This window comes from Salarias fasciatus (genome assembly GCF_902148845.1).
Source record: "Salarias fasciatus chromosome 7 unlocalized genomic scaffold, fSalaFa1.1 super_scaffold_4, whole genome shotgun sequence".
NCBI classification, from domain to species: domain Eukaryota; kingdom Metazoa; phylum Chordata; class Actinopteri; order Blenniiformes; family Blenniidae; genus Salarias; species Salarias fasciatus.
In genome coordinates this window covers 1071919-1132897 of record NW_021941229.1, presented here as the reverse complement: position 1 = coordinate 1132897, position 60979 = coordinate 1071919, and the positions used below count along the sequence as shown (strand labels likewise).

The 60979-nt window shown below is 50.0% G+C and overlaps 2 protein-coding genes across 4 annotated transcripts in view; one reads left to right on the top strand and one right to left on the bottom strand.

Moving 5' to 3' along the window:
• Nucleotides 1-2484: 2484 nt before the first annotated feature.
• Nucleotides 2485-29985, bottom strand: ntrk2b (neurotrophic tyrosine kinase, receptor, type 2b). The gene is made up of 16 exons (XM_030084887.1): nt 29732-29985; nt 24413-24487; nt 24262-24333; nt 22377-22445; nt 22134-22285; nt 21901-22037; nt 20157-20289; nt 19405-19734; nt 17305-17339; nt 16455-16554; nt 9030-9218; nt 7626-7756; nt 7380-7552; nt 5888-6128; nt 4338-4496; nt 2485-2851 (listed from the first exon to the last, which is right to left on the bottom strand). The coding sequence occupies exons 1-16, from the start codon at nt 29926-29928 to the stop codon at nt 2666-2668; spliced, it is 2379 nt and encodes a 792-aa protein (XP_029940747.1). The 5' UTR covers nt 29929-29985; the 3' UTR covers nt 2485-2665.
• A 9518-nt stretch (nt 29986-39503) lies between these two features.
• Nucleotides 39504-60979, top strand: part of hnrpkl (heterogeneous nuclear ribonucleoprotein K, like) — a 23626-nt gene continuing 2150 nt past the window's right edge. Inside the window, exons 1-14 of one of the 3 annotated variants that reach the window (XR_003930634.1) lie at nt 39504-39632; nt 40744-40850; nt 45644-45741; nt 45822-45878; nt 49035-49078; nt 53908-53980; nt 54145-54258; nt 54599-54727; nt 54977-55284; nt 58231-58284; nt 58372-58408; nt 58511-59371; nt 60519-60586; nt 60675-60738. Coding sequence is in view for 2 of the 3 variants with exons in the window: in XM_030085181.1 (XP_029941041.1) it covers nt 40790-40850; nt 45644-45741; nt 45822-45878; nt 49035-49078; nt 53908-53980; nt 54145-54258; nt 54599-54727; nt 54977-55284; nt 58231-58284; nt 58372-58408; nt 59356-59371; nt 60519-60586; nt 60675-60844 (1229 nt within the window). In the remaining variant the exon portion in view is untranslated. Of the gene's footprint in view, nt 39637-40743; nt 40851-45643; nt 45742-45821; nt 45879-49034; nt 49079-53907; nt 53981-54144; nt 54259-54598; nt 54728-54976; nt 55285-58230; nt 58285-58371; nt 58409-58510; nt 59372-60518; nt 60587-60674; nt 60845-60979 lie in introns of those variants that run through there. The other 2 variants (XM_030085181.1, XM_030085182.1) reach the window with 2 other exon arrangements.

The following is a 60979-nucleotide window of genomic DNA, read 5'->3' as shown; positions in this document are numbered from 1 at the left end:
GAGGAGCTTCCTCTCCTCCCTCCACCTTGTTTCATCCCTGTGGTTCTCCAGAGAACCAGCAGAACGTCTGCAGACCAGAGAACCGTCTGGACCGCTTTCTGAAGGAGCCCGGCGGAACCGGAGCCGTGCTGCCAGTGGCCCATGGGCCTGCAGGGCGTGGAACCGCCCTGCTCTGAGAACGCAGCGCCACACGGTTCTCCACCAGCAGAGGGTGGAGGACGGACCGGCGGGTTCTCCGGTTCTGCATCCAGAACCGTCACCGTCCCAGAGGGACTCCAGACCTGTTCACCCCTCCCTCCGGTCCAGGGCTGACAAACACCGGCCGGGCTGGGACCGCTCTATTACTGCCCAGTGACCCCCGGGTTAGGCCTCGGGCCTTATGTTGGACACCCCTACAGCTGATGGCACCTGTTCCTGTCAGTGCTCCTGCAGTTCACTGCTGTTTTAAACTGCGGCCCTGAGAGAGTAATTGAGTACTTCACACGGCACTGGAAGCTGTGGAGTGGAGATTCTCAGGAAATAAACGAATAAAATAAAGTTTTTAAATCATTCTTTCCTCTCCACATATCGGAGATCTATAGATACTGAGATAGATAGATATAGATAGATCATTAAAATATAAGCTCAGCAGTCATCCAGAGCCTCCCTGCGTCTGCCAGTACAGACTTCAGGAAACCAGTATCGGTATCTGGAAGGACCAGAAAGCTCAGGCTCCCCGGTCCCCGCTCCTCCCGGGTTGTGCTTCTCGGGTCTGAATGGGTTCAGATTTCATCCTGGTTTCAGTGAGAGAAGCTGAGATCCGAGACCCCCAGGACCTCCTCCAGTCCTCATCCGAGACCCCCAGGACCTCCTCCAGTCCTCATCCGAGACCACCAGGACCTCCTCCAGTCCTCATCCGAGACCCCCAGGACCTCCTCCAGTCCTCATCCGAGACCCCCAGGACCTCCTCCAGTCCTCATCCGAGACCCCCAGGACCTCCTCCAGTCCTCATCCGAGACCCCCAGGACCTCCTCCAGTCCTCATGCGAGACCCCCAGGACCTCCTCCAGTCCTCATCCGAGACCCCCAGGACCTCCTCCAGTCCTCATCCGAGACCCCCAGGACCTCCTCCAGTCCTCATCCGAGACCCCCAGGACGTCCTCCAGTCCTCATCCGAGACCCCCAGAACCTCCTCCAGTCCTCATCCGAGACCACCAGGACGTCCTCCAGTCCTCATCCGAGACCACCAGGACGTCCTCCAGTCCTCATCCGAGACCCCCAGGACCTCCTCCAGTCCTCATCCGAGACCCCCAGGACCTCCTCCAGTCCTCATCCGAGACCCCCAGGACCTCCTCCAGTCCTCATCCGAGACCCCCAGGACGTCCTCTGGTCCCCGGCCGAGGCCAGGGGGACCGGTGAGGCCCCAGGACCTCCTCCACTGCCCCCTAGTGGAGGTGGGGTTGGCTCTCAGCAGCTTCTCCACTCAGAACCCAGCTGGACCCTCAGAGTGGACTGCTCTGGGACAGTCACCTGAATGCACCGCGGTGCGTTCAAGGACACGCTGCTTACAGACGCGGGCCACTGAACAGCAGGGGTTTTGCGAAACGAGCTAAACTTTGCTGGTGAGTTGAAAGAAACATAAAGTGGGCCGAGCGGCCGAGTCCTCATTGTGTGCTTCAGATCAGACTGGGACGCGAGCGGGGAACACTCCACAGCTAACATCCCATAATGTCTGCTTGGAGGCTGTTTCCTCGTTTCCGTTTAAACATCAAGGATCAATTCCTGTCAGGAAGTTTTTTTTACAACAAAGAAATCCCGCAGACAGGGGCGATCCTGATCATTTCCCTTGTAATTGCTTTGATTTGGGATGTCTGGAGTTCAGCTGCTTGACAGTCAGAACGCTGCTGCTCATCCCACAAATGCACGTTCCTTCACAGGAGGGAAACGATCCAACCAGAGGAAATCCTCCAAACACACATTCTCTCCCTTCTTGTGCCTGATTCAAATAACCTCATGTAATCATTGTTAAATTAAGTATGAGCAGATATTTACAGGACAGACGTGATCGTGACGATGGCAGTATCTGAAAAACACGTTGTAAAACACTGGTATGCCCTTAAACACTGGTTTTGATTTTGAAATGGGAAATTCCCCCCAAAAGAAAGAAAAAGAAAAATATATGTATATATATATATATATATATATATATATATATATATATATAATACTCTATAGGGTCTTTTTTTAAAGATTATGTTAAGTATCTCTGTGGGTCAGTCATGTTTTACTGATTTAAAAGTGTTCTGTATTTTTTTTAAAGCAGAGGCAACATTTATAAACTCTACAAATATCAAAATATTGTGTGGACTTAGAAAAAAAGAAGCTGCAAAGAAATGTAGTATGTACATTTGGAGATACTTTCAGCCCAGCAGGATGTGGAGGAAGGGAGGGAGTGAGCGGCGTGGGGTCCGGCCTGAAACAGCCTCGGTAACCAAACCACAGAAAACAGAGAAACCGTGAATTTAAGGCTTTTTCTGGACGTGATGAGGATGTGGACGGTAGCATTTACAGAGACATTTACAGCCAGGTTCTGTACACGGTCACACAGCCCTCTCCTCTGTTCCCCCCATCACGTCTCTCCCACACACACTCACACACACACACTCGCTGGCTCACACACACGGCGGTCAGCCCAGGATGTCCAGGTAGACGGGCGAGGCCTTGGCCAGGCTCTGCAGCATGCCGTGGATCTCCTTGATGTTCAGCCTCATGTAGGGCTCCCGCTGCCAGCAGCCCAGCATCAGGTCGTACACCTCTTTGGGACACGTCCGGGGCCGCTGCAGCACCCGGCCCTGCGTGATGCATTCAATGACCTGCAGGGGGCGCAAAGGACAATCACACAGATCAGATGGCTGCTTCAGCAGTGTCACCTGAGAGAGCAGGACAGGTTTCACATGAACACCCTGATCAGCACTACTTCACACGGCACGTCACGGAGGACGGAGTCCATCCGCCGCTGAAATGACCGGGTAGCGTGTTTCAGCCCGAATGGCATGCACAGCTACTCCAACAACCTGAAGGGGGCGGTGAGTTCCAGGTTGGGGATAGCTGTGGGGTGCTCTGGCACCCGCTGATACCTGGACACCAGGTCCAGCTTTGAAAAGACCCGCTTGTCAGGCAGGTGTGCTGAGAAGCCCTGGCTCTGAGGGGCTGGGTGGCGGTTGGGTCTGGTTTTGTCATTGAGGTGCCGGTAGTCCCTGCAACTGCCATTGGGTTTGGGCGCGAAGTGCAGAGGGGCAGTCCAGAGCGGCGGACGATGCCCAGTTTACCCACGTGGCCAAACTCAGCTTTCGCTGCACCGTGGATTTGACTGGGTTGAGGCGTCAGGTCCGGGCAGGTGGGGCTCCTCAGTGACAAGAGAACGTAGGGACGCCGATTCCAGGAACTCGTGAGAAGCTGGAGATGTTTGTTCCCATCTGACAATGAGGCTGAAAGTCCGCCACAGCAGGGGGTGGTGATACGATGGGGTGGTTGATGTGGTTGGAGGGTATTTTTGCGTTGGGGGGTGTTGACACAGCGGAGGGGTATTGATGTTGTGGGGGGTGTTTATGCGGTGGGGGTGTTGATACGATGGGTATGATGATGCAGTGGAGGGTATTTGTCAGCAGCTGCTGAATGTAACTTACAAAGTAACTTGTAATCTAACATAGTTATTTTGAAATTTAAGTAATCAGTGAAGTAATTATGCTACAAAGCGCATCATGAAAACAACATTTCCCACTCTATCACAGACGATATACATCACACCTCTGTTATGCAGACCGGAAAAGATCCTTGTAGACTTTAAATATTAATATCAATTATTCTCACTGAACTTAATAGTAAATGGTAAATGTTCTACACTTATATAGCCCTTTTACACCCACTGTGAATTTCACCCTCTTTAAACATTTTTATTGATTATTTGTTCATTTTCCAACACGAGTGTATACGCCAACTGCATTTTTGAGCCTTGACTTTTCTTTCCAGTGCTGTGGTGCCAAATCTGTGGTCTGTGGACCAAAGGACCATCAGAGACTTCAGTCCAGCCTGTTGAAGATCGTGCATCATGGAAAACTTAGAAAGAAAACATTGGTATGATGCATTGAAAGGCAGGTGGACGTCCTGTCTGAACCCGCCACCTCAAGGCCAAACTATTCCAGTTTTATTGCTTTCTCCTTTTTCACTTCCTTGGTTCTATGTCACTTTATATTTTTAAATTTAAATCAACACGAGGAAAGGAAAGGAAAATGGTGGATTAGAGAAAACTACTGAAAACATGAATAACAGCCCAGAGTCTGTTTGTGGGTGGAGTCTGACCTCGTTGTTGGAGAGCTGGTACCACGGCTGCTTCCCGTAGGTAAAGATCTCCCACAGCACCACGCCCAGGCTCCACACGTCACTCTCCGTGGTGAACCGCCGGTACATGATGCTCTCCGGGGGCATCCAGCGGATCGGCAGCATCGTGTGGCCGCCCACCTGCAGAGGCAGAGGACACACTGGAGGACGGGGTCGGCAAAGTGCAAACAGAGCAACTGCAGCCAGGAAGTCTGCAACCAGGGCATCTGCAACCACAGCGCCTGTAACCAGGGTGTCTGCAGCCAGAGTGTCTACAACCAGGAAGTCTGCAACCAGAGCATCTGCAACCAGAGCATCTGCAGCCAGAGTGTCTGCAACTAAGGCGTCTGCAACCAGAGCGTCTGCGACCAAAGTGTCTGCAGCCAGGAAGTCTGCGAGCAGTGCGTATGCTGCAAAAACAGAATCTGCAACCAGGAAGCCTGCAACCACAGTGTCTGCAACCAGAGTGTCTGCAACCACAGAATCTGCAACCAGGAAGTCTGCAGCCAGAGCATCTGCAACCAGGAAGTCTACAACCAGTGCGTATGAAACCAGGAAGTCTGTGACCAGGAAGTCTGCAAACAGAGCATCTGCAGCCAGAGCGTCTGCAACCATGGCATCTGCAACCAGGAAGTCTACCACTAGAGCGTCTGCAACCAGGAAGTCTACCACTAGAGCGTCTGCAACCAGGAAGTCTACCACTAGAGCGTCTGCAACCAGGAAGTCTACCACTAGAGCGTCTGCAACCAGGGCATCTGCAACCAGAGTGTCTGTGACCAGGAAGTCTTCAACCAGGAAGTCTGCAACCAGAGTGTCTGCAACCAGGAAGTCAGCAACCAAAGGGTCTGCAGCCAGGATGTCTGAAAACTAGGAGGTCTGCAAACCAGGAAGTCTGCAAATTTCATTACTAAAACAGCCAGCAGCATCAAGTAGGAGAGCAACATGAAAACTCCAAGGTTTTCATTGTTTCTGCTGTTTCTTTGTAGACATATATTGCTTTCAAAATGGTGCTGTGTAAATGCAGAACATTTCTGACAACAAAATGCAAGAACCGTGAGTTTTCATCCTGAAATACTCTCTTGTAAATTGTACCGGAGTATCTGTGGTTGTAGTGAGTAACGTGTTAGTGAAAATCCTGCAAAACAGATCAGGTGGTGTCAGATGGACTAAATCATGACACACTGCCTGATACACTACTAAATCAGATTACAAAAAAACCCTCTATAGCAGATCTGAGTGATAGGCGTATAACTGCAAAACAACAACGCTTCATTACTGCAACGTGAGCGATGCATGCAGTCTGAAGTTTTCTGGAGTTCTTCTGTTTGGACAGCAGGGGGCGCTGTGGGATCCAGGGTGAAAAGAAAATCTATTCTTTGACTTCTTATAAATGTTGTTTGTGTGTTTCCCATTCCTCTGCTTTAATGTCTGTGAGTGAAGGGAAATTTGATCGCCTATCCCTGCACTTCTGTTTAAGGGTCCTGTGTCCAATGTTTGACAGAGGAAGCTCCCGATGGCTCGGCGGTACTCACTCTGTAGTAGTCTGTGCTGTAAACGTCTCTGGACATGCCAAAGTCTCCGATCTTCACCAGCAGGTTTTCTCCCACCAGGCAGTTCCTGGTTGCCAAGTCTCTGTGGACGAAGTGCTGCGAGGCCAGGTACACCATGCCAGCGGCAATCTGCTGGGCAATGTGCAGCATCTGGGACTGAGTGAGCTCCACCAGGATGCTGTGCTGCCCGTCTGCCATGAGCACGGCGTCAGGGCCGTGAGACCTGTGGACCGGGACCGGGATGAGGACGGGGATGGGACAGGGGTGGGGACAGACAGAGACAGTGGGGAGGACAGGTTCAGTCTCATTTCAGGCTCACCAGACAAGAGCATTTTTTTTTCTTGTGTTTTTTTATTATGACCAACATGAATTTTGCTTCTAACTAAAGGACTGGAGCAGTAGTTTACACACACACACACACACACACACACACACACACACACACACACAAGTGGGGATGAGGCCGGATCACTCCTGAATATCTAGAAATCAGACATTTGATGTAAAATGTAGAGACTGAAGGTAAAACGTCATCAGAAGGTAAAAAGTCAAGTAAACTCACAAATCGACAGACGTACAGGGACAAAGTAGAAATCCTGAGGCTCAGGAATAATCAATGAGCTTGAGAAATGGCTGGAGTTCCATCGAGATGAGCTGACTCTTCTCTAGCGTTTCTAAATGAAAGTGTGTGACCTGATGGTGTGTGAGCAGTGTGTTGGCTGACAGGAGGGACTTCCTGGAGTCTCTGCCGGCCGTCTGGCAGCTTCACCAGGATTTCACCGCCACCAGCCAACAAACAGTCCTGCTGACTGAAGATCAGAGTAAAGCCACAAGCCGTGAAACCCTGAAAACCCAAACCCAGCAGAGCGCCGACGGCTGAGGCCTTCACCTCCAGCTGCAGTCAGGACCAGTCAAGACGGCTCGTCCTGTTTCAATATGAGCAACAGGTCCACACTTTCCTTTCAGAAACATTTTGAAAACGATGCCTGTCTCCATGGCAACAGAAGAAACACTGAAAACACTGTTGTTTTCCTGTTGGTCCACTAGTTGGTGCTGTTCATTGTTTCAGTAATGAAACCACACACACATGCTGCAGGGAACAACACACTGGGACCAGGACCAGGAGAGTATGGACCAGGACCAGGACCAAGTCACGTGGACTGGGAGTCATGGCACTCTGTCTGTTTACTGAGCATGTGTACAACTCCTGTTTACTGCACATGCTCAGTAGCAGCGTTTCAGGAAAGTTTGATTTTTGCGGTTTCCAAAGAAACAGAGTCGAGCCGTTTTTCAAAAGTTGCATTTTCAGTGACTCAGAGCTCTGCTCCCAACATGCAACAGAGTTTAGGGTTTTCTTGTGAGCGCTGTGGTGAAAGCGGGGCGTGGCACACCGCCAGGCGGCCTGTGCTGCGGCGCTGAACCGCTCTGAGTGGCGTGGACCTGTGGATTCGTGCACGCCGTGTGATCCTCCCACCTGAGGAACTTGTTGAGGTCTCCGTGCTTCATGTACTCGAACACCATGATGAGGGGGTCGCTCTCCACGCACACGCCGTAGAAGGTGACGATGTGCTCGTGCTGCAGGTTGGTGAGGAGCTCCGCCTCCCGGTAGAAGTCGGCCCGGCCGCTCTCGCTGGCCTCTTTCAGCGTCTGGCCAGAGAAGAGACGTCAGCGTGGGGACGGACGGCGTCCCCGGCGGGCGGTCCAGCCTCGCCATGCGTACCTTGACGGCCACGTGGAGCTTCTCCTGGTCGGGGGTCAGGTTGTAGCACTCGGCCAGGAAGACCTTCCCGAACGCCCCCTCGCCCAGCTCCCGCTTCAGGACGATGTTGTGTCTCTTGATGTGCTGGACGACTTGAACACAGAGAAATCCCGTTAAGGTGACATGAAGCTTTTCTTCTCAGACGTCTTCCACTGAGGAACACCAACATTTAGGAACTTCCTCCTAAATGTTGGAAGGAACCTCCTTCCTTACTTAGCTTTTCCCATTTCTAATCACCAACAGCAACATTTTGCTTAAAGGACCTATATCATGCAAAATCCATTTTTTTAAGGTTTTTAGCATGCCCCAAAGTTGAATTCCCTTAAAAACCACCCCAAAAGGTTATTTGCCTTCTTCCACGCATGTCTGAGTAATCTCTTTAAGTCTGCTGCTCTTTACAGCTGTCCCTCCCTTCGGGTAGAAAACAGCTGGTTTGAACCCCCCCCCCCACCAGGCCCTCGGCAATCAGCGTTGCCGCTTTTTGTATCTCCGATTACAGAGATAAACTTTAACCATCGTCTGAAAGCAGCAATCAAGCAAGAGCAAGAGTCTGGAGGGTCTGCGCTTGGTGAGTTTCTAACAGGAAAGACGTTTTCGCGTGTCTTTGCGTGTAGAGAAGCTAAAGAGCTAAAGAGAAGCTAACGTAGCTCCGATTGGTTGAAGTATGCTGTCAGTCAAAGTCCACAGGGGGAGAGGCGGGATTTTCAGTGAAACTGAGCGTTTTCTCTTCTGGGTTTCAGAATTAACCTCCGAAATCTTTTATTGAACACAAAATGACTTTTTCTTAGCACCAAAAATAAACCAGTACCATGTTAATGCCAATAATAGGGTTTGGACGAGCTAAAAAAGCAGGATACAGGTCCTTTAAATGATTTGCTAAAAGCACGTTTTGGTCACTTTTACCCTCATCCTTTAACAAACTTCATCTGAAACAAACCCATAAATATATGACAGCATCTTTTATGTGGCTGAGCGAAGAGCTAAACTGGCTTTAAGAGATAAAATGTCTAAAGTGAAACAGCATTTTTTTTTTATTTATTTTTTTTTTGGTGAAGAAGCTGAATAAAAATTCCTTATTTATGGAACAAGCTGCATGGTCTTGATGCGGACCAGACTGGACCCTGTTGCGAGTAAGTTTTGGTCCACAGGCTGCATGTTTGACACAACCCTAACCCTCCTAAATTTGCTGAATGAGCCTTGTTGAAGGTGATTTTCTGCATGTCCTCCAGTCCAGAGCAGAGGTCGCCGACACGGTGCAGCCGGACGCCGTCTATAAATCTGGCGGCGCCCCGCTCCGGTCCCTGTATGGATTTATCAGAAAAGGTCCGGGTTACCCGGCGGCGCTGCCCCGTGGCGGTAACTCACACGTGTCAGATTTCAGCATGCTGCCGGAGTTCCGGAAGTACTGCGGGTTCTCGATGACAGGGATCTTCGTCATCCCGATGATCACGGCGTCTGGACCCATCTCGGAGGACGACGGGGTGTTGTTGCCATTGGACACGTGATGAAGAGGACTGGCGGAGTCATCGTCGTTACTGATGACCGAGGAGGAGCCTGAAGAGGACCGGGACAAGTGTTGAGGATGACGGGTAAGAGAGGTGCTGTGGAAAACTGGCAAATAAGAACAATTTCTTGCAAATGTTTTCAAAAGAGGAGGGAAAAAAAAGCTGAATTTCAAAATAACAGACAGCTGTTTATCTCATCAAAGACAGATTCAAGACATCACAGTAGTTTCACATTAGGGACGCACCGATACCAGCACCAGTATCTGCATGGAGTACTGATTTACCGGAGATGATTTGATACATGAAGGAAAATGACAAAAGAAAGACAGACTGGAAATTATGTTCTGTCGCGAAAGATAGTTGGTCCAACACCAGCAACGTAGCCAGCAGCAGACTTTACCTCTGTCACTCAATGGTGCACATGACTCCGAGCCATGCTACATGCTACACGCTAAAGACTTCCGGGCTCACACACCAGTGATGCTACATGCTAAACATGATGAAAGTCTGACTGATCCACTCATTAACAGTCTACAGCTCACATAGTGCAGTGCGTACACACTGCGCTAAATGAGCTGCAGACTGTAAGGCTGTTGGAGGGGACGTAGCGTTACGTCACCTCCAGCACCCTCTGGGTCAACTCTACGTCACCTCCAGCACCCTCTGGGTCAACTCTACGTCACTTCCAGCAGCCTCTGGGTCAACTCTACGTCAACTCTACGTCACCTCCAGCAGCCTCTGGGTCAACTCTACGTCACCTCCAGCAGCCTCTGGGTCAACTCTACGTCAACTCTACGTCACTTCCAGCAGCCTCTGGGTCAACTCTACGTCAACTCTACGTCACCTCCAGCAGCCTCTGGGTCAACTCTACGTCACCTCCAGCAGCCTCTGGGTCAACTCTACGTCAACTCTACGTCACCTCCAGCAGCCTCTGGGTAAACTCTACGTCACCTCCAGCAGCCTCTGGGTCAACTCTACGTCAACTCTACGTCACCTCCAGCAGCCTCTGGGTAAACTCTACGTCACTTCCAGCAGCCTCTGGGTCAACTCTACGTCAACTCTACGTCACCTCCAGCAGCCTCTGGGTAAACTCTACGTCACCTCCAGCAGCCTCTGGGTCAACTCTACGTCAACTCTACGTCACTTCCAGCAGCCTCTGGGTAAACTCTACGTCACCTCCAGCAGCCTCTGGGTCAACTCTACGTCAACTCTACGTCACCTCCAGCAGCCTCTGGGTAAACTCTACGTCACCTCCAGCAGCCTCTGGGTCAACTCTACGTCACCTCCAGCAGCCTCTGGGTCAACTCTACGTCAACTCTACGTCACCTCCAGCAGCCTCTGGGTCAACTCTACGTCAACTCTACGTCACCTCCAGCAGCCTCTGGGTAAACTCTACGTCACCTCCAGCAGCCTCTGGGTCAACTCTACGTCAACTCTATGTCACTTCCAGCAGCCTCTGGGTCAACTCTACGTCAACTCTACGTCACCTCCAGCACCCTCTGGGTCAACTCTACGTCACCTCCAGCAGCCTCTGGGTCAACTCTACGTCACCTCCAGCAGCCTCTGGGTCAACTCTACGTCACCTCCAGCAGCCTCTGGGTCAACTCTACGTCAACTCTACGTCACTTCCAGCAGCCTCTGGGTCAACTCTACGTCAACTCTACGTCACCTCCAGCAGCCTCTGGGTCAACTCTACGTCACCTCCAGCAGCCTCTGGGTAAACTCTACGTCACCTCCAGCAGCCTCTGGGTCAACTCTACGTCAACTCTACGTCACCTCCAGCAGCCTCTGGGTCAACTCTACGTCACCTCCAGCAGCCTCTGGGTAAACTCTACGTCACCTCCAGCAGCCTCTGGGTCAACTCTACGTCAACTCTACGTCACCTCCAGCAGCCTCTGGGTAAACTCTACGTCACCTCCAGCAGCCTCTGGGTCAACTCTACGTCAACTCTACGTCACTTCCAGCAGCCTCTGGGTAAACTCTACGTCACCTCCAGCAGCCTCTGGGTCAACTCTACGTCAACTCTACGTCACCTCCAGCAGCCTCTGGGTAAACTCTACGTCACCTCCAGCAGCCTCTGGGTCAACTCTACGTCACCTCCAGCAGCCTCTGGGTCAACTCTACGTCAACTCTACGTCACCTCCAGCAGCCTCTGGGTCAACTCTACGTCAACTCTACGTCACCTCCAGCAGCCTCTGGGTAAACTCTACGTCACCTCCAGCAGCCTCTGGGTCAACTCTACGTCAACTCTATGTCACTTCCAGCAGCCTCTGGGTCAACTCTACGTCAACTCTACGTCACCTCCAGCACCCTCTGGGTCAACTCTACGTCACCTCCAGCAGCCTCTGGGTCAACTCTACGTCACCTCCAGCAGCCTCTGGGTCAACTCTACGTCACCTCCAGCAGCCTCTGGGTCAACTCTACGTCAACTCTACGTCACTTCCAGCAGCCTCTGGGTCAACTCTACGTCAACTCTACGTCACCTCCAGCAGCCTCTGGGTCAACTCTACGTCACCTCCAGCAGCCTCTGGGTAAACTCTACGTCACCTCCAGCAGCCTCTGGGTCAACTCTACGTCAACTCTACGTCACCTCCAGCAGCCTCTGGGTCAACTCTACGTCACCTCCAGCAGCCTCTGGGTAAACTCTACGTCACCTCCAGCAGCCTCTGGGTCAACTCTACGTCAACTCTACGTCACCTCCAGCAGCCTCTGGGTAAACTCTACGTCACCTCCAGCAGCCTCTGGGTCAACTCTACGTCAACTCTACGTCACTTCCAGCAGCCTCTGGGTCAACTCTACGTCAACTCTACGTCACCTCCAGCAGCCTCTGGGTAAACTCTACGTCACCTCCAGCAGCCTCTGGGTCAACTCTACGTCACCTCCAGCAGCCTCTGGGTCAACTCTACGTCAACTCTACGTCACCTCCAGCAGCCTCTGGGTAAACTCTACGTCACCTCCAGCAGCCTCTGGGTCAACTCTACGTCAACTCTACGTCACCTCCAGCAGCCTCTGGGTAAACTCTACGTCACTTCCAGCAGCCTCTGGGTCAACTCTACATCACCTCCAGCACCCTCTGGGTCAACTCTACGTCACCTCCAGCACCCTCTGGGTCAACTCTACGTCACCTCCAGCAGCCTCTGGGTAAACTCTACGTCACCTCCAGCAGCCTCTGGGTCAACTCTACGTCAACTCTACGTCACTTCCAGCAGCCTCTGGGTCAACTCTACATCACCTCCAGCACCCTCTGGGTCAACTCTACGTCACCTCCAGCAGCCTCTGGGTAAACTCTACGTCACCTCCAGCAGCCTCTGGGTCAACTCTACGTCACCTCCAGCAGCCTCTGGGTCAACTCTACGTCAACTCTACGTCACTTCCAGCAGCCTCTGGGTCAACTCTACATCACCTCCAGCACCCTCTGGGTCAACTCTACGTCACCTCCAGCAGCCTCTGGGTCAACTCTACATCACCTCCAGCACCCTCTGGGTCAACTCTACGTCACCTCCAGCAGCCTCTGGGTCAACTCTACGTCACCTCCAGCAGCCTCTGGGTAAACTCTACGTCACCTCCAGCAGCCTCTGGGTAAACTCTACGTCACCTTCAGCACCCTCTGGGTCAACTCTACGTCACCTCCAGCACCCTCTGGGTCAACTCTACGTCACCTCCAGCAGCCTCTGGGTCTAGCACTGACACAGAGGCTGATGGAGGTGGTTTGTAGCAACACATAGTCTTTGCCTGTTGTTTACACATGATAATGAATTAGACTTCATAGGATTAATTAAGTACTGTAGAGTAAGTAAGTAAGTAAGTAAGTAAACTTTATTTGTATAGCGCTTTTCGCAGACCAGGATGACAAAGTGCTTCACATAAAAATAGTCCACACAATATACAATCACTATAATAACATATATATGCAAGATGAAACAGTACCATGCAGGCTAGAAGGCTTGTTCAAAGAGAAAGGTCTCCAGCTGCTTTTTAAAAGAATGGACATTGTCCAGAGACCTGAGTGAGCAGGGAAGCTCGTTCCAAAGCCGCGGTGCCACTGCCTTAAATGATCTATCCCCACCAGTTTTAAAACATGTGCGGGGATCCATTAGCAAGTTTTGGTTAGAGGACCTCAAGCAGCGAGTGGAAACTACAGATGCGCGGATTGCGGTTGCACCCAAAATTAAGATTTTAATTACATTCGGGCGGGTTACGGTTGAAGTACTCAAATTAAAAAAAGCAACATTTTAATAGCCAAAACACTATTCTGCGGATAGCGGGCGGGTTACGTTTTGAAAATTGAGCTAAAATCTTTCCTGCGGGCAGATAGCAGACTGATGGAGATTTTAAGAAGCTGTTGTGGATGGAAAAATGAGCCATCCACGCATCTCTAGTGGAAACATAGGGCTGTAATCCGGTGCCTGCCCGTGTAGAGCCCGAAACGTCAAGACCAAGATTTTAAAGTTTATCCTGAATGAAACAGGGAGCCAGTGTCGGTCCTTAAGAACTGGACTTATATGGGCTCTCCTACGAGTGCGGGTCAGGAGCCGTGCAGCGGAGTTCTGGACTACTTGAAGGCGCGCCAGTTCTGTCTTGTTGAAACAAGTGAAGACTGTTACAATAGTCAAGGCGCGATGAGACAAACGCATGTACAATCATCGCCAACTCTTTGAAGGACACCATTTTGCGAAGTTTAGCTATATTCCGAATTTGGAAAAAGCAGTTTTTCACAAGCTGATTGGTGTGGTGTTCCAAGGACATTCCTTCATCAAAAATAACACCCAGATTTCTTAGGCTGCCTTTAACTGAACAGTTCAGGTCACCAAGATGGTGTTTTATGGCAGACATGGCGCTGTCTGGGGCAACAATCAGAGTCTCCGTTTTGTCTGAATTCAGCTGCAGACTGTTTTCACTGAGCCACTCCTAAATTTTGGCCAGACATCTCATCAGCGACTTAAGTTTTTCTGGCTCAGATGACTTAAAGGAGCAGTACAGCTGCGGGTCATCGGCGTACAGGTGGTAGGACACATTACTGAACTGCTGAATCAGCTTGACGAGAGGGAGGATATACAGCAAGAACAAAATAGGTCCAAGAACAGATCCCTGCGGCACCCCCCACAGAAGCTCCACAGGCTCAGACATCACATTGTCAACAGACACACTGAAAGTTCTACCAACCAGGTATGACCTAAACCAGTCCAAAACAGGACCTGACAACTCAACCCAGTCCCTCAGTCTTTTGATCAGGATCCATGGTCGACTGTGTCAAAAGCAGATGATAGGTCTAGTAAAACCAGTACAGTGCATTTGCCAGAGTCTGCAGCCATCATAATGTCACTAGACACTTTCAACAGGACCGTCTCAGTTGAGTGAGACTCACGGAAACCAGATAGAAATGTGTCGTGTATGTTGTGTGTCTTCAAAAAGGAAGCAAGCTGGACACCGACCAACTTCTCCAGGACTTTAGCCAGAAATGGAGTTTTTGATATTGGCCTGAAGCTAGAGGTATGGGTATGTGTAAAGGTATGGGTATGTGTACAAGTATGGGTATGGGTACAGGTATGGGTATGTGTACAGGTATGGGTACAGGTATGGGTATGTGTACAAGTATGGGTATGTGTACAGGTATCGGTACAGGTATGGGTATGTGTACAGGTATCGGTACAGGTATGGGTATGTGTACAGGTATCGGTATGTGTCCAGGTATTGGTATGTGTCCAGGTATGGGTATGGGTACAGGTATCGGTACAGGTATCGGTATGTGTCCAGGTATTGGTATGTGTCCAGGTATTGGTATGTGTCCAGGTATGGGTATGTGTACAGGTATGGGTAAGGGTGGGTCTTTGTTCAGGGAGCTGCAGCGCCGGGCGTAGCTGTAGAGGCCGATACGGGATCCGCAGATCCTGCGCAGCCACTGCAGATGAACTCTTGGCAGTGTGTTGGGATGTCACTGGTCTCCACTGTCTGCGGAGTCTCTTCTCCCCCCCAGCGGGTGTCTCTTCTGTCCTCTGCTGTTCCGAGGACATCCTGGTTGGTGGCCGGCCAATCAGAGTGGCTGGAGGGGTTGGAGCCGTCACAGGCGTCTCTGGGTCAGGATGGCAAACATACTGGACACTTCTGCTCTGGCAGGATGTCCATGTTGGAGAGACGGTCCGTAGTCTGCGAAGGCAGCGTTGGTGGAAAGCGTTCAGCCGACGTCGTGGCAGGAGTAGAGGGTCCATGCTTCACTGCCGTATAGGAGCGAGCTGAGTACCAGGCCTGCTGTTGGTGGTTAGCATGGAGTTGTCCAAAATGGGGTTCCAACAGGGGTTAAAGAAACAGGTCCAGAACCTGTACAGACTTTTTATAATTTCACAACTCTCAACACCGTACGACACAGATGTAAAATCTTTGGCCATGACGTAAAGTTTGCTCTGGGTGGTCTCCATGGCAACCGAAGCCTCAGCACAGCGCCGACATTCACTAGCAAATCATGAACTGGTTTATTTCCGGTGATCCCGGCCCGGTGGACCGTCCAGAACTGGACGGAGCCCGTTTAGCGGCTCCCTGAGGCTCAGAGCCCGGCCCGGCGCTCTGGAACAGCTTTAGCATGGTCCAGTCAGCTGGACGCCACAGCAGAGGACCGTCACGGTCTGGCTTGGAAAGAGAGGTGAATTTGCCAATTTTCCAAAGGGAGCTTGAAGTATGAACATGTTAGCATCGACTAGCATTTTACATTAGCATTGCTTGTCGTTTGCCTTTACTGTTACTAACCGTGGTTTTCCAGCTGAACCCCCCACATGTAAACATAACAACACTGGCAGCAGCAGTCCCTCCATCGCCACATCTCAGACACTGTCTGAATCTCATGGCAGCTGATGTTTGGTCCCAGACGAAGACCTTGGCCGTTCTTGACCCGGTTTCACAGGGCGACGGAGGACCACGGATTAACCAGAGCCAAGACCAACAGTATTGACATGATTCTCTCACCATCGCTGATCGTTGGTCTGGGCTGGGTGGAAACCTCAGCGTCTGTACCGGCCTCCTGACTGACACACAGCATTACTGAAAAGGTGCATTTCTACGGAGATGGAGTTGGACAGTCTTTAGAAAGTTGAGTTTTACTGTGTTTCCTGGCAGTCGGTGTATTTTCAAAAAGTTGCATTTGCACTGTTTCCATGGAGATGGAGCTGTGGAACAAAAGCTTCCTGTTTTTGTGTGAAAACCTTGTCGTGTGAACAGGGCAGACCTTCCTCAGCTCCATCAGACCCTCTGAAGCCTGAAATGTGTCTATGTACAGACTCAGGAGAAGGAAATTCACCTTTTATACCAAACTTGGAGTTTCTTCCATATTTCAGAATGATCACCATAAGAACGCAGCCGGTCAACACAACTCCTGCGATTCCCACAACTACATACACCTGGGAAGGATAAGAAGAGACAGCCTGAAACATAAAACACACAGAGACTGCGTTGTAAAAAACAACAAGCTGGATCAACGTCATCAGTCTGAACATCAACAGTTTCCACGTGTGATCAGAACTGCAGCTGCTACTTCTGTTACTGCTACTGTTACTGCTGTTACTGCTGCTACTACTGCTACTACTACTACTACTACTACTGCTACTGCTGCTACTGCTGCTGCTGCTACTGTTACTGCTGTTACTGCTGCTACTACTGCTACTACTACTACTACTACTGCTACTGCTGCTACTACTGCTACTGCTGCTACTGTTACTGCTGCTACTACTGCTACTACTACTACTGCTACTGCTGCTACTGCTGCTACTACTGCTACTACTACTACTACTACTACTGCTACTGCTACTACTGCTACTGCTGCTGCTGCTACTGTTACTGCTGTCACTGCTGCTGTTACTGCAGAAGTTTTCAAAGGAACTTGTTATTTTGTTACATGAGTTTTTTCGTTGCACCACAACCAAGAAAGTCATTTTTATTTTAATGTAAAGGTCACTATTGCAGTATTTCACCTGGCCGGCCCATTCAAGATAAAATGAGGCTACATGTTGACACCCTTGCTTTAGAGGATAATACAATCCATTGAACTTTGTAATTACGGTACAAGAAAATTAGAAAATAAAGCAGATTTAGTGTTTAAACATCAAAATGTTGAAGGATGACTGCCTGAGATCAGCACTAGGATCACTTACCGGCACACTCTCATCCAGCGGAGAAGGCGGCGTGTCTGAAAAACACAACAACAAAGTCACTGAGAGCGGAGGCGGTGGAGTCGCGCTGGCTGTTCGGCGGTTTGACGTTCAATCATAGGCGTCAGTTTAGGGGGGGACGGGGGGGACGTGTCCCCCCCACTTTTTTCCAGGGGTATTTTTTTCTCCACCTCACACAAATCCTTCATGTGTAGCCTTTGTAACCCCGGTTATTTTCAGTAGTAATTAACATTCCGACGCTCCTGAACGCACCATCCGCTGATCGCAGAGACGCACACAGACGTTCACGACAAAACAACGTGCGGCTGCGCTAATGTGCTCTGTTCCATTGGAAGCTCCGCCCACCTCTGGCTTTGCCATCGTGAACACACCTAATTTTTTTGACAACTGGGGCTCAGACTGCAGCGTCATCTCCAAACTCAAACTGAGATCTGATTGGCTGCCGCCGATGTAGGCGGGTCCTGATTAGTGACTGACAGGGAGCGTGACAGTTCAGCACCGCTAAGGCTAAAGCTAAAGCCAGCAGTCAGAAATCAAAATGAATGAAAGTCACTGAAAAGTTTATCCAAAAGAAGAACCACGGTGCGCCTTTCTTTTAAAGTGAGTCCTCAGCTTTGGTGAGTGAAAGCATATGTTGTCAGTATTTTTAGATGCGTGCGCGCACACGCACACACACACAGCTCCAAAGTCACTTTTTGCCAGCAGTTGTCCCCCCCACTTTTCCAAACAAACTGACGCCCTTGCGTTCAATACATACCGGGGTCTGGACGGCAGCGGAGAGACAGCAGAGGAAGGAAACAGGACAAATCATGAGGTCTCATTTGCTTTTGTAACTAAAGAAAAAATGATGGTATTCCCAGAAAGGCTGAGTCATTGTTCATGTCTGCTGGATTTAGCTCGATGTGCACTGGAGTCTCTACTCAGGTAAAGTTACTCGCATCCTTCAGTGTTACAGAAATTTCAAATCAACTTCATGTTGCTACTTTTTCTGTTGAACATAAGAAAAATAATATGGATCCTGCTGTAAGTTCTTCTTCATGTTCTTGGTGTCCTTTCCTATTCCTATCTGGTCTCCCCTGAGATGATTCAGCATGACCAAACCTACCAATCTGTTTCTGATATCGAGAAAACTCAAGAACTGCCAGAAAGAAGAGAGAAAGGTGACATGACCTGTTATTTTAGTACCATCATAATCTTCCGGTGGGCCTGAAGAACGTAAACCCAAAGTAAATCCAGTCAGTGGCGGTTGTAGCTGTTTGATTATGGTGAAGAAATGAATCGGTACTTACAGAATAGGTCATCTGTGGAGAAGAACAAAAACAAAAATGTGTGTTAGAAATTTAGCATCATGAAAAACTAATTAACGATGGAAAAAAAAGAAAAAAAAAACATTGGTTTTGGAAGCGTGGGACACGTTCTCCATTTGAAAAGAAATCCAGCTGTGAGGAAGTAAGTGGAAGGAAACTTAAAAATCACATTCAGAACTGAATTCACTTTCAGTGTAAGAGACGAAAGATCATAGAATAAGATTCAGTACAAAATCAGGAGTTTGAGTTTAAGACTGTGGCTCCTTCCACACAACGATTCAGATCACACTGAAAAGTTCCATGTTTACAAGGCAACGTTTAGAAAAGGATGTGTCTGAAACACTGACAACCCTGCAGTGATCGTGTTGGTCCACTAGTGGGTGCTGTTGGTTGTGTGAGTCTGGGACGAGGAGAATAACTCAGTACAGAGCCACAGTGTTCAGTCGCTGACGAAATTTTGAGAAAGGTTAAAAGTGGATTGTGACTGATGGACTGAAGCGATCATTTCCTGTTTCTGCAGCGTTTGAGCAGAAGCTGAAGATGAAGCTGAAGATGAATTAAACAGTGATCACATGTTAGAGAGACAGAAACGAGCTGAACTGGATGATCAGGATTGGAAAGAGGTTATGTTGAAGGTAGAAATGATTCCTGTAATGCCGAATTTATTGATTTATTTGTGTGATAATTACTGTCCAGAGAGGAAAAATAAAGTAACATCTAAAAGTAGGACCAGGACCAGGAGAACATGGACTGGTAACAGGACCAGGACCAGGACCAGGGACTGTGGGGAACTCACCTGTGTAGTTGAAGTTGGGGGGGTCGATGAACTGGGCGGAGACCGTCTTCTCGTCCCGGCCGTACGTGTTGTTGGCCACCAGCTTGTACTCGCCGTTGTGGATGTGCGTGGGGTTGACCAGCTGGAGGCAGCCGTGGTCCTCGTTCTCGGTGGACACGTGGATCATGGTGCGGATGTAGTCGTGCTCCAGCAGAGGCTTGTTCTTGTGGTACCACTGCAGGTCCGGTTTGGGGTTCCCCGTCACGGTGAAGGGGATGCACCAGTGGTGGTCCCGCTCCGGAGTCAGCAGCTGCTGGATGGTGGGGGCAACTGACAGTAGAGGAAGAGTAATCACGGGGATGACAGGAAATCAACAGCAGGAGGAGAGCCGGTAGGAAAAGCAACATTTATATGGACTGACAGAGCAGAGACGGCGCGCACTTTGTAGAGACTGATGGCCCAACGTTTGAACACTGACAACAGGAAAACATGGGAGAGGAGAGTGAAGGAGCAGAGGAGTATGGCGAGGCATGAGGAGGGAGAGTTATGGACGGGGAACATGGAGAGTCAATAAGATCTGCAGAGAGACACTAATGAGAACAAACTGAGGAGCCTCCTGCCTTCACTGGAAAAAATAGAAAGAAGGTCTAGAGGAAGGTATTTCAAATCTCATCAGCCAGGAAATTAGACAAATTAAACTTAGCGACGTAGATATAATTCGCAGAGATGCATGGGCTGGTGGCAGAGCTTACAGAGAATGTTGAGCTGGAGCGTGGCCTCGTTCAGACCGACCATGTTCTCGGCGCTGCACACGATCACCCGGCCGTTATCGTCCGGAGACAGGCCCGACAGGGTGAGGTTACTCTCCGTCTCGTTCAGGTCGATCTGCAACAACACGGCTTTATTCCCAACTTCAATCTTGGTTTATGGAAGACACTGGACAGATATGAGGATCATGTTTCTGATGCGAGCGCTGGATGAACCAGCTCCTTCAGTCAGCGGGTACCGAAAAACTACTTTCTCTTAATGAAATGAATTTAAACAGTAGGAAATCCAACAAACTGTCAAAGGTAAGTAAAAGTGAGATGATACGGGCAGTTCCAGCTCATGTAGCTCAAAATATCTCATCAGGAAACGCAAGAAGGTAACAAATTCCACTCATACAAACCAGCTCTGTCTCAATGAAGATATTCTCTTTAAGACCTAAGATCCGACGAAGGTTCATCAAGTCCACTGAGAATGACTGACAAAGACAAGAATTAGCTAAAAGCTATTTCAGAAGCTGAGTTAGCTAAAAGTATTTTAAGAAAATCAGAAAAAGTTTGCAGTGAAGAATTAAAACTTGAATAGCGTTTGCTGAAACAAAACCAGCAAAGTCTTGAAATAGTTGCAAACAATGTAAAACAGTCGAAGTGACAACAACAAAAAGACAATCTAAAAGCAAATGATCACTTTTAGAGAATAAACATCTCAAGCTAATAATGAGGGGAAACACAAAATGAGAGCTCCAGGTTTAGGCCCCGTTTACACCACGACATTTTTAAGTGAAAATGGAAAACTTTCGCTGTGTTAGTCCGATTATCATCACTGAATACGCAACTTTTCCAGAACAGCTTTCAGAACAAAGCTTTTCTGAAATGCTGCTGCTGAGAACGAGCTCCACGGCCACTGTCAACACTCCTGCTCGATAAGCGGAGGGACAAGAGGAACAATGTTTTCCTCCTGAGTGGCATGACTCCCAGTCCACATCCTCCTGGTCCTGGTCCCAGTCCAGAATCTCCCGGACTTGGTAGTTTTAGAGTTTTAGAGCTGACAGTCACTGTAACAACAATCCAACCTGGTGTTCTGTCCATATGAATGTCTGTGTTCTCCATTGTTAATGTTCACAGTGGATTGTTCTCTGTGGTTTCATTATTAAAACAAACAGCAGCTCCAACTAGTGGCCTGATGTGCTAACTACATGTTTCAGTGTTTCTGCTGTTTTTGTGTAAACAGGAATCCTTTTTTAAAACCTTACCATGTACATGTGAAGCTTTCTCTTCAAACATGATGAAAACGGGGTCTGAGTGGTTCGATGTTAATTGGAAGTTTTGGAACTTTTTCTAGGAGTCTCCACTAACGTGTGCTGCATTAAAAAGTGCTGGGAGTGTTCGCTCCTAGCTACAGATGAAGAGCTTGGAGGTTAAGGAAGAAGGTGAAGAACCGAAACCAGCTAAGAGTGGAAACTGCTTGCTCATCATGATGGTTCAATAAAGCTAATATCTAAAACACAACTGCACTAAATGACACTGTCTATTTACAACCATCAAAACTCTTTAGTCACCATGTTCCACATATTGAATAGTTGTGTCTCAGAAACAATTTCATAAAGTTCAACCACGGCCTGCATTCGGAGTCTTGACTAAAGTATCCAGCCAGAGTGTTGGAAACCAAGTGCTTCAAGCTGTGGTGAAAACAGGACAGAGAAGGCGAAACACCAAACCATGAGGGTCTCACCCTGTATTGGGTGGAGAGCATGTCCAGGTTCCACAGGATCTCGGGGGGAGGGGAGCCGGAGGCACTGCACACAGCTTTGACGTCACTCCCCTCCATCTGGGTGACAGTTCTAGGCGTGACCTCCACTTGAGGAACCACTGCAAAAAGGATAGAAACAGTAAGTAACCACTAAGACTGTTTTCCAGTTTACTTTCAGCACTGAGTCGTGTTTATTACGCTGCGGTCCACCTTACCACAGTCGGGCGGTGTGAGTGTGATGAAGTCCCTCGTCACTCCTCTGTCGTCTGTACATGTCAGCTCTGAACTGTCCGGTTCTTCTAGAAGCCGCAGTTTGATCCACAAGTTCTCACAAGTACAATCCAGAGGGTTTCCAGAGAGAAGGAGCCTGGAAATGAACAATATGAAGCATGGGCCACAACTGAGGAGGAGGAGCAACAAGGACCTACGATTTCCAGTGTTTTTCAAGTGTAACTTACGGAAATGTGATGTTGAAGTTCTGAAATGTTCTCCATGATAGTACTGACAGGTTATTGTCTGTGAGATTTCTAAATGAAGATAGAAAAAACATTCTAATTATGAAAAAAAAAACCCGACATGGTACATGATTTGACTGTCAATGAAACTGTAGAGGGCATTTCAAGTGTGTGATTACTCTCACCACCCAACCAACCAACTGGCCAGCCAACCAACCAACCAACCAACCAACCAACCAACCAACCAACTGGCCAGCCAACCAACAAACCAACCAGCCAACCAACCGACCAACCAACCAACCAACTGACTAGTCAACCAACCAACCAACCAACTGACCCACCCACCCACTAACCAACCAACCAAACCACTAACCAACCAACTGACAGCCAACCAACCAACCAACCAACCAACCTACCAACCAACAAACCAACCAACCAACTGACCAGCCAACCAACCAACCAACCAACCCACCCACCCACCCATTAACCAACCAACCAAACCCCCAACCAACCAACTGGCCAGCCAACCAACCAACCAACCAACCAACCAACAAACCAACCAACCAACCAACCAACCAACCAACCAACCAACCAACCGACCAGTGAGCCCACCAACCAACCAACAAACCAACCAACCAACAAACCCACCCACCAAACAAACAACCGACCATCCACCTGACCAGCCAACCAACCGACCCACCCACTAACCAACCAACCCACCCACCAACCAAACAACCAACCAACCAACCAACTGACCAGCCCACCAACCAACCTACCAACCCAACAGCCAACCAAAATATGAACAACCAGCCAACCCACCCACCAACCAAACAACCAACCAACCAACCCACCAGCCAACCAACCAACCAGCCAACCAGCCAACAAATCAACCTTCTCACTCAGCATATTAACTGACTACCCAGCAAACAACTAACCAATCAATCCATAGACCACCTACACAACCAATGTATCCCCCTGACCCCTATTAACTAATCAAACAGCTGACTAATAAACCAATCATCCACCCACCCAACCAAACTTTTATCAATCTGGCCCAGCACATATCCACCCAATCAGCCATAGCACCCACCCACACTACTGACTGACTAACTGATCAACAGACTGATCAACCACCCAGCCAGTAATCCAAATTTACCATCCAGCCAACCAACCAGCTGACTGAGCAATAAAACAGCCAAACCAAACACAAACATAAACATACCTCCCAGCTAACCATCCAATTGAGCACTGAATCAATCAACCAACAGATTAGCAGACATGACAAGAAAATGCCCACCTGTTCACTCACCCAGGCAACCTTCCATCCATCCCATCCATCCATCCATCCATCTATCCATCCATTCATCCATCCATCCATACCATATTAGCACAGATCCTTCAGTACAGTCATTAGCACTGAAAAGCATATATTATCAAATGTTCTCAAGTAAAAACAATAGAAGTTATTTCAAAACTTTATTAATAATTTGTGTATGTGTGTGGCCTGGTTTTCCTATGGTTGTGGGGATATTTTGTCCCCACAACCATAGGAAAACTAGGCCCAATGTCATTTGTGGGGACATTTTTTGGGGTCCCCATGAGGGGAAACAGTGTTTTCTTGGCCATGTTGTTACTGAAAAAAGTAAAAGTGCAAAAACATTTCTTTAGGGTTAGGCATTGTTTTGGTCTGGGTTAGGGTTAGGGGTTAGATATGAATGGGAGTCAATGGAAGGTCCCCACAGGAATAGCCATACCCAACCTCTATGTGTGTGTGTGTGTGTGTGTGTGTGTGTGTGTGTGTGTGTGTGTGTGTGTGTGTGTGTGTGTGTGTGTGTGTGTTTCCTATAAATACGCATGTAAAAAAAAAAAACCAGAAAAAGTATCTTACACATATTGAAGTCTTGTGTTGTTAAAAAATGCATCTGATGATATGGACATCAGTCTTGTCCTGGTCACCGTTCTGTTGGGAGTCAAACAGCACTTTTAGAAGTTTTAGCTTCTTTATGAAATACATGTATGTGTTTGTGTGTGATACTTACAGGTTTCTGAGGTTTATATAGTGCCGCAGACTGTTGTCTGTAATGTCAAGCAATCTGTTCTGATTAGCGATGTATCTGCGGATCAGAGAAGTGAGAGGACCAACTTTAAGCACAATCTCACCAGATTCAGAGGTAGAAAGAGGAAAGTCGGACACACTGCATGAACTGTGCTCACAAAGTCCACTGCCATGCCACATGCCAGTCAGCCAGTCAGTCAGTCAGTCAGTCAGTCATTCGGTCAGCCAATCAGTCAGTCAGCCAGTCAGTCGGTCAGTCAGCCAGCCAGCCAGTCAGCCAGTCAGCCAGTCAGTCAGTCAGTCAGACAGTCAGACAGTCAGTCAGTCATCTGGTCAGTCAGTCAGCCAGCCAGTCAGTCAGTCAGTCAGTCAGTCAGTCATCTTGTCAGTCAGCCAGTCAGTCAGTCAGTCAGTCAGTCAGTCATCTGGTCAGTCAGCCAGTCAGTCGGTCAGCCAGTCAGTCAGCCAGTCGGCCAGTCAGTCGGTCAGCCAGGTCTGTCAGCCAGTCAGTCAGTCAGTCAGTCCATCGGTCAGTCAGTCAGCCAGTCAGCCAGTCAGCCAGTCAGTCAGTCAGTCAGTCAGTCGGTCGGCCGGTCGGCCGGTCGGTCGGTCGGTCAGTCGGTCAGTCGGTCAGTCGGTCAGTCGGTCAGTCGGTCGGTCAGTCGGTCAGTCGGTCAGTCGGTCAGTCAGTCAGTCAGTCAGTCAGTCAGTCAGTCAGTCGGCCAGTCGGTCAGTCGGTCAGTCAGTCAGCCAGTCAGTCAGCCAGTCGGCCAGTCAGTCAGTCGGCCAGTCGGTCAGTCAGTCAGCCAGTCGGTCAGTCAGTCAGCCAGTCGGTCAGTCAGTCATCCAGTCAGCCAGTCAGTCAGTCAGTCAGTCAGTCAGTCAGTCAGCCAGTCGGTCAGTCAGTCAGTCAGTCAGTCAGTCAGTCAGTCAGTCAGTCAGTCAGTCAGTCAGTCAGTCGGCCAGTCGGTCAGTCAGTCAGCCAGTCAGTCAGCCAGTCGGCCAGTCAGTCAGTCGGTTTATCCATGAATCAGTAGGTGAACTGGGGAGTTTGTCCAGCTGCTGTTCAGTCAGTGAGTTCTCCTCATGATTTCACAGTATGGATGTAAAGGCGAGACTCGGTCCAGCCTGTTCCAAATGAACCGGTTCTGGAGCTGGAACCTGAACTCTATCGAGGTTCTAACACATTTTACAGGATGGAACTAGCTACTGGTAAATACTCACTGCGCTGGAGTCAGGGACTATTGTCTTAAGTACAATTTACACCCTGTTTGGGTTCATGAATCCTAAATGTAGAAGTTTTCTGTCAACATTCAGAGAAACGTTCAGGGCCTGTTCACACTGAAACGGAACGCTTCGCTGTTGCTTTTCTGGAATGTGTTTACACAAGGAAAACAACCAGCAGCACTGACGAGCTGCCCAACAGGCGGACTGCGTCGTATTAGCGTTTCTGCGGTTGCTGTGAAAATGGACACCATTTTAAAACACAAAGGGAATTTTTTGAAGCAAACACACTGAAATGTTGTTTTCAGTGGAAGCGTTGCGTGAAGGAGGCCTGGAATACGGGACCATTCAGGATGACCGTTCAGACTGCCGGGCATTTATCAGGTGTGGTCTTTGCTCTGCTGTGGTCGTCTGGTTTGGTTTGTTCTTACATATTTGGATTATTTGATACGATTGATATGATAGACAGAAATAACACAACAAACAGTGATAATTCATGAATAATCCGCTGTTTTCAGCATATTCAGGATTACTACTGCAGCAACACATCAGCAGAGAAAACCGAACCTTTCTCACTGGTCTGGAGGCCTCTGCATCCACCAGAACAAGAACTAAGTTAAGCTGCATGACGTCCAGCAGCCGAAGAAAGTTCTCTTGCCGGCTGACATTTCATCCAGCAGGAGCTGCCAGAACTCAAAGGCCACGCCCCCTCTGAGGCCACGCCCCCTCCGTGCTGGTTCAAGCAGCACGACATGACTCCATAGAGTAACAATGGCATTTTTCTGGAAGAACTGATGAAGGATTCGTTATTGAAGCTTGCCTTGATGAGCAGATGAAGAACAGAGGAGTCCAGCCTCCTGGTTCAACACAATTCACCACTTCACCGTCCTCATTCAGGTGGTGATCAATAATCTCTTGTCTGTACATAAATAAATAGAAATAAGACCGTTTTTGTTCTGCAAAAGCTGGAAAAGTTTATTTTTTTCATGGCTGGAGGCAGGGCAGGTTGTTCGATGGTAAACAGATCAGAGATTTGATAGTAAGAGCTTTATCAGTTTCTCTATTGCTATTTAATTATTAAATATTTCAATTCTCCTCTATTCAACCAGTAACACCCTCCCCCCCCCAAAAAAAAAAAAAAAATTAATGTAAGTATTTATTGTCTGAATTATTTTTTAGGGTATGTCGAGGAGCCACACTTGTTAAAACAGTGACAGACGTGCCCTGCTCGATCAATATTAATTTGCGAGGAGGAGGTGCGAGGACTCGCTCCTCCTCCACCGGAGCTCCAGACCCCCCTGTCCCAATCCTCAGACCCCCCTGTTCAGATTGTGTTGGAAGAGGGAAGCATGCTGCTGCAGGGTTCTCCAGCCCTGTTCCTGCAGAACCCCTACCCATCATGCTCTAGCTCTCTCCCTGCTTCAACTCGTCTGGCTCTAATGGTTCTGTCCTCACTGAGGACTGAGCAGAGCCAGTAAGGAGCCTGGTACAGAGTCTCTCCAGTGGTTTGGCTCATTTCTTGAAAGAGGTGCCTTCTAAGATCATCTGACAACACGGTCTACAGTCCAGCTCAACACCAGAGCTCACTCGATCTTCTCTCTCCAGGACGGTCCTCTCAGGTTTCAGAGCTTCATTTCTTTCCCATATAAACAGTCTGAGCCTCCAGAATACAAAGATCCTTCTCAACAGCTTTGGCTCATTTCTCCGGGCAGACCAGACGTTCTCACTTCTCTTGGTTCTCTTGTCAAAAACAACCTGGACGGTTCAGCAGAACCTGGTGGTTCTCCTGTCAGAGATCAGTTCTCTTCAGAACAGTTCACTCAGGAGGAAAAACTACTTTTCCTTCTCAAACTAATGGTCAGTGTCCTCAGAAAGCTTGGTGTCTTTGGCGTGGTGTCTCTGGCAGTCAGAATGCTGAGATGTTCTGTCTTCAAGGCAGAGGAACATTGAAACCATCCCCCTCTCAGTCTGAGTCGGTGCTTCAGTCACCGTGGCTCCTGGAGAGTTTCAATGTTCTTCTTCGGGTTGTTTAGCTAGCAGAAAACATTTTGTAGAAGAAAATGAGGAAAAAAGCATTTTACAGTCAGAAGAAGCTTCAGGTTCTGACTCACACATCGCTCTCATACTTCCAAGGAAACTGTTCTCGTTTTTATCCACTCACAAAGTAGCTTCATCCATCAGAGTCAACTTACTGGAAAAGAAACACAAAGAAACACAAAGGAAGACTTGATGGAGCCCACAGTGCTGTGGATGAAGCTGGAGTCTCACAGCTCACTGCTTCACTGGTCCCCCTCCTGTCTGTCCCCCTGACTGTCCCCCTGTCTGTCCCCCTGTCTGTCCTCCTGACTGTCCCCCTGTCTGTCCCCCTGTCTGTCCCCCTGTCTGTCCTCCTGTCTGCCCCCCTGTCTGTCCTCCTGTCTGCCCCCCTGTCTGTCCCCCTGTCTGTCCCCCTGTCTGTCCCCCTGTCTGTCCCCCTGTCTGTCCCGCTGGCTGTCCTCCTGTCCCCCTGCAGTCAGCAGGTCCCTGTCTGGTCCCGGTGGTCTGCAGTGTGTTCTGGACTGATGCTGGCAGCTGGTCAGACTGGAGTTCAGGACTGATGTGATGAAATGCAGCCGATGTGTTTTGGGGAGAACAAGCATGAGACTGAGAATCAGTCAGTCACTCAGACCAACATGATCCATTCAGTTGGACGTGTCTGTTTTAAGAGACGAACCAAACCAATGGAGAGGAGCTGTGATGAAGCAGGGACAGAACTAGAACATGCTGGATAGAGGTTCTGCAGGAGCAGGGCTGGAGAACTCCTGGTCCTGGTCCTGGTCCGGGTCTGTAATAAACAGCAGTTCTGCACGTGCTCAGTAGACAGTAGAACAATGTTTTCCGAAGCGAAGCCACAAGTTTTCACTGGAAGCTTCAGGATCAGGACCTGGAGCTCCTGGAGCTCCGTTAGAGACACTCAGACTGTGGGGACAACCTGGACTTACTTTTTACAGAAAGCAAGGAGCAAAAGACAGACTGTGTAGCTGTAACTTTGAAAAATGAAGGAGTGAAAGTGATTGTAAAGCTCTCAGTACTTTACTCAAGCAGCAGTTGTCTTTCCTTTTTTAATGTATCCAAGCTCACTTCACCCTGACTACTACAGATGATAATTAACATAAGTTTTTAATTTCAAAACAGCTACTTTTTCTCCAACAGTCTGATTTATATTGACACAGTCTATTGTGAAAAAGATTTTAATTCTTGGGGTGTGAATGGATTGGGACGCACTGTGGCCATCAGATCAGCAGAAGTCTGGTTTCACTGGTTCTTTTCTTCGCTGTTTTCACAGTAATGAGTCAAACTCAGAATTCCACATGATCTGTGCAGAGCTCTGAGAGCAGCGGTCACACGTGAGGAATCACGGTCAGCTCCAGATGTGGCCGTCAAGCGCGTGCAGCTGTGCGTGTCAGGTACAGGCCCGCACACTGACGCAGATAAGGCCACAGGACCGTACGCACGAGCCGCGATGTGCCAGCGCCGAGCTCCTTTGCAGACCTTCAGCTCGTGTTTTCTGCGTGCACGTCTCGGATCGTGCGTGTTTCGGGCCGCGTGTGTGGATCTGTCCTCCTCCTCCAGCCCGGCTCTTCCTCTGGAGCCGCTTCTGAAGGAAAACACCGACTAATCCAAATAAGCCTGACGCGCACTCTCGACACGGCTGTGCGCGCGCCTAGCGGACGCGCAACCACTATATCCGTCGCGCGCGCGCGCGCACACACACACACACACACACACACACACACACACACACACACACACACACACACACACACACACACACACACACACACACGGATAATACGAGACAACATGGTTTGACAAACGCACCGGTTACCGGGACAAACCCGCACGTTTTGCGTGCGGGCAGCCGGAGCGGGCCTGCCGTGACTGACAGTCTCCACCTTCACAATCTTTGCATCTCTGATCACCTCGCGCGTTTCTCCACGACCGCGATGTGTCGACGGGAGGGTTATTTTACGCACAGCATCCCGATCAGTGAAGCACGATCGTCTCCGTATCACCGTGTGTATGCGCGTGCACTTACATCTCGGTGATGTTTTCCATGTCGTCTAACGTGAGGACAGGGAAATCCTCGATCCCCGGTACGGAATCAATACAAACAATCCTTGAGATGCTGCAAGTGCACGATGCGGGGCAAGCATCGCCGAATCTCCACAGCGCCGTCAAAACCACAAACAATCCCCAGCGAGCCATGCCATATTCCCCCGCGCTGGAGTCCATCGCAGGTCCAATGAAATCCCACCGAACACAATTGAATTATTCTCTTCTTTTCTCCTCCAGCTTAATCCTTTCGCCCCACACACTCGCTCACGCCTCGCCGCCGGGTAGAAAATAGAGGCAGCGGTGTGTCGGGCAGGAATGCGCAAAGCCCAGGGTTTTTCCTCCTTCCCTTCTTCTGGTTAAATAACATCAAGATGCCATGGAGTGGCCTTGTCGTCTCCGCAGAGCTGGAATCAAACTACAGCATGTCGGTGCCGTGAAGCGGGGTGTGAAGTGGTGCGTCCCGGAGCCGCCGCCGCCGCCGCCGCTGTCTCACGCCGATCGGCCAGCCTCTGCCTTGTAAAACAAATATGAGGTGTTCCAGATGTTTAGAGATCAATAGGCAGCCCCCTCCCTCCCTCCTCTGGAGTCAGGATGCGCGCTGCTGCCGCTGCGTAAGGCTGTACCTGCATCCGTCTATCGATTATCACCAGGACCGGCGCGTCTCCCCCAGCCATGACCGGGAGCGCGGGAGCGCGGGGGGAGCGGGCTGGCGGCACCTGGAGGAGCCTCTTCCCGGTGAGCTTTACTGGCAAATTACTGAAAACGAGAGAAGTTTGGTTCCGTGCAGCAGGGAGCGGGTGTGTGTGTGGTGCTTCTCCGAAGCCATGCAATCGGTTGTTTTTCTTTTTTCTCCTTCTTTCTTTCCACCCTCACACCAGCACCGCGGTACGGTTGGCCATTAGGCCCGGTGTGACGTACGGTTGACGCACAAGACGGGGTGCATCTATGAAAAATAATTACCTATACTATGTCTGGAGCTTCAGATGCCTCTCAGGCCAATCAGCGTCCAGCGGCAGCCAGGCGGCCGCTCGGCTCCGGTTTGTCACTTAGTTGTTTTCTGGATCGTTTGTAGTTGTGACTCGACTTCCAGGAAAAAAGATGAGCGTGTAAACAAAGCATTGCTTCATTGGTAGTGTCAGTGTGAATGCTGAGATGTTCTGCACCAGAAGCTCCAGGCTCCTCTGTGGGAAATACTTCCTCCTGTGTCTGATTCATTGTTACAGTAAAGCATGAGCAGCTCTGCAAGCTGAACTGAACGGCTCCACTGCACAGTGTCTGCAATATGATAGAAGAGTGATTAACTGTAAATGAAATGAGAAAAGAAACACACACACACACACACACACACACACACACACACACACACACACACACACGTTTGTACTTACATCGTTGTGAGGACACTCATTGACATAATGCATTTCCTAGCCCCTTACCCTAACCCTAACCATCAAAAATAAATGCCTAACCCTAACCTATGCCCTAAACCTAACCTAAACCCAATTCTAACCCTAAATCAAAAACCCCTAAATCAAAAGTCTGAATCCTCAAAAAGTTCAAAAAAGGCCTTTTGAAAAGTGAGGACCGGCAAAAATGTCCTCAATCTGTTGGTGAAAAACGAATTTTGGTCCTTACTTTTGCGTATGTACAAGAACACACACACACACACACACACACACACACACACACACACACACACACACAGAGGCTGGATCAGATGTAACACCTCAGTGTTGACATCCTGTTGTTTGACTTTATAGCGAACCCTGGCCTGGCTCTGGAGAGTGGGGCGTGTTCTCCCAGCCAGTCCCATCAGAACCGCAGCATCTGCTTCGCTTCCAGCTGCTTCCATTTCTTATTATTCATCTGGTTAAGTTAGGTTGTGTCAAACATATGGCCGGTGGACCAAAATAGGTACACAAGAGACTCCAACCCGGTCAAACCCAGAAGAAAACACGGATTTATTAATGAATTTGTTGTTTATCGACACAACACAACACTGACCCCAAGCTGAGGTATCAGTGAAGCTGCCGTGAAAGCTAGCTAACTAGCATTAGCCTCAAAGCCACGCTGCCAGGGGGAGTTTGGGAAAACATCCAGAATACACAGGAGAAGTCTTATGGACCTTTGACTTGACCTTTTGCAAACCCCATCCTCAAATGATCATTGTCCAATCACAGATCATGGCAACCGTTACTATGTAAACAGGAAGCCGACGAACCAGAGGATGAAGCGCCGTGCCAGTGGCGTTCATAAGTCAGACAGTCGGCATGTTCTTTCCCTTCCCAAAGCCAAAGACCCAACAGGAGCCGCGCCACCACGGACCAACAGGGTGGAAGGCTCCAGTCCCGGCTAAATGCCACCAAAATAAGCACATTTTCTGCTCTAGCCCAAGGCTAGGCTAGGCTAACGCTATAGCGATAGCTTGCTAGCAAGGCTGTACGAGCAACATGCTAGACAAACAAAACTGGAAATCTAAGTTGTGGTTGCTATTAGTGAACAATGTGTATATCAGGAACCCCCAGCTGGAGGCATGGCTCCAGGAAAGACCAGGACCGCATCTGAGATCTCTGTCCAGAACCTGAGATCCTGCAGAACCCTCCAGCTCCCTGGACTCTGGTAGAGAACCCCAGCTGGAAGGGGATAGTGAGAGAACAGACTATATATATATATATATATATATATATATATATATATATATATATATTAGGACTGTGACTTTAGTGCAAATTAATGCACCACAAAAAATTTATGTAACATTAATTATAGCACAGTTGATTGGCAATTCAATGTGAATGGACTTGTCTTAGAGGCATGTTATACTTTATACTTGTAGTATTCATTCTGAATTGCTGTATTGAGTTAGCTTTAGTATTCATTTTGAATTTATTTTTTCCTTCAGTGGCTATTTGAGACTCAGCCTCATTTTATTTCAGAATTTCTTTAATCTATATTTGTACTGCATTTTTGAATAGTGCACCAGGCCGAACTGGTTTGCTGGGATGTACGTAAACTTTTTCTTCTTTTGAATTTCATTAATGAAACAAACTGAAAGGGTTATTTCAGTTGCCTGATTGGGCGTAGAGTTTATTTTGGATGAGACGTCCTGACTTACCTTTCATTCATCATCAATAAAAATGTGAATTTCAAATCTTCTCTTCTGGGTGTTTTCATTTGATGAGTCCTGCACTACAATTCTATAACGCACCTGAATTTGAATTCTTCACTTGGGGACCTAAAGCAGATATGAGATTAAAATGTGATTAATTAGATTAATTAATTACAAATCCTGTAATTAATTAGATTACATTTTTTTATCACATGTCAGCACTAATATATATATACACTACCGGTCAAAAGTTTTAGAACACCCCAATTTTTCCAGTGTTTTTTCTTTTAATGTCTCATTGCACTCAGATGTCAAAGCATAGTACAATTAAGCAATTGGAGTCAAAAAAGAAATTATGGAATCAATGTATAGAACAAAATGTATTCTAAACTGTTGACTCATCAGAGTAGCCACCTTTGGCAGATATAACAGCTGAACACACACGTGGCATTCTTTCTCCAATAGAAATCAAATATTCTTCAGAAAGTTCTTCTGTCACAGAAGTTCCCATAAATGTGGCGCTTGTGGGCTGCTTTGCTTTCACTCTTCTGTCCATTTCATCCCAAACCAGCTCAATGGGGTCTAAGTCTGCAGACTGTGCTGGCCACTCCATGGTTTCAAGTTTACCAGCTTCTTCTTTTTTCCGCAAGATAGTTCTGGCATAGCCTGGACTTCTGTTCTGGGTCATTATCTTGCTGTAAGATGAACTCCTGACCAACTAGACGCATCCCAGAGGGTACTGCATGGCGCTGCAGGATGCTGTGGGAGCCGTTCTGGTTCAGGGTGCCTCTGAACAAGTCACCAACCCTGGATCCAGTGGAACAACCCCAGACCATCACACTTCCTCCTCCATGTGTGACAGTTGAAGCCACACACTGTGGAAGCTTCCTTCACCTGCTCTACGTCGTACAATCATCCTGCTGATGAACCCAAGATTTCACATTTTGATTCATCCGTCCATAATACCTTTGTCCAGTCTTCAGTATTCCAGTGGCAGTGCTTCTTGGCCCAGGCAAGCCTCTTTGTCTCATTTTGACTTCTTAGCAGTGGTTTTCTTGCTGCAGCTCGTCCAGTCAAACCCGCAGCTCCAAGTCTTCTCTTCACAGTAGAAACAGAGTCTTGCTCACTACGACCACTATGAAGCTGTGCTTGAAGCTGTTGTCCTGTGAGCCGACTATCACGCAAACTGTTGACTCTCAGAAACTTGTCCTCTGATTCAGTTGTGGCTTTGGGTCTGCCAGACCTCTTCCTGTCAAAGTTTGCCCCAGTTTCTGACTTTCTTTTGATGGTGAAGGAAACTGTACTCACTGACCGGTATTGTTCTGAAATGTACTCTGTTTTTCAGCTTTGGGTAACCTTACTTTTTATTTTCCCCTCTGGTAGTTCACCACTTACCGTTGTATCATATCAAGCTACTGATTGGACTGAGTGACTTGAACTGCAATAAATAACTGGAAAAATTGGGGTGTTCTAAAACTTTTGACCAGTAGTGTGTGTGTGTGTGTGTGTATTTATATATATATATATATATATATATATATATATATATATATATATATATATATATATATATACACATATACATACACACACACACACACACACACACATATATATATATATATATATATATATATATATATATATATATATATATACACAAACCTGCGCATGCGCAGTGCTCCGCGGAAGGATATACCGGAGCACAGCAGTAGAAGCACAGACTCAGCCGCTGTGCTCCTGCTATATCCTTCCGCAGCGCACTATGCTCGTGCAGGTCTGTGTATCAAAACACTATTTTAAGGGATTGAAAAGAAAACACGTCTTTTAAAATGTTTTATAACCATTCGGATTTACTTCGCGTGCTAATACGCCGTCCCCTGGACCACTGGAAGGAGGATTATGTCCACTTTCTCAGTCTGGCTCTGTCTCCTCGTCAACTGCCGTAGTTGAGCTAAGCTAACTACGATGCTAACAGCTGTTAGCCAGGCACTGGATGAACGGACACAAAAAAGGTATTTATGAGCTTATCTCACTTTGTAAATGATAGGGATAGGGCGTGGGTCCAAAATCTTCGGAGTATTCTTTTAAAAAAGTTAACTGTTGACAGCTCTCCATGAATTAAACACGATTAATTGTGATCAATGCGATTAAAACTGACTGCACTAATGTATGTATGTATGTATGTATGTATATATGTATGTATACTTTTTTCTTTTACTCAGGGGGCAGGGCTTTTGCCAAAGGTCAAATGTGTTTTGCAGCAGGTTTCATTAAAATGAGTCGTTTTCTGTAGTGATTGTTTGACTTTATAAAAATACAGAATACTCATCTACTCTGAGCCACAACAGATAACAACTGTACAGTTTACACTTAAAGGTTATTCTGACACTACTGTAGCAATGCAGAACTCTCCAGATGAAACTCCGCCACTGAAGTGAGTTTGACACTGTTAGAGTCGCAGCAAATCCTGGCTATTAGGTGAGCAACTTCACCGTGTTCATGCAGAGTTCATGAGAAACCCACTGAACACACTGACAGTGTTAAAAGATGGATGAAACTCAGGTCGCATCTGTCTGAGCAGGACGCCATATTAAACACAGAAAATCAATGTAAATGTGATTGGTCCAACCTGTCACATGACTGCATCACATGGACAGAGGAGGAGCTGTGATTGGCTGATTGATGCAAAAACTTTAACTCATAAAACTAAATCAGCAGATGATTGATGTGAAAATCAGAGTCTGGTCCAGAAGAACCTAGAGACAGAGACCAGGACCGGATCTGGAACCAGGAGCTTTATATGTTTATTTACATTCTGAAATTCTGCACAAATGGGTTCCTTCTGAAACCGGCATCATCGCCCCCTGCTGGAATTTCTCCAGAATTACAGCTGTAATGCATGATCTTCATGTTGTGTGCGGAGGCTGAGGCCTGGCTGAACGCTGCAATGTGTTTGTGTGTTATTGACAGATTTCCTGGTGTGTTTGGGAAGGTGTATACAGGACAGGAATCCAAAACCAGTTCCTGTTGAGAACCGGTTCTCCATGTTCCCCTGATGGATTCCAGAGGTTGTGAATGACGCGGGCAGGAACCCCGCCCGGCATGGCGCCCGGCGCCCCAGGCCTGCTCCGACCGGCTCCTCACGCCAGATGCAGGCCTCCTCCAGAACCTGAGAATCGATCAGAGAATCAGCAAAGCAGAATGTTAACAGTGAAGGCGTCATGACACGGTGGAGCAGTGGTTGATGTTCTGGAGTCGTGCTGAAGTTCAGTCCCCTGCTGTGGTGATGAATCTGTGCCGTTTCCGTCCTTTTTCCTCAACATCAGTCAAATAGTGTGTTGTCTCAGGGTCGGCTGCAGACGGTGCTGGGGGGGACGGTCGGCCTCGGCGCTCATCAGCGTCTGCATCCCTCTCTCTGGTTTAAACATCAGCCGCAGCATGTTTTGGAACACTGAACGTCTCGTCAGCTTTCAGCCTTTCCGAGCCGCACGCTGTGACGATATGCTGGAAATGAGAGAATACATGTTGCTGATGAGCACATTCTGAAATCTCCCTCCTGATGAGGAGGCGCTCAGCCAGGACACATGATCTGTGACACATGGATGGTTAGTGTCGCTATGGCGACTTGCTTTTTACAAATAGCGCGGACAATGTCAAGTGTCGCTATGGTTGCAGATGAAAATATGTACGCAGGCTTTTTTTATGAGAAACATCAAGAACTGAATTATATCTGTCGCCATGGTAACCTCAGAGTATAGCAGAGGGAAGAGAGAGCTCTTTATTTTGCAATAGAGCCTTGCCTATACCTGGAGGAGCATGACGGCCCTGTGAGGGGACGGACGGACGGACGGACGGAGGGACGGACAGATTCATTCCGGCTCCTGATGTGGCGGCAGTGAGATGAAACTTCACGTCTCCCCACAGTGAAAGAAAAGAATAGATTTACAAAGGATAAATCTACAGGTCTGATCAGCTTTTGCAGGATTTCTGCAAAAACATTGCAAATTGCTTTCAAATGATTGAACTTAGCGGTACTGATGTAGAGCTGCGGAACCAGACGGACACGGCTATCCTCAGCAGGGTTTCTGAGACCGGGTGCAGATCAAGTTGATTACTGGAATAAATGCTGGAAAGGTTCATTAACTTCCTGAAAACACCATAATTTTAAAGTTTAGCCTCTGAAAACCCAACAGACTTCAACGTCTTTCCAGGCCGGAAGCTTTCTTCCAGCTGCTAGAAGATGCATCTCAGCAGTGGACCAGAACCAGACACTGGGTCAGACTCTGGACCAGGCACTGAACCAGACAGTGGAGCAGCTCTTGTTTATGAACCAAGTGTCTGAACATTTGAACATATATTGCACATTAGATTTGAGGGTTTGCCCTGCGTATTCATTTTGTCATTCATTCATTATTAATTTGTTCCAAAACAGATAACAATCTAATGGCAATGACATGAATCTATCTATCTATAAACCCTTTTGCAGAATTGTTTGTTATTCTTATATATATATATATATATATATAGATATATATGTGAACCTGCAGAACCAGGCTCAGAGGAGGAGGCTTTCTGCTATTGGTTGGCGTGAAAGCTGTGTGAGGGAGGGAGAAGGCTGATTCTTTGCTCGGTGTGGTTTTCTGTGGGGTTTGGGAGTTTCTGTGGGTTTTTCTGCTGAAGCGCGTTAGCAGTGAACACGTGGACCCGTCGCGCCTGCCGCCTGGTTCTTCCTCCATGCAGCAGCGGCTCCTCTGAGCACAGCCCGGCTGCTGACGGAGGAGGCGTCTGGCCGTTGGGGTGGAGGCGTCGGGTTTCTCCGCCGTGTCACTGAATCTGCTCCTGAGCACCGAGGACACAGGAGCAGGAATGGATCTCCCTGATCCACTGCTTCCCTTCAGCTTCCGCTGTGGCTCAGAATGCACAAAGCAACAACGTCTCACTACCGCCCTCCTGATGTCCGGGTGGCAGGACCGACACCAGAGCAGACTCTGCTGTGTCCCCGGCCTGGAACTGGTCTGGACCCCCTTAGCCTCCAGAACTGCTTTGGCTCTGGAGCTGGAAACATTTCTCAGGCTTGTTGGTTTATTTATTGGAGTTCAGGCTGTTGGTTCACATGTTCTGGACAAAATGGCCTCCGTGCAGGGACAGGTGTAGAGGGAAATCTGACTGGACAGCTCGAGCGACTGACGTTGGAAGATGCGGTTTGTGTAAATGAGACAGAATAAGCATCTGGATTCTGCAGCAAACTGCTCAAACACATCAAAACGTTCTGTGCCAGCCAGCTTGACCGGTTGCCGTTGCACATGTGACAGAGGTTTTCTCTTTTGATGCGTGAGCTGGCTGAAGTGAGGAAACTTAACCTAATCTAATGTTAGCCTGGAGCTACGTATCATTAGATTAAGAATCATGGGGTATGTCAGCAGGATTACAATTTTATTCATTTCAACTGAATTTGGCTTCTTCACAACACCGTCATTCCAAGGAAATTATACAGAGAAAAAGCAAACAATTCCACAGGAGCAAGTTTCCCAGACAGAGCAAAGGAATGAGCCTCTTTAAAGGAATACTCCGAAGATTTTGGACCCACGCCCTATCCCGATCATTTACAAAGTGAGATAAGCTCATAAATACCTTTGTTGTGTCTGCGCGTCCAGCGGCTGGATCCCAGCTGTTAGCATCGTAGTTAGCTTAGCTCAGCTGCTGGAGGTGAAGAGGAAACAGAGCCGGACTGACGAAAGTGGACAAAATCCTCCTTCCAGTAGTCCAGGGGACGGCGTATTAGCATGTGAAGTAAATCTGAATGGTTATAAAACATTTTAAAAGACGTGTTTTCCTTTTCAATCCATTAAAGCACTGTGCATGCGCAGGTCTGTGTGTATCATGACGTTATTTTAACGGATTGAAAAGAAAACACGTCTTTTAAAATGTTTTATAACCATTGGGATTTACTTCATGTGCTAATACGCCGTCCCCTGGACCACTGGAAGGAGGATTTTGTCCACTTTCGTCAGTCCGGCTCTGTCTCCTCTTCACCTCCAGCAGCTGAGCTAAGCTAACTACGATGCTAACAGCTGGGATCCAGCTGCTGGACGCGCAGACACAACAAAGGTATTTATGAGCTTATCTCACTTTGTAAATGATCGGGATAGGGCGTGGGTCCAAAATCTTCGGAGTATTCCTTTAACAGGAAGACACCTGCAGAACCAGAAGAGAGAAACAGAGAACAAGACCACAGGATTAAGAAGGTATGTGTCAATGAATGAATGAATGAATCAATCAATCAATCAATCAATCAATCAGTCAGCCTGGGTTATTAATGTTTTAAGAACACAGCTGAGACACCAATGCTACTAAACTATTATTGAAGAATTAATCCTTTTTCCAGCGCTGCATTAATATTAGTTTAAGTTAAAATAAATCACTGCAGATCCAACACATCCAACAGTTTTTAATCAAAGCCGTGATTTATTTTTTAAGAGGGTTTATTTGTAGTTGCCACGTGACTTGACCTGTGCTTCACTCTGGAAGGGGCCGAGGACAGTTTGATAACACGACCCGCGTAGAGCTGCGGCGGGCACTGCAGCGCCTCCCCGAGAGCCCCGCCCGCCCGGGCTGTCTCGGCACTGTGTTCCAACGCGTTACCGGGAGAGAGCGGACGAATCGGGCTCGAGCACCGACAGCGTCTCCCCGCTCTCCGCGCGCGCGCAGCCGGAAAACGTGCGAGCGTTCCAGGGCGAGACGACCGTGGAGGAGCGGGGCTCGGCTGCAGGTCGGTGCGTCCGGTTCGTTCCGGTTCGACGCGGCTGTAGCGCGCTTTTCTCCCCGCTAGCTGCGTGACGAGAGTGACGGGTCGATGTTATGCTCGGTTTTATGTGTGTGTGTGTGTGTAGATATACATCTGTCTGTGCGTGACACGCGCGCGCACAGGCACACGCACCTCAGCCGAGCCGTTTCTCCCCGGTGTGTCGGATGACATGGCTTCCCAGCTACCTGGTGACCGGGTTCCCCGGCGTCCGGCGTCGCGCCGTCAGATGTGCTGCCCGGAGCCTCAGAGAAGACACGGCTCTCCCGCACTGTGTCGGAAATGCGCTCCAACGGGCCAGCTCCGGGTTTCTGTCGGGGTTTCCAACATGTCCCGGCGGCCCGTGTAGCAGTAGCAGGAACAATGGACGTTCAGGGAGGTCTTCAGTTAACACGGGAACCAGTCCATCCGAAACACCCTGGGAAGTCACGCCCACGCCGCGAGAAGCTCGCTTGTGTTTGTAGGCACACGCCAGGTGGAAAACACACTTCTCACCTCTAGGTATCAGATGCAACCCTCCGTATCCCAACCCGGGGGGGCGGGGGGGCGGGGGGGGCGGGGGGGGGCACCGTGCGGCTCTGGGTAAAGCGGCCCCCCCTCAGTCCGGACCTCTGCAGCAGTGGCCGTGCATGTCGGAGTAGGAGGGCTGCATGTGTGCACTGCTGCTCGGAGCCCTGCGTGATGCGGTGCTAAATTGAAATGTAGCTTCATGGCAGCCAGTGAGATTATTTGTTGTTCGAGATGGAAAAGACACAACTGAGCTTATTTAGCTTGAATGTCCAAATGTGCAAGCATGCATTCAGATGAGGGCCGCACCATATGCAGAAAAGAAGAAATGAACTACAGTGAGTGTTCATAGCTTTTGTTTGAATTCAGTGTGTTCAAGTTTGTTCTAAGCATCTTCTGCTGACTGAAGGTCACAGAAAGGTCGTTTCATAATATAAAGAACTGTAGGTATAAGTCATGAGTGTCCCCCTCACACTGAACCTCCACTCACTTTGTTTGAATCGGCGTCCTGCTGTCAACATGTGGTCTGGGGTGTGTTCATGTGTTCACTGTGCTTGTTTTCTACTGGCAGATCCAGGGAGAGGAACCCGTTTGCTTTCTACTGCGTCTGCAGGACCATGGAGGTGAAAGTCGATCAGCAGGACGAAGACATCTCCTTCAGCACCACGGACACTAATGGTAGGTCCTCCTCCGCTGTGTGCCGACGACCAGCCTGTGGATTAACATTCAGTGGAAATGCATTGTGCTCATTTTTGGCCTCATTAGTGCGCTCGAGCACGGGAGAAACCAAGAGCAGATTGTGGCTGGTTCCAGCCAGCATGTGGACGATCAGATGGTTGAGGGACACCGCTGTTCCGTGGGCCCGGAGCAGGTCTGTCCATGCTTGAGTCCAGGATGGGTCCACGGTGCTGCTGGAGGCTGGCCAGCGTTCGGTTGGCTGCTGAATGGAAGCCGCCCGTTTGGTGGTGGTGGGGGCGGGGGCATGCTGGAAACCCAGAACTCACCGTCCATCTATATTTTTATCACCTCTGTTAGCCAAGCAGACTTTGAAATGACAGTCTGAATGTTAGCCGCGCTGTTTTGTGTTAAATTAGCGGTGTTTTCTGGAGTGTTGAGCGGGACTGTGCAGTTTAAGTGAGTAATGGACGTAACGCAGCGCCGAGACCCAAACTGGACAGCAGATGGCAGCGTTACCCGCCGGCCGGTCATCAAACGGTGAGGCAGGATTAGCATGGAGGGAGAGTCTGACGTATAAGCAAGGGCGTCAGTTTGTTTTGAAAAGTGGGGGGGACAACTAGCTATTGGCAAAAAGTGACTTTGGAGCTGTGTGTGCGCGTGTGTGTGAGCGTGCGTGTGTGTGCACGCACATATAAAAAGACTGACAATATATGCTTTCACTCACCAAAGCTGAGGACTCACTTTAAAAGAAAAGCGCATTGTGGTTCTTCTTTTGGATAAACTTTTCAATGACTTTAATTCTTTTTGATTTCCGACCACTAGCTTTAGCTTTAGCTTTAGCAGCGCAAAACTGCCACGCTCCCTGTCAGTCACTAATCAGGACACGCCTATATCGGCGGCAGCCAATCAGCTCTCAGTTTGGAGATGACGCTGCAGTCTGAGCCCCACTTGTCAAAAAAAAATTGCTCGGTCTCTTTGAAGCAGCAGATATTTCAGATAATCTTAAATAATTTCTAACAGTCTGCCTGCAGTCCTTGATGGTGACTCCTGGTGGCGCTGTTCTCCACCTGCCCCTAATGACCAGTCACCACTGCTTTTTGAGTACTGCTTGAGATGATGACTATAACTTATTTTACTTTTGGTATGGCTACGTTAAGATGCTGAGAATTTATATGGTAGGCAATTGGCAATTGGCCTGAAACTTTGATATGAATTACAAACCCAACAATGTTGAACTTCATATTGAAAAAATCAGCTCCATGTCAGATACATCAGCTACTTGTCAACTGGATTTACAGCTCAGAAACAACACAGAAACAAACCACTGAACTCTATTCATCGCAAATAGGAAGAAGGTTAAAGCATTTCCCGAATAAAAGAATAAACCTCAGGTCACTGGAGGATAGTTGGAGTTACATTAGAACACAGGCTGTTACCAGAACATATATCTGACTGGAAGAATCTTGACTTCAAGCCTCACCATCCATTCCCACTCAAATAGAACATTTTAACACAAAGCAACTCAAGGAGTACATGGAAAAATTACAAAAACACAGTTAGGCAGCCCACAACAGAAACACCACAATGACCATCTGATGACTCTTTGTCAACTTTGCCACCGAAACCTGGTGAATCAGCAGAGGAAGAACAACATGAAGCCTTATTGTCTTACCTTTGTTGTTAGTAGGCTGGAAACATTTATTACGATTATTATTAGCTTTAATTACTGGAGCAACACTCTGACGTGACCTCTTACTCTTCTGCTCTCTGGGTGTTTCATGGAAGGTTTGATTCTGCTGTGCTGCGTTTACTGCCTCCTAACCTGCGTACGGCCAGTCATTCTGTTTCCTTCTCTCAGTAATAAAATCTGAGGAAAGACCTAATCACAAATCAACATGTCAAAAAGAAAAGCAACCAACATCAGAGGAGGCAGTCTGTTAATCCACAGAATCACCATCAGACGCCCTCAAATAACTTTAGGCTGATCAAGCTAATGTACCAAATCTACACATACTGACAGGTCTTTGGCCGGGTAAAGATGCTCTGGCACCATTAAAGAAATATATTAAAATACTAACTGTACCATTGACACAAGTACAAACATTACTAAACATCCAAGGCGTGTTAGACACAGATAACCATCAGTCTTGTGTTTCCGTTATTTTATTTGTCCATGAGCAGAGTTCAACAGAAATAATCAGGAGACCCTGGTTCTTGCTGGAGGTCCTAGTGGAGACCCTGGCGCTGGAGGTCCCAGTGGAGACCCTGGTCAGACCCTGGTGCTGGCTCCAGCTGGTGGTCCAGTGTCGTCTAGAGAAACAGAAAGAAGCCTCAGGCTCTGCGGCGTCTGAAGACAAGGCTCTGCTCCACGATGTCCCAGAAGAGGCTCAGCAGTGTGGCTGCCTGCCATGTCCACAGAGACAAGCTGGGAGGAGGACAAGGAGGACAGATGTCATGTCTTCATTAGCATTTCAGAACGGCAGGACAATGTTTTTGGGCATTTTTAAAAATGCAGATGTTACCTTGTAGCCTACAAATCTGGACCTGTAGGACCTCCAGTACTCACAGTTACAGTTCTGTTGGGGATGAAATGACAGTTTGAGTCTGTTCAGCTCTGTTTTCTATGTTAACTGTTAAATGTCCAGTGAGCTGTGAACCAAGGGGCAAGCATCTCTACATACATATAAAAAAAAGTCTGTTCTAAAGTGTGCACATTTAAACCTATCTTACAATTAATTGTGTTTCTTTAATGAATTAAAGCATCTTTGATGCATTCTTCCTCATTACAGTTCAAATATAAAAATATGAAATTCATCCTTCAATAAAACTCGCATTTCTTTTTAATCAAAAGCAACAGGTCCCCCAGGGACGATCAGTCTGTTAATGATGATGAACTTTAGCTGAGGTTCTACTACAATGAGGCTAAACAGCCTCAAAATGTTGCTGTTAGCATGTTGAGAGTAAAGTTCTTCAGGACATATCCACATTTCAAAACAAACTACCGCCTCTTGCATACGTTTATAACATGGGATAATCACAGGGTTAAACTGGCAACCAAGTTTTCAAACTCACCACAGGTGCTGCAGAAGAAAGAGCTGCTCTGGGTCGGAGCTTCCACTGGAACAGACGCACATTTACAGCAGAGGCACGTTTATTTATTTTTTTTAATCCTCGTGAACGTCTGTTTGCATCTCTGCCGCTAGCGGATGGTGCGTTCAGGAGCGTCGGAATGTTCTTTATTACTGAAAATAACCGGGGTTACAATGGCTACACGTGAAGGATTTGTGTGTGGTGGAGAAAAAAATATCCCCGGCAAAAAGTGGGGGGGACACGTCCCCCCCGTCCCCCCCTAAACTGACGCCTATGCGTATAAGTCACATGCTCTAAGAAGCAACAGGCTTTCAGAAAGTTAAAATCCAGTGGCAGGTTGATTTAGAGCCTCACGAAGCGTCTCTGCTTCCAGTGAGATAAAAGAGAAACCCCATGGTACCGTTCTCCCCAGAGCCGCGTCTTGTTCACCTGCGTCATACTGACATACGTTCTGTATTCCAATAACCAGCCTGAAAATCAACAGTCCCATGACTTCCTCCAGAGCGCCATGAGTCCCAGTCCACAGTCTCCTGCTCCTGGTCCTGGTTCCAGTCCACAGTCTCCTGGTCCTGGTTCCAGTCCAGTCTCCTGGTCCTGGTTCCAGTCCACAGTCTCCTGGTCCTGGTTCCAGTCCACAGTCTCCTGGTCCTGGTTCCAGTCCACAGTCTCCTGCTCCTGGTCCTGGTTCCAGTCCACAGGGTCTTGGTCCTGGTCCTGGTTCTAGTCCACAGTCTCCTGGTCCTGGTTACAGTCCACAGGGTCCTGGTCCTGGTTCCAGTCCACAGGGTCTTGGTCCTGGTCCTGGTTCTAGTCCACAGTCTCCTGGTCCTGGTTACAGTCCACAGTCTCCTGGTCCTGGTTACAGTCCACAGGGTCCTGGTCCTGGTTCTAGTCCACAGTCTCCTGGTTCTGGTTCCAGTCCACAGGGTCCTGGTCCTGGTTCCAGTCTACAGTCTCCTGGTCCTGGTTCCAGTCCACAGGGTCTTGGTCCTGGTCCTGGTTCCAGTCCACAGTCTCCTGGTCCTGGTTCCAGTCCACAGGGTCCTGGTCCTGGCAGTTTATAGTCAACTGTCAACTTAATAACAATACAACTTGATGATCGGTCTGTCTGGGCCATTGGCTGTATATAAAGGTGGGCGGAGCTAGCATGGCGTCCCCCACAGCGTTCTCATTGGCTGTATATAAAGGTGGGCGGAGCTAACGTGGCGTCCCCCACGGCGTTCTGAAGCTTCCAGCAGGTCGTCTCCAGACTGACACTGTAAACCAGATGCAATGTGATTGGTCCAGTGAAACTCTTCCCGAACAAAAACAGCAGAATGTTGGTTTTTCAGTCGCCTTGTTGTGTAAATGGGGTCTGATTCGCTGCTTCAGTGCAACAAGAAAGGCAAAACAAAATAATTTCTAAAAATCCTCATATTTGATGGATTCTTTTAAAGGGAACTGTGGAGGAAGGAGGCTGTGAATCCTCCTGCTCGCTGTCGGTGTTCTCGGCTTCCTGCCTCCACCGGCGGTCCTCACAGGGAGTTTCATGCTGATGCTCCTGCCTTCGCCTCCTCACCTCGGGGTCTTTGTGTTGTGCTGTCTTACTAGAATAACATCCCGCCCTCTGGGACAGACTCATCGGACCAGATTAGGGCCTTTGACGGGCCCGTTTAGGCCCGCAGGCCGTGTGTTTCACACCCCTGAATGATCTTGTGCGGCAGGTAAGCGCCCGGCGGAGGACATGGACGAGGAGCAGGCTTTCAAACGTTCACGCAACGCCGACGAGATGGTGGAGCTGCGAGTGCTGCTGCAGAGCAAAGTAAAGCCTGCGCCCGCCGCCGCTCGCTACCGCCCGCCGCCGCCATGTCTCCCCTTCACTGAAGTTCCTTCTCTTCACAGAACGCCGGCGCCGTTATTGGAAAAGGTGGCAAAAACATAAAAGCTCTCCGCACAGACGTGAGTAAACGGATGAGATGTGATCTGTCTGCACAGGAGGCGGCGGCGCGCTCGATCCTCTCATTGATCCAGTTTGACCTGTTGTGTTTGTGTGATCTGTTGATGAGACATCTGAAAGTGTCCACATCTTATATGTCCCTCCAGGTAAATGTGACCTTGCAATAAATCCAACAAACCTTTGACAGGACAGAAGCAGAGACACAAACTCTTCCCAAAAGGTTTTCATATAAGTACAAGATCTCTTTTGAGCTCCAGAAGTTCTTTGTTCCTGTTCACACTCGGCAGGAACTGGCATGTTGGATGATGTGAGCACAGCGGGGGGTCAGGGCGCTACACCCGTCTTCACATCGCAGTGATATGCTGCAGGACCAGCGGGATGAGATCGGATCGTTCTCTCTCGCCTCCCGCTGCACAGCTGAGCAGTGAGTGACGCCTGGCTCCGCCCCCCCACCGGCGCCACTCAAACAAAAAAAAAGTTAAACTCTGACAATACATGATATTCAACTCACAATGCTTGTGCATCATTTTCTGTAAATAATTTGCAGAAAAAGAGCAGAATAACAGCGCGAAGTGCTGGAAAACTGACTCCAGGAGGCGGGCTTTAGGAGCCATTCCACCAATCACGATAGAGAACAAATGACTGACATGAAACTAAACCACCCAGCGCTGGTGATTGGCTGCAGCTGGGGGAGGAGCTTATATCATCCAATGCTGTGTGGTTTATAAATACACTAAGTTAACGTGGGGTCTACGGACCGAAACTGAAGTCCATATTCAACCTGCTGCACTCGGTGGGACGTGTTTTCCAGCTGCGCCGCCGTCCGCCACCCATTCAGCTCGCCCACACCTCAAAGCAGGTGGAGCCATTGCGTTGCAGACCTCCTCCTGAAGTGGTCCGAGTGCAGACGCTGTCAGAGGTGTGAAGATGCCCTGGTGCCTGCTCTCACCTGGGATCAGTGCTCCACCCAGAACACAAGTTCCTGCCCAGTGTGAGCAGGGCTGGACTCGGCTGGCTCGGCAGTGACGAGCAGAGCTGAACATGTGACGGCGGATCGTTGGGGCGCCTGGCGATCGGAGCAGGTGTCTGGTTCATTTGTACTGGACCAGCTGCTGCGATCTGAACCAGTAACCGCTTCACATCACTTCACTGGGGAGCCATTGATGACCTTATTCTCTGCCCTTCTGACCCTCAAACAGAAAATTAATACAAAATTAAGTCTAATACTAAATGATAGTAAACTAATAATGGAAGTGATTCATTTTTTGTAAATAACCTGCAGTGGAAGAGCAGTTAAGCATCTTGGAGCCTGAGGAGGTGGAGCTTAGTTGAGTCCACCAATCACTGATTCACAGTATAAATGAATGAGATCAGATTAAAGTGACCAGCCGTTTCGATCCTGCCCCTCGGGCAGGATTTAAGTTTTGGGGTCAATTCTTACGTACCACTAAGAAAATACATGACATCTACAAGTAGTACAAGTAGAAAATAGAAACTAAGTCTCATGTTTTCCTTTTTGTTACTATGAAGACAGTGAGTCCCACATTAAAGGTACATTATGTCTACATTATGTCTGCTTTAGTGAGCGCCACTTCGGTGCCCTAGAGGGCAGTGCTGAGTCACTGCTCACTGCAGCGTTGGAGTGACTCTTTGCACCACTGTCTGGGGAAAAAGTGGAGTTACAAGTCAGGTTGAGCTGTGGTGAGCAGTTTGGATCAACTTCAATAGATTTCTTGGACCCATTCCAGCAGTGCTGAAGTGGTTTTGAAAGTTTCCATGCTTGGGCCTCACTGTCCTGACATATGGGGTGTTCCACCTTAAAGCACGTTGTCTCAGTACGAATCTCTCCATTCACAAATTGCTCCAGTGCGGATTCTCCTGTAATCCCTGCCCCTGTTCATTGGATTTCGTCAGAAACAGACTTTTTCTCGTTGAGTTTTGACATGCACGGTAACAGCCAGTAGTCTCATGGCTCATGTGGACAGACCAGCAAGGCTCCGTCAGACAGCTCTGTCGGCCTCTTGCTCCCCGTCCAGAGCTGAGCCTGGGGGTGTTTTCATCACAGTAGTCCAGGGGCTGGGTTTGATTGGGTGGTGAATTCTGAAAATGTTCACCCCTCCATTTGGTTTGGTTTTCTTTCACACTGCACTTCCTTTGTGGACCAAACTGCCCCCTAAAGCCTGACAAAGTAGAACCCGGCTCAGTGATTGGTCCGGACTGCAGCGCTGATCCGCCGATAGATTGAAAGCCCGCGGCACCACCTCCTGGCTAAACCATTTAAAAACGGTGGTCCTCTGACCGTCTGTCAGTGAGAGCTGCACGTCCTCGCCACTCCACGTCTGTCCACCTCCTTTCTGCTGAGTGTCTGCTCCTGAGGATTTGCGCTGCTAGCATTGTTTGTTTACTATCCACAATGCACTGTGCTACATGAGGTCCTTTCCCGGTCCTCTGGATACTGTGCTTTCACACAGTCTGTGAACCAGACCACAGTTCGAGTAGACCTAGACCGAGTTCTTCAAGCGGACCAGAGTTTACGTCTTTGGTCCTGACCAGAGTCCAGCTGAGCGTTCACACCTGTCCAAAGGAAGTGGACTCTCCCTGAAACCCTCTGTGGTCTGGACCGGGCAGTGCTGCTGTGGAAGCGTCCTGGTTCTGGCTCCACAGTACTGACCCTGAGGTGACCTCAGAGCCTCCAGCCTGACGGGAAGTCGCTGAACCTCCAGTGCTCCTTTACGCAGCGTGTCTCTGTCCACTGTCACACTTTGTTCTTCACTCACAACAGTATCAAGTGTCTCATTTCACTTTTGGGACGACGTGTCATGGATTAAAATGTATTCCTTCTCCCCCTCTTCCCCTCTCCTTTACTTTTTATGTTTTGTTTATTATTGGCCACCTTCCTCCGTTGCCCATGTACCGGATCGACATGCCCCTCCTGCATTGCCCACCCTGACGTTGGCCCGCCCCTGACCGCCCGCCCACCCGACACTCCCGGTTGGCCCCGCCCATAAACCTGTGCCCCTCCTTAATCGGGCACCTAACTTGACATCTCGTGATTGAATGCCCCCGCCCAATGCCAACCTCCTCCACCACAACCACCACCACCACCACCTCCACCTCCTCCACCACCTCCTCCTCCTCCTCCTCCTCGGCCCATGCAGTACAATGCCAGTGTATCAGTCCCAGACAGCAGTGGCCCAGAGCGGTATGTCCCACCAGTTATTGCCTCACTGCCTGATTAGAACAGTCAAACACGTGTCTTTGATAACCTGCCTTCTGTTTCTTTTTAACATTTTTGCATACATGAAGGTATATCCCCCACCCCATCCCCTCCCCCAAACACCCCTCTCCTCCACTTCTAAGAGCCGTCTATTGTTCCTTTGATTTTTCTGTCCATTTCCAACATTTTCTCCATTGATTTGGACTCCGCCCCCCACCCTGTCATTTAACAGTTCACTGTCCATGCAGAGAATCACCGACAGCCCCACTGTCAAGTCTTTTAATAATCAGCAACGCAGCAGATTTATCTATTTTTTTCCATTTCTATTTCATCCTTACTGACCGCCAGAAGGCGGTGCTGAAAGCACGGAATGTTCCCTTCGTGCATGTGCAGTTCAGGTATGTATACCAACAGCGTCACTTGTGACCCTAGAAAGGTAGTTCCGGAGTCAAGCCCAGGTTCGGTTCCTTTTCTTCTCGTGTGCAGTTCTCATACAACTTGAAAATCACTTGAGCAGCCTATACGGTATCAGAAACGTTCTTTGCTGGAAGCCTTGTGCCCGTGTTGGTCAGAGGGGCGAATTCGCCCTCCAAAGGCTTCAACGGTAGCTACACCACTTCCACTTTTGCCTACGGCGATTGACGCCGCTGTGGCGCCTCCTTTGGGGTGAGAGAGCCATCCATACCCTCCTGGCAGACGGTGAAGCTTGATGGATCTGTTGTTCTTACTGAGTGATGGAGGACAGCAGCCTCGTTCTCCCCCGGGCCTCTGGACGTGCCAGCCGTGGCTGTCAGCGATGGGGTTGACGTCAACTTAGCCCAGGGTTTCCCCCAGCGCTTTATAGGCCTGGCGGGCCGCCAGGCTTTTCTTGCCCCCCGCCAGGCTAAGCGTCGCTTGTTAATTCACTGTAAATATTTTCAGTCCGCCCGCCCGCGCTGCAGCGCCCGGACGAACTGAGAGGGACCCAAAGAAAAGAAAAGCTGCGCTCCGTGACCCAGCGGTGCAGAGACTCGATGCGTGCGCTCTCTCCCTCTCGCCACTTCCACTCCGAGGGTTGAACGCACGGTCCCGACCCCCGACCACGCGCTCCGAAGCGTCACGCTATCCCCCCCCCACCCCCGCCCCGCCCCGCGTCCACGCGCTCCGAAGCCGCTTTCTGGGGGAAACCCTGTTCGCCGCTGTGGTGGAGGTGCCGCTTGTGCGTTTTGCCCGGTTCCTGCGGACTTTAGCTTTTGCAGTCACTTCTGGCACGCCGGCACTATTCCCAGATTCTACAGGGTAAACGGTGGTGCTCCCCATCCAGTGGGTGTGTTCTGTGGCTCTGCAGAGGCTTCTCAGTGAGGCTGCTTTCTGGGATTCCTCCTGACTAAGCTGGTATACGTCATTCAGTGCTTTCAGCACCGTCTTCTGGCGGTCAGCAGGGATGAAATGGAACGAAAGCTACCAATGAAACTACGGATCAATGAATCCCGGATGACCGCTAGAGCAATCTATGGCCCAATCCCATTTCTCTTTCTAGCCCTCCCCCTTAGCCCTCCCCCTATGAAACGGAGTGCTGAGGGGTAGGGGAGAAAGTAAACCCCTCCGAATTGGGACACCTCTCCAACAATCACGTACGTCATCAGTAGTCGCCGCTGCCGATGACGTAGGCAGATGTGACAATTATTTGCTGAAGAAGAATGTTTTTCTTACATTTTAAAACTTTATTAATTGACAAAATACTGACATTATGAACTTCTTTCGTTGCGGACGCCGCCATCTTGCTAATCTTGGAAGGCTTTCTGAGAAGTCTGTCCTCCAGTGGCGGCTGGTGGCGAGGGGCGTTTGTTTTGTTCACCTGGACCGTCAGTGGCGGGTGGGGTTAGTTCACTTATGGCGGGAGCGCTCGTTTCCCACCCGCGCATTCCAGGCGGGCCGTGTTGAAGAAACCAGTTTATTGAAAATAATCATCTGTTGTGTTTGGAATGCGCCCGGAATGTGCGGGTGTGGAAACGAGCGCTCCCGCCAATGCGGAAGTGAATTAACCCCGCCCGCAAGTCATGGTCTACGCTTACAGAACAGGCGCCCCTCGCCATCGGCCGCCACTGGATCATACCCCTCCGTTTGGAGTGTGCCTCTCAAGAATCTCCTTTTGGAGGGGTGACTGGCCCTCTTTCTTGGCCCTACACCTCCGTCATAATGACAATTGGGACACTCCTACCCTCCACGTGAACGCGCAAAACGAGGGGAAGGGCCAAGGGGGAGGGCTAAGGGGTGAAATGGGATTCAGCCTATCACTCAGAATCCTTGTAATCACGTGAGAAGACTCTGTATAGACCCTCCAAAAAAACGCGACTATGCGATCGCATGAATTCACGCATAAATCACCCTTTTGCCGCTGATTATGCAGGGGCCACATATTTTCCAAAAGGACGCATAATTCCTGCAATAATCTCACATTTACCGCGAAAAAAAGAGAAATGGTCTCGCTTGAAGCGCTGTGACGTTCAATGAACGAGTCGTTCGTTTGAACGCGTTCTTTTAAGTGAACGATGAGAGCCGGTCACAGCTGTCTGAGAGCCGTTCCTTTGTGCAAACTGTCCACGCTTCCTTCACGTGTCTCCTGACTGTCTCCTGAGTGTCTCCTGAGTGTCTCCTGAGTGTCTCCTGACCGGAGCGGAGCCGGTGTTAACTGGTGACTGGGTTTGTTTCTCATCCCTTGTTGCTGATAGATGTTAAAAACCAGACAAAAAGCCGTGTCCGACCTTTAATAAGTCTGATATCAACATCCGCTGCTACTAGCACCAGCAGCAGGAAGTGCTAAAGGAAGTCAGTCACCAGGTAACAAGGAAACCAGTTCATTTGAAACACCGCATAATCAAGAATTTTTGCTCGCGTTTTTCTGGAGGGTCTATCTGTAGGAACTGAATCTGAGGTGACATCAGAACTTAATACCTTTCTTGGGTCACCCTGGGGTCACAGGTGACGGTCAACATACTCGAACAGTGCATGCGTGAAGGGAACATTCAGTGCGTTCAGCACCGCCTCCTGCTGGTCAGTAGGGATTCATAGAACCGCAGTTACTTTGGTAACTTTAGTTTTTTCTCTGCTGTTGCGTCTTATGGCTCATTTATGCTCTGCATACGCCCTTTAGCAAGCGCGCTTCAAACTGCCTTTATGCTTCTGTACATTCGTTGCAGCCGGGTTTACGCAGCATCGTTTTTGAGCTTTCTTTTCAAAACATTTTCATGTTTTATAAACTGTCCATTTACATGGAAATGGCAAACACTGACAATGATGCAGTTAGCATGTTGCTCCACTAGTGGGTGCTGTTAGTTTCTGTATGAAAGACATGTCCACGTGGGTGCGCGTCGGCCCCCGTGACATAAAAATTATCATGAATTCCTGTCCGCTAGGGTCCGCGCGCAGCCCACATTTTGTGCCTGCGTTACGCGTTTTCGCCGAGTCACAGCGGTAGTCGCGCATGCGCCGAGCGGCTTTATCCGTCATGCATGCGCCAGCCAGGCTGTTCTCTAGTACCGCCACCGAACGCTGCATTGACGCTTGTTTTCCCCCTCTTCTTCGGCTGAATACAGCAGACGCAGGAGCTGCGTCTCCCTCTGCCTTCTCCTGGTCGCCATGTTGGTTATGTGCATGCGCGCAGCTTGTTTCCTCTGAGAGGGCGCGGGCATCAGTGCGCATGCGTGGAACAAAAAACATCCATGTATCACACGTCATAAAACCAGCAAAGCCAGAATGCGCTAACCTTCACATTGGAGATGGTTATCTGATCTTAGACATTGAATTACTCCTTCAGTTTCTACCCAGCTTCTCTTCAAGAGCTTTCCCCAGCGTTTATTAGCGCCTGATCTCTTCTTTGCTGAGTCCGTACCTGTGAGGATAAACATGGACGGATTCCTCTGGGCGTAACGTCCAGCATAAATGAGCCTTCACTTGTCCCATTGAACTTGTAGAAAGCAGTCACCTCTTTCCTTTCTGTCCTCTCTCTGGCCCATCTGCCCCCACCCACCCCCACCCCAGTGTTTTCACCATCACTGTGGAGAGCGCTGCCCCCCCCCCCCCCCCCCCCCACTCATCCTGTCCCCTCTTTGTTTCATCGTGCTGCATCCTCATTCTGTTTGGACCTCTTCTTCCTTCTGGCCACGTTGAGTCCAAGCTGCCTGCCCAGCCTCTCATAACCCGCTCTGTTAGTCGGTAACCCCCCCATCACCCCTCTGCTCTCTGTTTTCTATCGCCCACCTCGTCTCCACACCTCTGCCCCCTAAGCCCTGCCCCCCCCCCCCCCCCCCACCCCACCCCTCCCCTCCCCTCCCCCTGTGTCACTATGAGAAGGTGTGCTGGTGGCGCTGTCGTCATGGGGAGTTGTTTTTTTTTCTTTAGTTTATTACATTTGTTTTTCCCAACTTGCCGGTGGTAGGATGGTTTCATTTAGGTTTCTCTGTTACTCTCGCTGTTGCTCTCTCTTACTTTTTCTCTCTCTCTTGCACTCTCTCTATCTGTTCCTCTCTTGCTCTCTTTCTGTCTCTCTCTCTCTCTCTCTCTCTCTCTCTCTCTCTCTCTCTGGCTCTCATTTTATTTCGACCCATTCTAAACGGGCCGTCCTCCTAGACGTCTCTTACTGTAAGTGGTTAGATTCAGTGCATGTCAGCTTCTTGTGTAGTGCAGGGAGAGGTTTGTCGTTTGTGTCGTAGTGTGCAGCAGCCTTGACTCTCTCCCTGTTCTCATCTTGAGTGTTGGATGGTCGATGTGGACTTGCTTTCCCTCCTCCTCGGTAATGTTGTTGCTTCCTCTGGGCTGGAAATGGTCCTGGACAGGATCCTGAGCGTGAACGCCAGCATCGACACCATCGGAGACATTCTGCTGAAGATCATCCCCACTCTGGAGGAGGTAAGAACGCCTGTCAGCTGGGACACGGTGAAACGCAAGCCGTCCTGCTCAGCATCTGGATTTAGATTAACATCCAGCTTCACATATCGGGTACGGGAGCATCTGAGAATCAGCTGGATGCAGCGCGAGAGGCCTGACGGACGCCGCTTATCTGCCTCCTTTAGTACCAGCACTACAGCGGGATCGATTTCGACTGTGAGCTCCGCCTGTTGATCCACCAGAGCCTGGCTGGAGGCATCATCGGAGTGAAAGGTGCCAAGATAAAGGAGCTGAGAGAGGTGGGACACAGCTGACACAGCTCCGTTCAGACCGCTCCCCAAATCCACTCTGAAGTCTGAAGTAATCTCAAACAGCAGAAAGTTCATGTCTGAATAAACACAAACACACTAGAGTCCATGCAGCAGCTCTGCAGGCAGACAGGGACACACAACTTCACCGACACCACTTATTTACAGGCGGAATAAACTGCAATAACAGACGTCTACAGAGTGTGAGATAAAGAGGAGGTGGGCCTAATATAGTGTCTGTCTGTCTGTCTGTCTGTCTGTCTGTCTGTCTGTCTGTCTGTCTGTCTGTCTGTCTGTCCTCTCCTCTCCTCTCCTCTCCTCTCCTCTCCAGAACACTCAGACCACCATCAAGCTGTTCCAGGAGTGCTGCCCTCACTCCACGGACCGGGTGGTGCTGGTGGGGGGGAAGCCGGAGCGCGTCATCGAGTGTATCAAGGTGATCCTGGAGCTGGTGTCAGAGGTCAGTTCACAGCTGGCAGCCAAAACATTATGACCGCTGTCCTGACGGCTGCAGCTGGCTCCCGTGGACGGCGGCAGCGCGCTGCACCGCCGTGGCTGTCGGGTTTCACTGCTCAGTGGCTCCAGGAGTGCTACATGCTACATGCTAAAGACTTTCAGGCTCACTCACCAGTTGTGCTTAAAGTCTGACTGATGCACTCCGGGAGTGTGTGTGTGTGTGCGTGTGTTCACTTCCTTTCTTCACCCTCAGGCTCCAATAAAAGGCCGCGCTCAGCCGTACGACCCCAACTTCTACGACGAGACGTACGACTACGGCGGCTTCACCATGCTGTTCGAGGAGCGGGGCCGGCGGCCCATCGGCGGCTTCCCCATCCGGGTGCGGGGCGGCTTCGAGCGCCTGCCCCCCGTCCGGGGCAGCAGACCCCCGCCCCCCTCCAGGAGGGACTACGACGACATCAGCCCCCGGCGGGGTCCGCCGCCGCCGCTGAGCAGAGGAGGGCGGGTCGGGAGCCGGGCCAGGAACCTGCCTCTGCCGCCGCCGCCGCCGCCAAGAGGAGGGTGAGGGAACTACACACCGCACTCAGCTGTCGGGGTGGGGTGGGGTGGGGGGTGGCACAGGCTGGGACCAGGCTGGGACCAGGCAGGGACCAGGCAGGGACCAGGCAGGGACCAGGCTGGGACCAGGCTGGGGCCAGGCAGGGACCAGGCAGGGACCAGGCAGGGACCAGGCAGGGACCAGGCAGGGACCAGGCTGGGACCAGGCTGGGGCCAGGCAGGGACCAGGCTGGGACCAGGCAGGGACCAGGCTGGGACCAGGCTGGGACCAGGCAGGGACCAGGCTGGGACCAGGCAGGGACCAGGCAGGGACCAGGCAGGGACCAGGCAGGGACCAGGCAGGGACCAGGCAGGGACCAGGCTGGGGCCAGGCAGGGACCAGGCAGGGACCAGGCAGGGGCCAGGCTGGGGCCAGGCTGGGACCAGGCAGGGACCAGGCAGGGACCAGGCAGGGACCAGGCAGGGACCAGGCAGGGACCAGGCTGGGGCCAGGCAGGGACCAGGCAGGGACCAGGCAGGGACCAGGCAGGGACCAGGCTGGGGCCAGGCAGGGACCAGGCTGGGGCCAGGCTGGGACCAGGCAGGGACCAGGCAGGGACCAGGCAGGGACCAGGCAGGGACCAGGCTGGGACCAGGCTGGGACCAGGCAGGGACCAGGCTGGGGCCAGGCTGGGGCCAGGCTGGGGCCAGGCTGGGGCCAGGCAGGGACCAGGCAGGGACCAGGCAGGGACCAGGCAGGGACCAGGCAGGGGCCAGGCTGGGGCCAGGCAGGGACCAGGCAGGGACCAGGCAGGGACCAGGCAGGGACCAGGCTGGGACCAGGCTGGGACCAGGCAGGGACCAGGCAGGGACCAGGCTGGGACTGAATTTCAACAGATCTCCAGTTAAAAATGAATTTCTTCTGCCCTGTTTGTTAAATTGTGTGAAACTCACTGTAGGTGGCGCAGTGTGACATGGTTACAGACATATTCATGTATGTATATGAAGTTAATGCAGTATCTGGGCAGACGCTGTCCGGGTGCGTTTTATTTCGGGACAGGAAATGAAACACAGTACTCGCCAGTGAGCCAATCACCCAGGAGTAGTGCTGTGTAGCATACCTTTAGTTTTTTCTCCAAAGTTGTGAAAATGCAAAGGAAAGTGCGAATTTTCAATGAAAGAAGTAAATATTTAATCATAACTTTTTCTCCTTTGCTGAATTGAGCTGACAGTTTACTTTGGGCACCAGGTGGCGCCGGTGGTGCACACGTCATTTTCCCGCTGTATTTCTCATTGAGTGTGGTTCCAGGGTGTTTTTGATTTGGAATTGGTTTATTCTGAATTAAGTAATTCAGAATTATATTCATGAGCATCGTGTTTACCGTGTTTACATGGGAAAAGTGAAGGATTGACTCCTCTCTCACGCCGGGGTCTGTGCAGCGTTCTGATTGGACGGAGCGGATGTGACGTCCTGATGTCTCCTGGTAGTAAACAGCGTTTTCTCACCTTTGTGTCTGGATTAACTTTGACGCTGCAGCTTTGAAAATCTCCCCGTCGACCCGCTCGTGTCATTTAATCCAATTCTTCTAAAACTGCCGTTGAATAAATCGTCTCCATACGAGTCGAACGGCGGACAGCGGGCCGCCATCTTGAAATATTGCGTCATCACGACAGAGCAGAACGACCAGAATGAAGCGGCCTCATTAGCAGATGATTCTGCTTCCGAAGGAGAATGAACCCGCTGGTCTGTTGGGATTAAACTTCATTCTAAACCAAGTTTTCAGGCGTTTCCATGGTGATTTTAGAGCAGAACGAGACTTTATTCTGATTTATAGAGGAATAAAAAGTCCCATGTAAACACAGGGACTGTGTGTGGTCAGTTTTCATTAGCTTGAGGATTCGTGCACACATCTTAACCTTCACAGAATCAGCTGAGGTCCAGAGCGGGCAGGACTCTGTTAACGGGAGCAGAACCTCCACTGGCTGGACCCGGGTCGGGAAGTTTCCAGTTATGATCAGCTGAGAGCTGGACTGAACCTGACCACGTCTTCGTCCCGGATCCCGTCGTGTCCCGTCCACACGGCGTCGCTGCAGGAAATGTCTGCTTCCACACAACATGTAGACCATCTGTCAGGTCTGCAGGTGGCGCTGTATCTCTGCCACAGAATACAGCAAGTGGAGAAGAAGACGGGAAGCACTGAGCTGCACATGTAACCAACATGGCCTCATTAAAGCAGCCGGCTGGACCGTCTGCAGCAGCAGAGCGTTACCAGTGACCAGTGAACAGGGAGCGCTGCAGGGACCGGCGGGCCCAGCGGCCTGATGGGACGCAGGACGGCAGTCCTGCCTGCCTGGCTTTTAGAGGTTCAGGGGGCTGGCACAGCGCCGGCCCAGGCGGTCTGGCCCGGTCTGGCCCGGTCTGGCCCGGTCTGGCCCGGTCAGGCCCGGTCTGCCCCGGTCTGCCCCGGTCTGCCCCGGTCTGCCCCGGTCAGGCCCGGTCAGGCCCGGTCAGGCCCGGTCAGGCCCGGTCAGGCCCGGTCAGGCCCGGTCTGCCCCGGTCTGCCCCGGTCTGCCCCGGTCTGCCCCGGTCAGGCCCGGTCTGGCCCGGTCTGGCCCGGTCTGGCCCGGTCAGGCCCGGTCAGGCCCGGTCAGGCCCGGTCAGGCCCGGTCAGGCCCGGTCTGCCCCGGTCTGGCCCGGTCTGGCCCGGTCTGCCCGGTCTGCCCCGGTCTGCCCCGGTCTGGCCCGGTCTGCCCCGGTCTGGCCCGGTCTGGCCCGGTCTGCCCCGGTCTGCCCCGGTCTGGCCCGGTCTGGCCCGGTCTGGCCCGGTCTGCCCACAGACCCGGGATGTGAACACCAGGTGCTCAGTGTGGAACTTTGCATGAGGGAAACTGGGAATGTCTCCGGCAGTCTGTGGATGTTGGAATCACCTTGAGACGCCTTTCAGTGTGACGGTGTTCTTGTGTCTGCAGAGGAGACCGGTTTTCCCACGGCAGCTACCACAGCAGCCTGGACGACAGGCCGAGGTGAGCGCCGCCGCCGCCGCCGCCGCCGCCGCCCGGCCTCGTCCCTCATTCAGATGTCCTCAGCTGTGTCCATGTCGCCGTCTGCAGTGACCGGAGAGGCCGAGGAGACCGCTACGACAGCATGGTGAGGCCCGCCGCCCGCCGCTCAGACGCTGCACTGCTCAGGCTGTCTTTTCTTTTTTTCCTCGCCATGCGTGCGCACTGATGTAGGCCTGTCGTTGCCTAGCAACAGCCGTCTCCTTGGTTACCGGAGAGCAGCCCAGTACATAGTCCGGAGAATCTGCCAGGCTAGCAAATGAAGCCGAGCAGAAACCAGATCCGCTGCTGACCCGGTTCCCTGCTGGTCCTCGGCACGGCCCGGCAGAGTTCCACCCAGCGCCGCGGGACACGGCTCGGACCGGAGAACCAGCAAATCTGACAACCAGAAGACTTTATCCTCCAGTTTCATTTGATTCTGACGTGATATTACCCCCGTCAGCGGGGCAGGTTTCCATCCGGCTGCTGGCTGGTGCTCGGGTTCCTCTGAGGTTCCTCAGCCAGAGCCGGAGACTCCGGCGCTCCGTGGCTTCAGCTGATCAGAAACTTACTGCCCCTCAGATGTCTCCAGTCTGGCCCGTCGCTTCCTGAATGAGAAGTGTTCCACGTTAGGGGGGCGGTTCGGCCTAAACTTGATATCACGGTATAGTTTGATGTATGACGTCCAGCAGAACAGTTTCTTCATGGTTCCCACGGCTCATGGTGAAACAAGGAAGCAGGAAGTGGTTTTTAAAACTATTAAATAACAGAAGTCAAGCTATTTTGAAGCCAAACCGTGTCCAGATTATAGGTCAGGGGTCAGCAACTTCATTGGGCGTGGAGCCAATGTTTGTTTGGGCACTTGAATCACGGGGGGGGGGGGCACATAATTGAAGATGTTTTTATTAGAATCTGAATAACTATCCAATCTTGAACGTTAAAACAATGGTGTCAGAAATGTCTGAGATTTCCCAGAAACACGCTGCTGTGGTTGGAGATGTTCTTCCTGTCCGTCACTGAAACTCTTCCCTCTTGTGTTCCTGCTCCGGCCTGCAGAGCGGCGGCGGATACGGTGAGTGTGGACTGTTTCCATGCAGGGCAGCAGGCAGGCTGTGCAGAATTATTAGGCAAGCTGTGTTTTTGAGGATTAGTTTTATTATTGAACAACAACTCTGTTCTCAATGAACACAACAGACTCACAAATGTCAGAGCTGAATCTTTGTGGAAGTTGGAGCGCGGTTTTTAGTTTGAGTATCTCAGGAGGATACCTGAGCAGGTGACTGTTACTGTCCATCATTATTAGGCAACTTAGCAAAAAACAATATATGCCCATTTTCACCAGGGAAACCAGTGGAACTACTCACAATTTGCACATCTACATTTCTGGCATTCAGAAACCAACCAGTGACCGGTACAGCCACCTTTCTCTGCGGGGACACTCTACAGCCGCCGCCCAGAGACTCTGTCAGAGTCTTGATCTGTTCAGCATCAACCCCAGCCTCCAGAGAGCTGGACTGTGATGAGGGACCACAGGTCCTCTGTGGGTTCAGATCAGGTGACCCAGGAGCCAGGTCGTCATTTTTTCTTCTGTCAGACCTTTTCTGGCCTCGCAGCGGAGGACTGGGATGTGTGTGATGGAGCACTATCCTGCATGAAAATCAGGTTTTTCTTGAACGATGCTGACGTCTTCCTGTCCCACTGCTTGAAGAAGGCGTCTTCCAGAAACCGGCAGCAGGACTGGGAGTGGAGCTGGACTCCATCCTCAACCCGAAAAGCTCCCTCAAGCTCCTCTGTGACACCAGCCCAGACCTGTCAGATCTCTCTTCTGACCCATTCTGCCAAAGGAAAGGAAGCTGCCTCATAACAGCACACCTGCTATAGGTTGTTGATGGCATTAGACCACACCCATTCCCATTACAGAGCTGACCATCACCTGATGTGCTTCGCTGGCAGCAGGCCTTCAGGCCCATACTGCCTGGAGCGGGACAACAGGCACAAAGACGATGCTGTGGTCAAAACACTCCTGTGCCTCATAATTCTGCGCAGCCTGTAGCGACCACAGAATGATCTGTCAGAGCTGTTTTTACAGATTTCTCGTGACTGTCCTGTCAGATTCATCAGGAGCTCAGGCTGCCATTGGCTGTGAAATCCTTCAGTGTCTTAGATTGTGTCATATGAAGGGAAAACACGTTTTTTCTTCATTTTCGTTCTCTCTCCAGGAGGGCGAGGCTCCTACGGCGACATCGGGGGGCCGGTCATCACCACGCAGGTCACCATCCCCAAAGACGTAAGCCCCGCCCCCCCGCGGCAGCACCGAGCACACACAGGGCCCGGTCCGCCCGAACCTGAACCGGCCTCGCCGCTTTGTCCCGCAGCTGGCCGGCTCCATCATCGGGAAGGGGGGCCAGAGGATCAAGCAGATCCGCCACGAGTCCGGGGCGTCCATCAAGATCGACGAGCCGCTGGAGGGCTCCGAGGACCGCATCATCACCATCACCGGGACCCAGGACCAGATCCAGAACGCCCAGTACCTGCTGCAGAACAGGCACGTTCCCACCGCGGACACACAGGCAGACTGCCTCATTACAGCAACGAAGGTCTTTACTCTCATCCAGACCATCCCACCTTCAACCAGAAGAGAGAATGGTTTAGTGTAGCGGTTCAAAGAGTGGCTTGTCTG

Coding starts and splice junctions, on each gene's coding strand:
- ntrk2b (XM_030084887.1), bottom strand. CDS start 29,928: ATGGACTCCAGCGCGGGGGAATATGGCATGGCTCGCTGGGGATTGTTT. Junction 19,735..20,156: donor GCTCCAGCTCAACATTCTCT/GTAAGCTCTGCC, acceptor CTCTACTGTCAG/TTGCCCCCACCATCCAGCAG. Junction 7,553..7,625: donor AGCTCCACGTGGCCGTCAAG/GTACGCATGGCG, acceptor TTCTCTGGCCAG/ACGCTGAAAGAGGCCAGCGA.